Raw genomic sequence first — 63,449 nt, 5'->3', positions numbered from 1 at the left:
CTCTGGACTGCTCCCACCAGCTGCATGGCCTTACCCAGCCTCTATTGTTTCAGATAACAATGAAGTCTAAAACAAGCATTTTCCTATATCAATAGTTTAGGAACTTTTACTATATTGTAATCAAGCAATGTTTTACTACCTGTGTGTCTTTTGCTGACTGCTGTATGGAAAATCACATGACTTAGACCTTTGGAGAGTTTGTAAGTAAACTATTTTTATAATTTACTGAATGTGTTTTTTTCTATGCTGGGGTATGTGGGAAGCTTTGGAATGAGATTTTAAAGTGGGATAGTTTGGAACTCACTGGAAAGGGCACATTTAAGATTTTACAGCCTATATTGTCATGCTTTTATTTGCTGCATGTTTTGCTATTTTAAATCTCTGCTGGGGTTCTCTCACCAAAGAGTACTTGCCCCAAACCTGAAACTTGACAGCCAAGGATTTTCTAACAAAAGCTCCTGCAGAACTACACAGCCAGTCGGGGGCTTGTGCTAAATCAGCAAACATCATGTCACTATGTCTTGTTGCTATGCAACATGGCTAACCCACCCATCCCAGCTGTTCTTCGTTAGCTGACACCAGAATTAACACTTAAGTTACAAACTGAATGAGCCCTGCTGTTGTACTTCCAACACTCCTTTTTTTTATTTTGATCATGGAATGATTCCCCAGGAGTATCTAAATATCTGGGTAGCTCACTGATTCTACACACTGAGTAACTGGTGTTTGGTTTAGACATAAGACAAGCCTATGCAATAGCTCTGTACTTCACTTTTTGACTGTTAATATTATTGTGGTAGTTATTGAATGGTATAAAATGTGATGGGGGGAGCTTGCAATTTAATCTTGAATATTTTAACCTTTCCTTTGAATGTTGCCTCCTGCAGAGTGGTTTAACAATCCCACTTCAGAGGGGAACTCTAGGAATTGTAGCCCTGGGAGAGAAATAGGGGGTCTCCAAACAACTCTCAGTATCCTGAACAAACTACAGCTCCCAGAATCCTTTGGGGGGAAGCCTTGACTGTTTAATGTGGTACTGCTTTAAATGTATGGTGTGAATATAGCCCTGGTTTCCTTTTGCACATGAACTTCACACAGTCTTTCTGCATAGCTGCTCAGAACAAAAATGAAATTCAGCAGAATGCCACATAACAGGCATCTCCAAACTCGGCCCTCCAGATGTTTTGGGACTACAACTCCCATCATCCCTAGCTAACAGGACCAGTGGTCAGGGATGATGGGAACTGTAGTCCCAAAACAGCTGGAGGGCTGAGTTTGGGGATGCCTGCCACATAATCTTATGTGCTTGTACTTTGGTGTACTTCAGCATACTCCCATGATACAGATGCATGAGGTAAGCCGCAGTAATGATGATGATGATGATGATGATGATATTTGTATGTTGCCCATCTTACTGGGTTTCACCAGCCACCCTGGGCAACTCCCAGTGGAATATTAAAAACACTATAAAACATCAAACATTAAAAACTTCCCTAAACAGGGCTGCCTTCAGGTGTCTTCTAAAAGCCAGATACAGTGGTACCTCTGGTTACATACGCTTCAGGTTACAGACTCCGCTAACCCAGAAATAGTAGCTCGGGTTAAGAACTTTGCTTCAGCATGAGAACAGAAATTGCGCGGCGGCAGCAGGAGGAGGCCCCATGAGCTAAAGTGGTACCTCAGGTTAAGAACAGTTTCAGGTTAATAACGGACCTCCAGAACGAAGTAAGTTCTTAACCCGAGGTACCACTGTAGTTGTTTATTTCCCTGACATCTGACAGGAGGGCGTTCTACAATGCATAGCATTTAATTCAACATTTGTTCTAAATTCCAGTGGCTACAACGAGTGCTTTTTCTGGGGGGACGCAGGGGGATGCATACCCCTAAACATTTTGTGAATCTAATGGGAGATTCATCAGTTCCGTTGCTACCCACGATGGCAGCCTCATTTCCTGTCACGGTGTTTCCTGAGTCTCAGATGGAATGAGATTACCCCTAAACATTTTTTAAAAAAGAAAAAAAGCACTGGCTAAAACGATAGCTTGCATGAAATATTGTTAATGGGACATTGGCCTGGTAATAGATATTATCAAGACAGCCAGTGTGATTAAGTGGCTATCAATTGCTGCTAGTCATTAGGCCTGTGTATTGCCTCTGTTATGGGAGGCAGTGTACCACTGAATGCTGGGAACCACAGGTGGAGAGAGTGCTGTTGTGCTCAGATTCTGCTTGTGGGCTTCCCATTGGCACTGCAAGAACAGGATGGACTAGATGCTCTTCTTATATTCTTATCTCACAGGCCTCTTGTGAGGATCACGTGGAATAATGCTTTCTCCTGCTCTTCTGTTCCCCCATGACCGTCAACAGTACAAGGAAGAGCAGGAAGCTAGGGCAGTTATTTCCATCCTTGTAGCAGCAAAAGCGAGAGGTTGCTGTGAGGGTGAGTGAATGATGGTGTCAGTCAATCTCTTCTTGCCAAAAGTAAGGACCAGGACTGGGAGTCTCCTTTTGCCTGTAGGGGCCTTTGAGTCAGAGGGAGCCACTACAGGCATAGAGAGGCTTCAGTGCACACAGACCCAATACATAAACTCACTGTGATCAAGGGATTGGAAATGTTTGTTTGTGGGGAAGCCTAACAGACGGAAAGCAAAGGAGAGTTTAAGCCAATTTCTTTTAACAGTCAGCAAATTTGGAAGTCAAAATATAGGCGTTCTGATGAGTCCAATCCACTTGGGCTTTGATTTAAGGTGTAACTGGAAATGCTTCAGCAGTAATTTGCATCTTCCTAGCACTTAGGTTTATGCATATTTAATGATGACGTTGAATAATTTTGAATCATCCTGGATCGACAGCACACGCCTCTACTTTCTGCAGGCAAGCTCTAAATAACCCAGAAATGCTTGTGTTTATGGGGGAGGGGGGGAGTCACCGGGAGACCATGGCTGGTCCGGTCAAAACAAGGTGCCAAGAAGGTGCTGCATGTGAATAGTTTCTAATGTGGAGGCAGCAGCCACAAGAAGCAATTCAAAGTGGGGTGTGTGTGGTCCACTTGTGGTGTCGGTGGCAGGGCAGAGCTGCACTACCAACACCAGAATGGCTGTTACTGATTTTGATAAGGATGGTTTCCACCAATGGGAAGCCCCATCCAGGTAAACAGCAGCAACACCTATGTTGGGAAGCTGGCTCTGCGACTACGTCAAACCACTTGCCTCAATACTGGTGTGGTACAGGGAGCACGTGTGTAGAAAGGGGAAGAGGGGGTGCTCAGCATATCCGATTACATTTGAGCAAAAAAAGCGGCTCAGATTCAGGAAACCCAGATCACTGAAACAATTACTAATAACATTTGGCATCCCACATGGCACACAGAAAACATAGAGCCTCAAGAACATTGGCTATTGGATTTCCAACGGCATTTTGCAACATAGCACACCTGCCATTGCAGAGGAATTTGCCATTTGATTGTTCCAATCACGTTTCCTGTTGGCAGTATTCAGCTTTGGCCTGCAATGATTTTTGTGTTTGATTTGTGTTCTCCAGGTGACATACAGAGGATTTCTTATTTAGCAGGTATTGCTGAAGCTTTTGCAGTGTGGTGCTAGTAAATGTATGGGCTGCTTTGCTTTCTCATTATGAGATTTATTTTACAGATCAACCATCAGATTACTTTCTTTTTTTCCAAAATAGTCAATAATTTATAAGGAAGAGGCTTATAACGGGGCTGCTGTGTTCAGCTGATCAGTAGTTAGATTAAGGAATTTAAAACACTTAAGAGTGACAATTATTAGGCAGGAGATTGTGTGGGGCAGTGCTCCTGTTTAGGTTGCCAGCCAGCCGATCACACTGTGCTTCAGCATGTTCCTTCCCGCCACCCCAATCGTCTTTCCCACAACAACCAATCAGCATTCCATGCCCATTGAGCATGCTCAGTCAGCATGGGGTTTTATTTGTCCCCACCCCAATTAGGTAAAGGTAAAGGGACCCCTGACCATTAGGTCCAGTCGTGGCTGACTTTGGGGTTGTGGCGCTCATCTCACTTTATTGGCCAAGGGAGCCGGCGTACAGCTTCCGGGTCATGTGGCCAGCATGACTAAGCCGCTTCTGGCAAACCAGAGCAGCACATGGAAACGCCGTTTATCTTCCCGCCGGAGCAGTACCTATTTATCTACTTGCACTTTGACGTGCTTTTGAACTGCTAGGTTGGCAGGAGCAGGGACCGAGCAACAGGAACTCACCCCGTCATGGGGATTTGAACCGCTGCCCTTCTGATCGGCAAGTCCTAGGCTCTGTGGTTTAACCCACAGCGCCACCCGCATCCCCCACCCACATTAGCTTTTCTCTAAAAGTGTGTGTGTGTGTGTGCGTGCACACAGGCGTGCAAGACTTCAGGTTCCCCATAGCTTGCTGATACCTCCTTCTATGGGCTTCATAAGGACCCCTACTTGGAAAATTACTTTAATATTAGTATGTAGGATACATATATTTATAAAGATTGCAGGTAGCATGTACCATATTGAATGAGGCATCCCTCCTCTTCTCTCACATACCTAAATAAATCAACTATAGAACCTGCCAGCATTTCCCCAAGGGGAGAGGGGGGGTGGAAATACTGCTGGCAACCTAAAGTCCATTATTCACAGCCACACAGGACTTGGGAAATAATACATAACTGCCCACTCAAGCAACTGCTACCATTTCATGAAAAGGTTCAAATAAACATGTTCCCTTTTATGTGTTAGCTTTTATGTGGCCACAGGTATTCACATTTTGAACCCAAAGCATGAACATCAGTTTTTTATTTTGTCTCGACTCTACCTGAAAACAACATGCAGCGTGAGTCCCTTTTCTAAGGCACATGCGCATTTTGAAACAAAAATATTTCGCTCTTCTGACTGAGCATAGATAATAACATCTTCCAGTTTGAACTGCCAGCACTTCACTCCACCCTGCCCCCAAGAACACATTTGCAAAATCAATCATTCCTTCCTTTTGTATTTCGCTTGCAATAACTCGGATGGAAATGACCTAAAACATCCTTGGTGATGATTCCTTTCTCGATGATTAGGAGTGCTTCACCCTCCCCAAGAAAGCCACATTGTCGGCTTATAATTATTCCAGCAGTCCCTCTTGGCTCCGTTTGGTATGGATCTTAGATCAATGGCTTCTGGTCTGCAACAGCTCTGCAGAACTCCACTGCCAAGAAACCTCCACCTTCATCAGGAATCCAGACTGCAAATTGTCAGTAATCACAGTGGAAAGCTACATTTAGGCTCCCACTTTCCCATAAGCTCTCTGCAGCCCCTTCCATTCTAAAATTCGTATGTTAGCATCAGACAGGCCTCAAAAATATGTCTCGTCATAGGGAAAGGGCGCGGGGAATGAAGAAATTGGTTCCGCCCCCCCATCCTCAGATATATGGCTCACCCGTTTAATTTATAGTCTTGTCCGTTTTTTTCTCTCTCCAGCGGACAAAATATTTAGCCCCTGAAATCTCCCTCCCTCCTGCCCTTCTCTCTCTCCTCTTAGAAAAATGCCTATCATGACAGGTATATGTCTGTGTTGCAGAAGGTCACATCTGTGGTCCTCCAGATGTCATCGGACTCCAAACTCCTATCAGCCCCAGCCAGTGTAGTCAAGGGCCAGTGGGGGTTGTTCCAACAACATCAGGAGCACCACAGATTCCCTGTCCTCTGGCCTACTCTGACTACCACTAGCTCTCTAGGGTTTCATGCATCTATCTTTGCCATCACCACTTGAGACCCTTAAGCGCAGATCCCTGGGATCGAACCAGCGATCTTCTATATGCCAGGCATAGTGATGGATGATTTTCTACCAGCAGTTTGGTACCCTGCACTGCTCGGGAATTCAGGTGAGGAAACCCCAAATTCTGTGCCATTTTGAAAACCGTGGTGAAAACCAGTGCAGTTTTGAAAAGTTCAGTTCACCATCTTGATTCAAAATGGTGTCCAGTTGTATCCAAACAAAGAGGAAAACGTGCTTCTTGTTCTCCTTGATCACTTTCTTTAATTTTCTAGCATTTCTTGAAAGGCAAGTGTCACCTTATTTTACAATCAGCAATCAATTTCCCCCCTTTCTTTTATCATTTATGGGGAGCAGGGCAAAGATGCTAATAATAATGCAGAATTGCTCTGCCTACTTTTGCAAGAAGCTCACAATTCTCTTTATCCTCAAAACTGGAAGAAAGCACCTGATGGCATAACTGCAACATCTCAGCCACCAATACCATTTATTTTCACTACACTCTTGCTAACATCTACTTGATTTAAGACATTCATAGGTAAAGGTGTCTGAGTAAGACACAGCAATGTGAATTGGAACATAGAAGGGTGTTTACTTCTCACTGTTTACAGTGGTACATATATTTATCCAAATGTTGTGTGGGACATTCAGAAAACTAGGAGCTATAAAAAAGGGGTGTGTGGATTAAATTTGGATGACAAAATCAGTCTGATTTGGAAATAGGACTTGCCAAAAGCAAAGCAGGATCCTTCTAAATTGTTGCAAATGGAACTGAGGTCTCCAAGGCAATTCATAGTTATTTTGAGATTCAGACTTTAAAATAAATGTGCAGTCAATGTATCTGCAAAAATTGACAATATCATCTCTTCCATTCATTCCTCTCACCTCACCTTCCCCATGCCTCTCAGGTCAAATAACCGCTGCTGGAAAATTCTAAAACAGTGGGACAAAACTGACCATAGAGCCTAGTATTTTTATAATAGGTTCATAAGAGAAAAACTGTATCTATTTATAGAAAACAAAACTAAGAAATTCTCATTAATAACACTTTCTTTGGCTGCGTCCCAAGGAGAAAGAGTACAGACTCCTTGTATCTTTAAAATATATTTAATCAACACTCACATTGGTAATAAACAGATTTGTGATATTGAGCTGACGGTGTTTTAGCAGATGACTCAGTCTTTTTAATTATAGCCTCCAAATGTATATTAGAACCAGGGCTGAATGCAATCCCTGTGAGAAATGTCATTGGCATTATCAAAACTCCCCATAGTTTCCCCTCAAACATTCTCTGACATTCACCCTAAGTAGGAATCTCTAAATCAGCCTCACATTCTTTTTAGGCAAAATCAATGCTATTGACAACACTAATCAGAAGATGGTGAGAATATGCCTGTGTCTGTTTGTACTATGGATGGGGGAGAAATCTGGTTCAGTTGATGTTTAAAGGTGAATCTACCTCATTCTCACTTTCTAAAACAACACACAAATCAAAACATAGCCATCCTTTTAATTTGCACATGTACAAATTTTGGTAAAGTATTGTGTTTTTATGTTATGCTTTATGCTCTTAAATTTTTCGGATTCACTTGTAGTAGTCGTAATAGTAATGTCCCATTGATTTCACTGCATTTAAGCATGACTAAGATTGGATCAAACTCTATGTGGCCAATAGCTTTTTCAAACCAGCTTGCCTTAGTGGTGGCACACAAAAGAGAGATTATCTAGGTGGGTACTGTGTATGTTGGTGTGCTAATGTTGTAAAGGTAAGGTAAAGGACCTCTGGATGGTTTAGTTCAGTCGAATTTGATTATGGGGTGTGCTTTCTGGCTGAGGGAGCCAGCGTTTGTCTGTAGGCAGCTTCCGGGTCATGTTCGAATCCGCACGACGGGGTGAGCTCCCATTGCTTTTACCCAGTTTCTGCTAATGTTGTATGTATGAGGATGAAGGCAAAGCCAGCCAGGTGGAATGCTGTATACTCATTTTCCTTCATGCCTGGCAGTGTCATGTTTAAATCAGGTGTGAGCTCTTTGGATACTCAAAACAAACAAATGCCTGAACTTACCATTAAGGTCTTTCAAGATCTGAAATTATTTCCATATGTATATTCATTATAATTGATTTGATTGATTTTCGCTGTTTTATTGTAGCTTTTCATATTTTTATGCCGTCTCCTACTATTTATTGTTTTGCACATTGATTTTTATGTTTCAATAAGGTCTGTAATTTGCAAGCCGCTTTTGAATTTTTTTTTATCAAATTCAAAGCAGGAATATTTCAGTATTCTATTGTAATAATGAACAAATATGTTACGCAAGTTGGGGTGTTTCTTGTCATCTGGGCAGCCCAGGACCTCCATACGCGCTGCCCAGGCTTGCACCCCAGAGAGGTCACTTTGGGGCTGGCAACACAGAGGTTTGACTTCAGCCCTGGAGGGACAGTGGTCTCTCGAGATGGATGAATGCTAGTGACAACAATAATCAGCACATCCAGAACATAGGAAGATGCACTGTAAAGAGTGAGATGTAGCAGTCCATGTAGCTCAGTCTTGTCTGCACTGATTGTGGCTCTCTAGGATTTCAGAAGGAAGTCTCTCTCAACCCTACTTGGAGATGCTGAGGTCTGAACTGAGGACCCTCCTGCCTGTATGAACACCACAGCACATTTGAGACACATTTGTGTCTTTGTAGATCTCTATGTTTGCTTCATCCACAGTGCATTACTAGGCATATTGATGCATTTTATGGTTCTTCTTCTGAGCTGGCTTGAAGGGTAAAGGTAAAGGGGTAAAGGGACCCCTGACCATTAGGTCCAGTCGCGGATGACTCTGGGGTTGCAGCACTCATCTCACTTTATTGGCGTACAGGTCATGTGGCCAGCATGACTAAGCCGCTTCTGGTGAACCAGAGCAGTACATAGAAACGCCGTTTACCTTCCCACCAGAGCGGTACCTATTTATCTACTTGCACTTTGACATGCTTTTGAACTGCTAGGTTGGCAGGAGCAGGGACTGAGCAACGGGAGCTCACCCCATCGTGAGGATTTGAACCGCTGACCTTCTGATCGGCAAGCCCTAGGCTCTGTGGTTTAGCCCACAGCGCCACCCACTTGAACTTTTTCTAAAAAGAAAAAAGCAGGGCAGAATTGTTTTGAATAAGCATTTCCTTGGCAGTAAGTCCTTCTGCGCTCGGTGAGACATGCTCCCAGGTACGTGTGTATAGGGATACAGCCTCACTCTGGGGTTTGTGCCATGTCTGGAGAATGGCAGAAACGGCTGCAGACTACCCAGACCCTCTCTGCATTGTGAAATATTTATTGCTGTAGTGTATTTTAGATACTGACAAGTGTACAATGCGGAAAGGCTGCCATGGAATGTATGCACGCCATTTTAAAAAGAAGCAGCGGAAACATGGATGCACATCTTATTCCTCGAAGATGCAGCTTCTTAAAACCATCAGTGTCCATGTAAGCTCAGAACAGACCTAATATGCATGTTGCTTTTCAGCGGATAACAATTTCATACCTTTAATACAATGTGCCAACAATCACATACCTTTCAACACAATGTGCATATTAAAATGGGTCGGTGGGTTAAACAGCAGCTGCTGTCCAAGTGCAGCTTTCATTGTGTCTCTTGATTCAACTCTAGCAAACTTGCAGCATCAACTGACTGAACGGAAAGGGGGGAAAGAAACAGTCCAAAATGCAGAACTTGGCTGCCTTTTGGGTTTCTGATAAATTGTTGATGAGGTGCCTTTCCCTGTTTCCATCAAGAGCTGCTCTTGCAGCAGGGACCATGTGTGAGCCGGCATGCAATTTCCCCTCTCTCCCCAGAGATGAGAATGTGCCGCAGTTTACTTTGCTTGGGTTGCACTGCAGTGTGATCTATTTTCTTAAGACAGGCACTAGGTGGATCTGTGTTTCGTGCTACAAAGCAGCTGTCTCTCCACAATAGAGGTGTGTGAGAGAGAATCTTTTTTTGTTTTTAAGGGTACCTGCATCACTTCAATAAAGCTGTGTGCTAAAAGAAGGAAAGCAGCAATGTGCTCCCATCATTTCTCTCCTGAACGTGTTGTTAATAATGCAGAGGTTTGCCAGCCATTATTAATTCTTGTACTGCAGTCTTTGCTACAGTGAGATTTCTCCTAATGTACTTCAGAGGTAGATAATTTTTTTTCCTGGATGCATTCTGCAATGAGAGCAATTTAGTTGTTTCTAGGGTATGCAACAACCAATACACCTGGGCCCTTGGTGGTTGGCTTTTAGAGGTATTCTGTGTTATTTTTATCTGGTACAACCCTCGGCTTGCATATAATATCCCAACTTACTGCCACTTTAGCACATTGTGGTCTGCTTTTGCACTGACGCATGGAAAAATTGTGCATCTTCTCTCCAGCAATTATAGACAAAGCTTCATGTGCAAAATGCCTAACGTGCTCCAAAGAAGATCTCGACAAGAGGCAAAATAATATTAGGAATTCCCCCCATCCCAGACACTATTGTCTGCAGACTAGGTGTGGGACAATATGTCAGTGTGGAGGCTGGTCATTTAAGGTGAGTGGTGCACCACCCCACCAACCTTAGTCGGCCTTCAGTCAGCCCACACCCATCTGCCTGTCGACATGCAGAGGGCTGGGAGGCCAGCTTGCTAGCCCCAGCTGGGCTGTCGCCTTCCAGTCATCCCGCTGCAAAGACCATCGGCCTCTGCTCTGACGTAAATCAGGGACCCGGGCTTCAAAGCCAGGACACACTATCAGCAGATTGCGCTGAGCACACAGAATAGGCGTGAGGCTTGTGAAAGCATACTACAACTACAGATTTATTAATCATAAATCAGGACAAAGAAACATGTCGTCTCTCTCTTCGTCTTTCTCAGCAAGAACGGGAAAAGCAAAAGCTATACACACAATGGAAGTTCCCAGCAAGCTGTGCTGGAATGTAAAAAGACATGTGACATGCAACAGTTCCACACATCTGCTTCTTAAGGTGGAATGGAAATCTCAACACTGCCTTTTTACTTACAACCAGCACATTGAGGTGGCCCTGACCCTTCCTCCTCCATCTCAATTTTGCTCTCCCTCAGCAGGGAGGAGGATGGGAACAAAACCAGAATTAGTTGGCTCCACCTGTCGTTGGCTCTGTAACCACCTACTGATGGACTCCCTTCCTTCTGCCCTACCAGTCCCCATGGGCATGAGGCACCACTGTAGCAAGCCGCTGAAAATCAGCGTCTAGGATTGTGCTGAGCCAGAGGCAGACATCAACAATGGTATGGAGGATGCAACCTGGAATCAGCCATGGTTCTGCCACTAGACTGATGATCTTGAAAGATAACACTCACATGAAATGTTACAGGGACTCTGGGTGGCGAATGCAGCTTTCTCCCTCCATCATCTACATTGTATGTGATTTTTCACCCAAGGCAACAGGCAGGTAAGAGAAGCAGTGGTCAGCTATCAAAGCACAGTAAAAGGCAGTTGGAAGAGAAGGAGTGTGATGTGAGAAAAGGGGTGGAAACATACTGAGGAAGGTATAAAGGGCTGGTGGAGAAATCTCTCTGATCTAGAAATGTATTTGTGAGCAGAACTCTAAAGCAGCAAACCCAAACGACAATATGAGTTTGGCAATCCAGTTTGTGCATCAGTGGGCTCTTTGGCATCCAGGTCATAGGAGGAATTACATGGTGGAGCATATGTGGAAAAGTGGTGGGAACGATTAGGAAAGATGTAGCATAAAATTACCCTGTGCTGACAGAATTCTAGTAACTGTGCAGTGCTCCAACGCCATGCTTCAGCTTTGACAGGCATCGAGAAAGTCCACACAGTTTGTTTGAAATTCCTCACTGCGAGAAGGCAAGTTACAGGGAACCAGGCAGAGGGCCTTCTTGGTAGTGGCACCCGCCCTGTGGAACACCCTCTCACCAGATGTTAAAGAGAACAACTACCAGACTTTTAGAAGACATCTGAAGGCAGCCCTATTTGGAGAAGCTTTTAATGTTTGACGGACAACTGCATTTTAATATTTTGTTGGAAGCTGCCCAGAGTGGCTGGGGAAACCCAGCCAGATGGGCAGGGTATAAATAATATGTTGTTGTTGTTGTTGTTGTTGTTGTTGTTGTGATGGCCAGAGCGAGCTTGGGAGCCTCAAATGGCTTGCAAGGACATTTCTCAAGTGTGGCTCTCAGTCAGCTCAGCTCTTGGAAGTTGTTTAACAACTGCCATGGCCTTGACCTGTGCCTTTTCCCAGCCACTCCCTGAGATCAAGGCAGCTCCTCAGAAATATATGCCAGGGTTGCTGCCAACATCCTTTTTTGGACAATGCAAGTCAAGAGCTCAGGGGCAGAGTAATGGGAAAGAAGGAAGGAACTGTTAACTAGCAAGAGAATAGGAGTGATGGGGAAAAGGGAAAAGTAGCTGGGAGAAAACAGTGCTCAGGAGAACATTCACTGCCCTCGGAAAGTATTGGCTATCCAATGATTGAATACGGGGGAACTTTGTAATGGCATTTGTGTGGGTAATGAATCGAATCTTCTCCATGTAAAACAAGCTGACAATGGCTGTTCATTACATTTTAAGACAACAGAGACACAAAATGAATCTGCATTATGATAAAAATTATTAGCTTTATTCTTTTGGCTTGTTAGTAATGTAGTTTGATAGTTATTTATGCTAAAATAGTCTTCTACATGCAGTTCATCAATATAGATTACTAGTCAATAGCAAAAGTAAAAGAGTAAGTTTCGCTTTTTCCCTCTGTAAGAAACCAACAAAACAAAACAAAAAATGTCCTGATAACGATTTGATTCTAGTATTACTGTTTTGTTCTTGTGGAAGGAGGAGATGAAATTACAGACTGTGGGTCCCATGCAGGACAGTTCAAATACAGCACGGATAAAAAATGAGTTATCTATGAAGAAATACTGCAACAGATGGAGTAGTCGATAAATTATAAGATCAAAATGACTGATCAAAGCAATGTCACAAGGAAAAAACAATCATTTACTCTTTTTGTCAGTTACAAAGATCAGGCGATTCATGGTCCCCTTGTAATGTGAAATTATTTCATCTACCACATTGTTCAATTTTTCTCCTTACATGACCCACTGAAGAAGAGGTAACAAGGGGACAGGTAAGGAAGAAGTCAAACTTGTTTGCACCTGTTAAATGTTGTACTGTGGTGATATAAAACAAATTGTCTAATAAATACATAAATAAATAAGAAAGTGATTATTGCAGTCACAAATCCTATTATAACTGCAAACTGGCAACATAAAGCAAGGTGACTTTGAGAATATAAAAAGGTTATATAAATGTATATTTTTAAACCAATTAAGGCTGCCATCCACACTTAGCCGGGAGCATGTCCAGCTGAAAACTGCTTCTGAGTAGACACGTAAAGTATTGCACTTGTTTACAGCACATCTTTATAGAAACGATTTTGCATCACATGACTGTCATTAAAAAGGACACTTTTAAGCGGCATCAGGTTGTCGCTAACTTAAAACAAAACTCTTGTCTCTACAATGGATTGATTTCTGCCACTGATGCATGATTTCCTATGCTAGGACACAGGAAAGAGTACCAGAATACAATCTTCTTCTGAAAGCCCTGTGCAAGGCTGTATGTATTCTATACCAGCTCTAGATGCTGCACAAAATCAAACCTAAATTCTGTAGCCAATATATACTGCAGAACTTCATTGCCTTTGCACATGTCAACCACACTTCAAAGAACGGTATTTTAGAAGGATTTGGGATTTTTCTTTCTGCAAAAGACTGGAGAAGCAGTAGGCACAGAGAGAAAGAGGCAGGGGATGGCAAAGCATGATGACTTATATATCTGGGCCTCCAGGTGTTGTCGAACTACCATCAGCCTCAGCCAGGATAGCCAAGCGTCAGGGATGATGGGAGTTGCTGTCCATTGACATCTGGAGGGCCGCAGGTTCCCCAGCTCCTGGCTTATACTACCTGTAAGGAATACAGGTAAGGCTGCCACCTGATTAAAGAAATATTCAGTCAACTGTAAATTTTATTAGGGAAGTAATGAAGTGATCACATTTACGTGTGACTAAAGCAATAGGCCCAAAGCAAAACGCATACATTTGCTTTTAGAAGATGCCTGCAAGGTATGTGATTTGTAAGAGAGGCATTCCCTACTGTGTGACAGTGAATGGGGAAAGCTTCTTCTAAGGCGGTGCTTGCCATCTGCAGTTTGGGAGATTATTTGTAAATTACAGTAAAATAAAGTAAATTTGCCACCTGATTAACTGCAGGCACTTGTTGATGAAAATATTTTAAAGCAAAAAAGGAAAAGATGTGTTATGTTGGCCCATAAGAAAACAAACAAACAAACAAACTCCACAGTATGGCAATGCCTTTATTGGACCAACCAAAATATCACAGTAAGGAAGCTCTCCAGAACTCTTCATTGGGTAGGAGCGGGGGAAGAGAAAATCTGGCTTGCTGTTAAAGCTATAAAGTCTGCATTGTTGCGGACCCTGGGAGGAGGTAGCAAACTTCATAGATAAGGCTCTCCAAGGTGCCATGCAGGTTGCAAGTTACACCCAGGGATGCTGGGATGAAGAAACACAGTCGGACTCGCCATTTTTTTTTCTTTTGGAAAATATGCATTCCAGCTGTTCTCTATATCTGTCGATCAGTTAAGCTAACAGGTTCATATTATAGACCCGGGCTGCAGGGAATAAGCATCACCTAAGAGACAGCCAAATAAGGCACTGAAGCTCCACTCTCTGGCCATATTAAATTCACAACAACCGTTGCCCCCCACAATCCAGTGGACTATTTGGTTTTCAACAAGAGAGAAGGGTGGGGAGAGAAAAAGGCGAGGTCCTCAGCACACCTGGCTCTGACCCCAGTATCAGAGAGGATGCTTCCACTGCAAACCCACACTTGCACAGAATACACACAGCCCTTGCTTTATTATCCAACTGATAATGTCATAGAAAAGAATGTTAACAGCTGCTGGAAGATTGCACACTAAACAGAAGGCTCACATTTCTTGCAGTAAATGCTACCTGTGTTAAGGCAATCATTCCTCTCTCTTTTTTTTTCATAAACAAATGCTACTTTTCAAAAGCCCAAGGATTTATTTAAAAGGGCAAGCACTGATACACATAGTTTTGCACAGGAAAGAATACGGTTGTTTCAGGACAAAGCTAAGCAGCTACATATTTGAATATTCCCTCCAGTGCAGGACATTACAGAACAATGGAGGCCAGATTTTGTCTTGGCTTGTGGCTCCCCCTGGCTACAATTTCCTATCCTGGAGGAATTTCCTATCCTGGAGGAATTTAACATTTGGTTAGGATTCTTGGCTACGTTTGTCCGAAGCATAGCAATATAAGGCAAGTATAAAATTACCAACTTGTCCAGTTCAATGGATGAATTGTGGAATGTACTGGTTAAAATGCAATATTTCATGACAAAAGACAGGAGAGGAAGGGGAGGGGAAATCCACCCAACTACCCTAAAGTGTGTAGCAAAATTTCTAGCTGCACAAATGCAACTTCATCCTGGCATTTCAATCTGCAAATAGCTGAAACCTGATGTTAGGCTTCTCTTTTTGGTTATTTGCAAAAAAATTTCTCTATGCATGAGCTATAGAGTAGGGCATGGCTACATGCAAATCTCTTATCTGTATGTGAGAGATAATCAGGGTAAACTAACTTGCCAAATAAGCACCAGAGGGGTAGCCATGCTAGTCTACTGCAGGAAATACACGTAAGATTCTTGTGATGCCAAAAAAAATAAATAAAAATGAAATGAAACACTTTGTGAATCAGTTAATCTTTTAATGGTGGCATTATTAAACTTCATTTTTGTTTTTGCCAAATCAATTTTTAAGAAGAATATGTAAGTTAAAGAATATATATATTTTTAAAATCTAACCAAAATGACTACTGGACAAATATAAGCTACATGGACTGTGTAGATATTAAGTGCAGTTTTGAAAGCAAGCTTCCACCTATATTTTGTCATGATCAATCATATTATGCATGCATGTGCCTAGTTTCTGAGATAGAAACTAGGCACGTGCATACCTAGGAAGAGCATATTCCATGCCATATTTTAGAATATGCATAGCCCTATTCAGGCATTCAAACTGAGGTGTTCAGGGGTAATGTTTTGCACCAAATAAGCCTCCTGTCCTTCTGCAGGCTCAAACACAACTTGGAACCTTGAAAAATCAGGGTCCAAAAATGTACAAGAATCTCCACCAGCATAGGAGGCCCCCCCACCGCAGACAGTTGCCTTTAAACATGAGGAGGGCAATGGGGACACTCATTAAACCTTCCCCCTCCTCACATGTTAAATCCTTGGGATAAAGGCCTGAATAGGATGTATATGTATTCTGGGTTGATTCTGCCAATGGCACCCCTCTCTCCTTAGGGAGGAGGTGGATGGTAATTTCATATTCTGATCTACCATGTGGCTTTACCATATTTCACAGCAATTCCTGGAACCATTCTTCATCTGAAGAAGGAAAATATCACCTCAGCATTCCCTCTCTAGTATAAATGTGCATGCATGTGCGCGCACACAAACCAAAATTACATCAGAATAGTAGAGGTGGAGGAAGGGAAACTGGCCCAACTAGCCTACCCCAGCCAATGGTCAACGATGCCGAGAGCCACAGTTCAACAGCATCTGGAGTGCAACAAGTTGGTGAAGGCTGGGCCAAAACCATGAGAATCTCTCAGGAGCAGCCATTGAAGTTTTCGGAATTGACCAAACTAAACGATTTTGGAAAGGGGAAGCGACAGAGGGATCCTTAGAACTACCAGGTGAAAACAGTGCCTGGTGGCTTTCGATATTACTATCTCACCTGCAAGTTTCAGGCAGTTTAAATAAGCCAATGGCCTTATCTGTGAGATGCACTGGCTCCTTTCAAAGCGGAGGAGCCTGGAGTCAGCAGCAGCCAGTGAAGCAGTTCAATAGGCAAAATTACTGGTTAATTCTGCAGAGCAGAGCAAGGGTGAATTCCTATCCTCAGCTGTAAGTGCCAGGAAACAGCAAGCATCACAGCCAACACCATGGAAGTGGACAGTTGCAGTCTAGCAGCCCCACCAAAATCAGAGAGCACATGCCTTTATGGTGTTGGCTGCAATGCCTCAAGTTTTCCCCTAGGGATTATGGGTGAGGGTTGTACCCCTGTAGCAGCTGCTGGCTCTCTCTGGAGAACCACTTCATAGGCCACTTCTGCCTGGATCGGACCTTCCTTTGCAAAGATGCTTGTGCTTCCTCTCCAGCCTGCCAAGTGTTGGCCGATGCCATTCTCAGCTACTGCTTTCCACTTGGGCTTTTCTCCTGCCTTGCATCTCCTCCTCACTGCCCCTTCTGATTCCTTGTGTTGAGGAGCTGAGCACCTGTCGGTTGTTCAGAGGAGTCCCTCTGAGCTTTTCTTTTCATGCTGGAATTTTGAATTGTTCACCCTCCCGTTTCTTTTCTCACAATGGAGCTCTCTGGAGTAGACTAAGGTAGGCCAGATCAGGATTTGAATTTATTTCATAGAATCACAAAATTGTAGAGCTGGACTGGACCCACTAGGGTCATCTAGTTCAAGCTCCTGCACTGCAGGAATCTTTGGCCCAACGTGGGGCTCGATTTGATTAACAAATTTTTAGCAGTGGCCATTATTTGTTCTTGAGACAGAATTTGAGGACTGCATGGATTGTGGGAGGGTGTGTGTAACTTTTGACTAACCTTGTCCTTTTCTGCATATCTACAAAGGCAGGTTGATTTTTAAGCCCTATGCCATGTCTATGCAAGCACAGCCGATGCTTAACTTAATATCTAAACAGAACCTGGCACATACACAACGACATCCTTTAACCACGTTGACGCTTCTTCCTTTCTTCTGACTGTTCCGCCTACCTGACATGCCTCTTTAGAAAGTCATCTCTTTGCAGCAGACCCAGGGTTTTCTGCTAAATGCTTGTATTGGACCACACCCACAAGGAGTAGAAGTCCAAAATATCACATCCATATCCTAAGTTATAAAGGGTGGTGTGTTAGTGGGGGGGGGGAGGGAATGCATGTAAACAAATATATGAGAGGGAGCACCTCGCTCCTTTGCTCAACATATAATTAAACAGCGATTTGTAAACAGAAAAATGGCGGCACCAAGAGAAATTTGTCAAACAGGACACATGTGGCGACTGGGATGCACACAGTGGATACAATTACTTCAGCAGTGGTGGGTATTTTTTTTGTTATGATAGACACAATTATGGACGTGTCCTGACAGTTTGTAGCTATTTTGCACATCCATCTCCATCCGCGCCTCTTGGTTTGAAGCACAGCATTGTCCTCACAAGTCTGCTACCCTACTATTCAGCCAACAATAAGATGACGATTGCCTTATTTATGTTCAATGCTGGCCTTGGGTGCACAAGTGTACTATGTTGGATAACTGTAGAAACAGGCAGTTTGGCATACACTTCCAGCACAATCCCTATCAGTTATCAGTGGTAACTTCCTTATGCTGTAAACAAATTTGCTATAGACAGGATCACACACTTTCACTTTCGTTTTTACTTTTTGCTCTCCTTGTCATCTTTGTCTTTTTCTTCTTTTTCTGACTTTTCTTGTTCGTATTTGTCTGGCTTTGTCACACTGTCATATGAAGGTGGTGACGTGGTGGAGCAGCTCCTCTTCCTCGTTTCCAGGGGCAAGTTCAAACTCAACTTATCAGGGTCCATTTTGTTTTTGCCTTTGTCATATATGAATGAAGGTTTACGCACCGGGTTTGAGGCACGGTACCGCCTGTAGGCTCGCTGGATGACTTTAGCGGACTCCAGCTCCAGTTTCCGCCTCAGAGTAGTTGTAATGGGTTCGTAGGAGACTTTGGAAGGGTTGGCAGCCATAAACCGATCTTCCATTTGAACACGGAGAGCATCCATTTCATCACTTTCGCCCAAGACACGTTTCGTGAAAGCAAACAAGATGTCAAGGCAGTGAATTCTGTCGCCGCTGACGATGGGAAGATCCATTGCAATAAGCTGGAGGTGGTTTGGCTTTGGTATTAAAAGAGGCGGCTCCAGAGAAGCTGCAAAATCAAAGAGTTTGCAGTACTCTATAAATTGGGTTGCATCCGGATCAAACTTTTCCCAAACCTCATAGAACATCTCAAAATCGTCTTCGCCTAAAGGCTCAGCGCTTTCTTCTGTGGCAACGCTGAAGTTCTCCAGAATGACAGCAATGTACATGTTGACCACAACCAGAAATGAGATGATAATGTAGCTGACAAAGAAGAAAATCCCAACGGAAGGATTGCCACAGTCTCCTTTGGTTGTGCTTCCTGGGTGGACTTTTTCGGGGTCACAGTCTGGTGCATTGCTGTTGAGAATGGGAGCCAGCAAGCGATCCCAGCCCCCAGAGGTGGTGATTTGGAAGAGGCAGATCATGCTGTTGGCAAATGTTTCAAAGTTGAACATGTCATCAACCCCAACTTCCTTTTTCACATAGGCAAACTGGGACATTCCAAATATAGCGTAGATGAACATGACCAGGAAAAGGAGAAGACCGATGTTAAACAAGGCAGGGAGAGACATCATCAAGGCAAAAAGCAGAGTGCGGATCCCTTTAGCACCCTTGATGAGACGCAGGATGCGACCTATCCTGGCAAGTCGGATCACTCGGAACAAAGTGGGCGACACAAAGTATTTTTCAATGAGTTTGGACAGGAAAAGACCTGTTTTAAAAAATAGGGCAAACCATTTTATAATATTACATATTAATGTAATACACAATCACATCATTTTCAATCAGGGGCTGCAGTGTGAGGTGGAAATGGCAAATCACTATCCCCATGTTTTTTATTTTTACCTGGAATTGGCTTTAGTTCACGTATTGTGGTTATTTTCTGACTCAACTGTCTTGTGAAAGGTCAAGGAGAGAATGCTAGGCTAGGCTGACATTGGGATGTCTACAGCTCCTGCTGTCACTGGGATAATTAATTTTCTCTGTGTATACTATGGGATGGATTCAAAAATTCTATCCTGCTCACAGGATGTCCATGCTAGATGAAGGGGGTATGGGTAATTTTGCTGAAATTCTCCCCTGTGGCCACTGAACATCTGCTCTGGAAGGGTGAGGGAACCTTCAGACCTGTAAGGCAGGGTAACTGCAGGGGAACAGACAAACATGGTCCCCTATTTCTGCCAGTAGGAGCTCAAAGTCACCTCCACAAGCAGAGGAAGGCCTTGTAAGCCACCTTGGAAGGTTTTATATCCTGAAAGGTGGGATTTAAATAATAGTGATTTATGAAATAATACTCCTTTTTGAAACCTGCCTGACCTGGTGGTTATCACTGCACCTTGCAGGAACGAAGCTAATTGTTAACTGTATGAAGAAGTGTTTTTATTTTGCCCATTCTGACCCTGCTGCCAATCAATTTCATTGGGTGCCTCTGATGTGTCATGAGAGGAGTTGACACAGGTTTTTCTCCATCCACTCTTCATACCATTTCTGACCCCACTAAATTGAATCCCCTGCATCTACAAAGTCTCAAGTACTTATAAAAGACCTTTGTGTCATTTCTGATGCAATACAATGTTAAAACAATTCGCCATGCATGCTGCAATGTAGACTTTGTAGTCTCAAGTGGAGAAAAAGGGAATTAAGTGGGTACCAGCAACGTTTACAACAGTTTATGCCAAATCTCCAAAATACTTTCTTTAGCTGACCCTTTTCTTCACTTATGAGCCCCAAATATTTCTTACCTATAATAGAGATAATGACGACCACAAAATCAAATATATTCCAACCAATAGTGAAATAATAATAGCGGAGTGCAATCAATTTCAGGAGAAACTCCCCAGTGAAAAGGATGATGAAAATCACATTGATCCAGTACAAAGTGTCTTCCACAGAGGGGTCCTGGTTATCTGTTTCTACCATCATGGTGATCATATTGAGGCAGATGAGAACCATGATCCCGATGTCAAAGGCTTGCTTGGTTACGAAATCAAAAACAAAGCCTTGGAATTTATTCTGCAGAAACAAGACAGAGAGAAGTAAGACAGAAAAAGGGTGTGATGTCATTTCATGGGCAAGGGAAAGCTGTTTTTCTCGGTGAACTTGCTTTTTAAACTTCAATGAAAGCTTTTGTCTGATTAATGCAATTTTTGTTTTTTTTAAAAGATACAAGACATTCTTACTGCTGGCCTGGGTATGGGTTTCTGCGGTTTCTTGGACCCCAGCTTTTTCATTGCATTGTAATATTTCTTCTGTTCTTCTGTCAGAAAAATGTCCTGTCCTCCTAAGTAAAGGAATTAAAAAAACCCCACTGGTTATAACCATAACTTTAGACTCATAAGTACACACTTGGCCACTGTACTCCATGCGTTGATAACCTTGAGGCTGGATTACTGCAATGTGCTCTATGTGGGGCTGCCCTGGAAGCTCCAGCAGGTGAAAACTGCTGATGGGAGCAGATGCCAGACAGCCTGTGACACATCTGCTAAAACATCTGCACTGACTGCCCATGTGCTCATGGGCCAGCTTCAAGTTTCAAGGTTCTTGCATTAATACACAAAACCCTGAACAACTTGGATCCAGGATTCCTTAAGGACCTTGAGCCCTAATATCCCAGCTTGATCACAGGAGGGCTGCCTGTTGTACCTCATCTTGCAGAGGCCCAACTGGCTTCAAACAGAAACCAGGAATTTAGTGTAGCTATGGAACACTCTTTCATCAGAGATATGGCAGCCCCTTCACTTTTGACTTTTGTGCATTTCTTGAAGACTTTTTTATGTTGGTAGGCCTTTGCACCTGTTTAAATTGATTAGCTGGTCACTTTAATGATTATTTGACTTTTTAAAATAGTGCTTTATGTTTAATTGTTGTACACCACACTGATATTTTATGACGCAGCGACGCAAAAACGTTTTTAATACATATATAAATGGGTAAACCCCATTTATTTCAAGTAGATGGGTAAGCGCATTACTTCTTCATGGATATATTTTAACCACAAAACTTTGGGATTCACCTAACAAGCCCTGTGTGGAAACTCTGTGTAAGGACTTCTGCTTGCACTATGGGGTTTCCGCCCCTCTCCCTGTGCCCCTCAAATTGGCTCTGGAGTGCCTAAGAACTCCCAGAATGGACTATGGGAGGAAAGGGGGATGCATCATTCTGTCTCAAAAGCTGATATGCTCATGTAGATGGAACATCAGCATTTAATTCCATCCATAAAGATGGAACATTCACCTGCCCAGTCTACCAGTGTAGGCATTATTTTGCATTCATGTAGGGTTTGTTTTAAAGAGGAAAATGAAAATATTTGATGCGGATCATTATTTGATGAATACCCTTTGTTCCCTAAGTGATGGAATATCCTCGAAAGAAGCCGTTTACTGGCTTTGGTTAACTCCTTCTTGAATTGAATTACTTCTGGTACTTGCTTAGTGGTGGTTTTTGGTACATACGCTTTACATTTCAATTTAATTTATTTTCATCATCCATAGGTCACTGCAAATTGTATTAGAGGATACTGACAGCTTGCATACAGTGCAGAATGTTGATTTAATTGCACTGCTGTTGTATCAGTTGACCTCCAGCAGAAGGAATAGTAATTCTATCAACAGTTTGGATTGGATCAAAAGATTCCCTCTTCCTGAGATGGAAGCGGCTTCCTTAGAAGGAAAGAGTTTTTGTCAGAGAAAAACTCGTTCCAATGAAATTCCTTCTATTCAAGAAATGGAATCCCTGATGCTCCCAAAGAAAATATAGTGGTGGTTTATGGGAGGGAAGGACTGAATGGAGAACAACGAGATCCATTAAAAATCATACATATCCGTAACTAACTAATCAACTTCAGAGCCATGATGCTCTGATGTACACTTGGAGTTCCTATCCCTTCTCCCCATACATACCAGAATATGAAACTCTTTGCCCATTTGGGGGCAAAGGGCTTGAGTAAGTTGTGGCACCTCAGCTCCAGGTATTCCTGGATGAGGAAACTTATCTACAGCCAAGTCAATCAAGCTTCAGGTATGGTTATGAAATGGAGACTGCCTTGGTCACCTGGATGGATGATCTATGTAGGACAATGGGGAGTGTGTTCCTGTTGGTTCTGCTGGTCCTGTCTATGACTTTTGATACCACCAGTCATGCTATCCTTCTAGACCTTATGGTGGGAATAGAAGACAGTTTTACAGTGATTCTGGACCTTCTTGGAGGGGCAGTTTCAGAAGGAAGTGCTAGGGGACTCCTGTTTGATACCTTGGCCTTTGGTCTATGGTGTCTCTCAGGGTTCCATCTTCTTCCCCAAGCTATATCTACACAAAACCACAGGGGGAGGATGTCTGGGTTTTGAGATCACCAATATGCTGATGACACCCAACTCTATTTCTCTTTTTCCTTCCAAATTCAAGTAACCTGGTCAAGTTCTAAAGCAGTGTTTGTTGCTGCTAATGGACAACGTGAGGTGCACTCAGGCACTCCATTTGCCTTATGGCCTACACTCGATTATCCATTTGTAAGAGATGCTAGAAAAGGACAAATGTCTCATTGCAAACTTGCCAATCAGGTTTTACACTGTAACAAAAAGTTCAGCTGACCATTCAGAAAACTGAATATTGGTGTAAATTAAGTAACACACCAGTAGTACTGTATAAGCACCTCCAAATGCTATGGCAGTAAGAAAACATAGTGCCGATTCTTGAATGGTATGCAACTATGACATTTTGACTGCAGTGGTACCTCGGGTTAAGTACTTAATTCATTCTGGAGGTCCGTTCTTAACCTGAAACTGTTCTTAACCTGAAGCACCACTTTAGCTAATGGGGCCTCCGCTGCTGCTGCGTCGCTGGAGCACGATTTCTGTTCTCATCCTGAAGCAAAGTTCTTAACCCGAGGTACTATTTCTGGGTTAGCGGAGTCTGTAACCTGAAGTGTCTGTAACCTGAAGCGTATGTAACCCGAGGTACCACTGTATTTTCTGTGAGACACAGCTCACTGTGTGAAGTAGAAATGAATAATCTGGACACTTATCTTCTTTTTTTGCTGGTTGAAATTATCAATGATGACACCAATGAAAAGATTCAAGGTGAAGAATGAACCAAAAATGATGAAGATGACGAAGTAAAGATACATGTACAGGTTGGCCTCATATCTGGGCTGTTTATCCAACTATAATGCAAGGAAACATAAAAATAGATCAGTACCCAATGGGCTGCATAGATTATCTTCTAAAAACATGTAGGTGCTTGCTTAAACACCAATACCAAGGAAATAAGAATAAGCATATAGATGCCTGTAGAAAATACATAAGGCCAGTTCACAAAACTAGAGCATATTTAAACAAAACCCAATGTTCCCTTATAGATGCTGAAAAATGTTCTACAGAATGGCCTTGGTCTTGCAATTGCTTCCTGAGAACCACAGTTGGGATTAGTTTATTCACATGTTTTGTTGGCAATTTAAACTAGGGATACATTTGTTTCTAAGAGTTAATGGTACAGTAGGACTTGAATCCCTGACATCTCCAGGTAGGGCTGGAAAAGATCCCAGTCTAAAATATTGAAGGGTTGCTTCCAATACTGATCCAGATGAACTAATGGTCTTATGGTACTTTGCAGCCTCTTATGTTCCCAGGTCTGGGCCTCTAGTGCATGAGTGCTTGCTCCCACTCTCCCTTAGCTGTCACTAAGGAGAGGCAGGGGGGAAGAGAATAGAAACAAGGACGTAAGTGAGGGAGAAAATAAAAGGGAAAGTAAGGTCAAACAGGAGGCAGAGCTGCTCAAATCACTTTCCTAACCAACAGACTTAAGGTAAAGGGTTAATTTGTGGGTGGACTGGCAATTAATGAGAGCGGGGTGGGAACTAACACTGTAAACGTAGTAAGAAAGACATAAGACTAGCTTGGGATGAAAATGGCCACAATTTTATTGACAGCAGATGTAAACTGGATTTGGCATAGGCATTGAGTCTGTGTCCCGTAACAGCAAACCCAATTGCTGGCTGATATCACCACGAGGCTTAATCCTGGTGAAAGGATTTATGCAGATCTATGGAGAAATCCCACCAGGATGCCATTTAAGGATGTCCTATGGCATGTTGGCTCCCATCTGAGCTTTTGGACAGAACCCAAACCTTGGACCCCTTTAGTAGGGTACCTTGAATTGTTCCCAGATTTGGGACTAACCAAGTTAAAAAACAGACTTAAGAGTAAAAGGTTAACTTCATGCTCTTTGGTCCATAGGAAAGCAATTTCCACTTCCAGAATATTCCCCTACTTGCCAAGTACCAAATCTTAGACAAGATGCCCAATTTTGGGGGGGATGATGTTTTAAAAAACAAATTGGAAAGACAAGACTATTTTCGTTGTTAAGAGAATAAATATGATAGTAAGCGCTTTAAAACACCCACCCATACATAATCAGCATCTGAGAAAGAAAAAGAGAGAGATACCATCATGTACTTACACCTGTGGAATCCACAGCAGCATACATTATCTCCATCCATCCTTTAAAGGTGGCCTATAAAGAGGCGATATGTTAAAAGCTATCCACGATCTAAGTTCTAATAGCTGAGAATATTGTGCAAATTTTCCAAAGCAGAGCTTAAAACTCTTGCATATACAGGTGACCATTTTAGCACACATGCACAGCTGTAGGCGGAAACTGGGAAAGATTGCCTCCCCCTCCCTTCATAGCAGGCATCCTTCGATGAGCGGAAGGACACCAATGGGATTCCACCCGACAAAACTGACATCCAACCTACTGCCAATGGAAGTTATTACCGGTATCTAATGGGGGATTACTTACAACCTGAAGTAGAGAAAGGTATCCGGCTCCCACATTATCATAGTTTACTTTAACGTTTGTCCATCTGGATACATTTGGCATACTTTCACAAACTGATTTATTCGCAACTATTTCATGTGAAATCATCTTCTGATCTGTATTATTCATGCAAAAGTAGAACGTGCCAGCAAACATATTGACGCCCATGATGCTGAAAATTAGCCAGAATATAAGACAAACGAGAAGCACGTTCATGATGGAAGGTATGGCTCCTACCAGAGCATTCACAACCACCTAGACAAAACGACAAGAGAAGTGAACAGAAGTTATTGAAACGACTGCAAAAGATTTGATGTTGGGAAAAGTATTTAGGTAGCTTCTGATGCTGGTGTTAGATTTTATCAGATACTTAATGGTAAACTCCAATTAAATCCCAGTCAAGTGGCTGAAGCATTTTAATCAACTGATCCATTTGATTAACATAAATCTGCATTTAAATAAAAACCACAGTTCTGGGGGAAAGTTTCTAAACCATTAGCAAGCCATTACCATCATGGCTGTTAAGAGGCCATGTCTGTCGCTGTCCTGGGGGCTCTTAGCAACTCCAGCGAAAGCAGTGGGCTCCTGCCTTATGCCTTATTATGTTTCACCCTACCCAGTGATAAGGTCTTATGCCTTAGTCTAGTTAGTTAGGATGATGTGGTCTTATTGCACAAATCATGCTTTAATGTGCTTTATGCAGGCTAGTTCTGTGCATTATGCTCAGAAGCAGGCTACCTATGTGCATTTCATGCTTTATTCTTGCTTTACATGTATAAAACTTGCAGTCTTTATCCAAAGCATGTTTATTGCCACTGAATCCACCCAGAACAGCTGCCCTTGGCAAACCCCTCCCCACACCTCTTTTCCCCAAGGCATAATCCCTTTTCTAAGATGGAATGAGTCATCTTCTGGCTCTGTGACGATACACACTTACGTCACAGAAGACCACGTCTTTCTAAGACGATATTGTCACTTTGCATTTAAAAATATTTTTTAAAGGAAGATTGTTGTTGCTGCCCTAATAATTATTTAAGTCTAATATAAAAGGTAATGTGAATATTGCGTGTTCAAATAACTATCTAAATAAATATATTCCTCTAGAAAAAATGAGGAAGGGAAAGTGGGATCCTATTATGTGCTTAATAATGTATTCGAGAACAAATGAGAACAGAAGGCTGTGAATATAACAGGAGAGCTAATCTCTTACAGGCGGAGATATAAGCTTATTGCAGAGTGGGCGGGAAGGGATTATATTCACTTGGGTTATAACCAAAAGAAGGAGATTGGGTAAGAGGCTATTGTCTGGGACACCTGTATGGGGGGGGGCAGCTAGAATGCAACTGCAGAAAAACTCCTGGTGAATATGACTGAAGATATGTATGTGCTTGTTATCGAGCCTACTCAGTGGTGGTGAAGGCACCAAAGAAGAAGAAGAGGAGTTTGGATTTGATATCCCGCTTTATCACTACCCGAAGGAGTCTCAAAGCGGCTAACATTCTCCTTTCCCTTCCTCCCCGACAACAAACACTCTGTGAGGTGAGTGGGGCTGAGACACTTCAAAGAAGTATGACTAGCCCAAGGTCACCCAGTAGCTGCAAGTAGAGGAGCGGAGACGCGAACCCGCTTCCCCAGATTACGAGTCTACTGCTCTTAACACCACACTGCCTGAATTCGCTGCCTCCAGTGCATCCTCTATATACCATGTAGTTCAGATTTATTGCATGGAGCAAGTTCTCTTACATACTGGCCCAAAGGAGGTTGTGGCCTGCTGTGATTTGCTTGCAATCTGCTTGGACCTTGACTCCACTGTTGTAGCAGGTCAATCTCAAGGGGTGTCCAGAATGCTGTGTCGTTCAGTTTTGTTGAATGAGTTTCATTACCACAGCCTGCGTATGTTGGCAGGGTTCCTGGGTGGGTGCAGGTGACCATTTGCATTCTTTGACCCTTGACCCTCATGGCTGGTGATGGAAGGAGAAGGCAGCTTATCAATGCCTCACTCCAAGAGGGAATGGTATTGGGCTGCCTGGAAGAGGCAGCAGTAAGACCACTCCTTCAGAAATTCTCCCTGGAGCTCAAAGATCTGAACAACTATAGAATGATTGCAAATGCCCCCTTTCTGGGAAAGATTCTTAAGTGGGTGGTCTCTGACCAGCTCTAGTCAATTTTGAGTGGGACTGGTTTTCAGTTAGTGTTTTGGTACTGAGACCGCCCCACTCATTCACAAAGCCTACTGGGGGAATTTCTTCTCTCAGTCTAAGCTACTTGGCAGGGCTGCTGGGATGATAAACAGAAGGGAGAACCATGTACGCAGTCCTGAGGTCCTTGGAAAAGGATGGGATAAAAGTGAATCATAGTAACAACAATTTTCCGTGTGGATGCCACACACACAAAACGTTCTCCCCAAGTCAAGTTATGCTCGCCTTGGATGTAATGTTTACTATAATTAAATGTCTATACCACTCTTTATCAAAAGACCACAAAGTGGCTCACAACACATCCCACTGACTCCTTTTGGGGCATTATGGTTATCCTCAACCCTCCATCCCTGGTTGAAAGCAATGTTCCTGCTAGCAACTGCAAACTAAAACAGCACTGATACCCTTACATTAAGAAACAGAGATACCGCTTGCTGTTTCTGACCACGAGTCCCTCAATTGTTATTTAATGTTGTCTTGCTCACCCTCATTCCTTCAAATCGCGATAATGCTCTCAGAGGTCTCAAGGCTCTCAGTGTCCGAAGCGATTTAATGGGACCAAGTTCGGAAAAGTTCAAGGCATTGGCTATTAGACTCACTATAGAAACCTATTCAGAAACGACAACAGTTACAGAATTATTGAAAAAGTATAAATTATATTCTTTTTAACAACAACAAACAGAATACAAATATCAGCTCGATTACAAACTTAAACCAGAGGGGGAACCTGCATTACGCCAAGTAAACAGAGATGAATGTTCCTTCCTTCCTCCCCAGGAACAGCTCGCCTGGTGGGATGGAGTCACAACAATAGCCTGCCAACAGCGGCAATACCTCCACAGACTAAGAGGGGGACAGATGAGGTGGTTGCAAGGTTAGGGCTGTGTGGACACACTGGCAGAACCATCACATTGCCATCGCTAGCTTGCCCACACAAGTGCTCTCTGTGCTCTCTGTCTCCTTGTCCCTCCCTTTCCCATTAAGTGGCGGCAAAATTGCTGATGGGAGGCTGTTGTTGCAGCCACTGCTGGGCAAGCTATTTCTGTTTCCACCTACCTACCTACCCACATGTATATCCTGCCTTTTTTCCCAGGGTGAACTTAGGGCAGTGAAATGGGTTTCCCAGGTTGTCTTTGAGGAGACCTAGGTCTGCTTAGTAAGGTTCCTGCCCTTAGATACGGTGCCCTCAGATATGGTGCTTTTCAAAATTCACTCCATATGGGTCTTGCACCATCGCAGGACAGTGTTCCAGCAACTGATGCACCTAAAGTCTGAATTATCTTACTGTTATTCACCTCCCTGAATTACCCACCTATACTGTAAATGACAAACAATTCAGTAATGGGTACAGAATGAGCCCCGCTACTAACCACAAGACCACCAATCTGCATCCAGGCATGCTGGAGGCCAGGTTCCTGACTATCCCAGTAGCCAAACATAGCACAGAATCAAGCTTACGTGAGATATAGAAGGCGAAGATTATGAACACATCAAGTCACATGGCACAGCACTACAACGCTGCCACATCCCCACATCTAGGCAGTCATGAGTACACAAGAACACATGGGAAGAGAAATTGATAACTGTGGGTAACACTGTAGAAAGGGCACTGAGCACAAACAGAGGGCAAAGTGTTGCAGCCCAGTTCATGAGAGACCTGAACAAATCCCTATATCTACAGAACACACCTGAATAAAAAGCAAGGGACTTCTATTACCAGTTCCTTCCCATAGGTACTATGTGTTAGGTTGCTGAAGCAAACACCCACTAGGTAAGAGACCTAAACTGTTGAAGGTGACTGGGAGTACAAGAATGCATCATGCTCTGACTGCGATGCGTAACTGAGCCAAAATAGCCCACTTTAAATATTATGATGCATTATGATGAAAACATGGCTCACCAACAATTCAATGTACAAAGCTGCTAGGCAAAGGAAGTACTTACATCAACTATCAGGAAATCGAGCCAGCACCAGGCATTTGTGAAATAGGCTTGAAACCCATAAGCTACCCACTTCAGAAGCATTTCCAGAATGAAGATGTATGTGAAGATCTTATCTGCATATTCAAGTACGATCTTGATAGTCTTGCGCTGTTCTATATATATATCTTCAAAAGCCTATGAAGGAAAACGCTACTACAAATAAGGTCATATTGGCTGGGGGTGGGGCGCGGAGAGACAAAATGTCACTCATTCCGCTGTGCCTGATATTTTTAAAGGCTATGCTTTATATTTATGTACATCTCAATTACGTTTTGGACACTTGTGACTTGCTATTCCATTGGAAGATTTTCTAACATTTGCTTGAAATGCAGAATCTACACATTATCAAAACACGTACCTCAACCAAATTGGTTTGACAAGTTATAAGACATCTAGAGGCTACCAACACTCTTTAAAATACTATTTTAAAGAAGTTTCTGCTATTTTATTTAACTGATTTCAACATAGCCTCTCAAGAATAAAATTCTTCCCAATACATCAAAATGCACCAAACAATATAAAAAAATAAAATCAAAATGAAATGTAATTCTGTTTCATTAAAACTAGCAACCCAACACCCAAAATACGGCATAATGCAGTATAATTCATGGGAAGGAATTAGGAGTTTATCCAAAAAAGGCTTGAAAACTAAAGCAGGAATGTAGAACCTATAGCCCTCCAGATGTTGTTGGACTCCCAGCTCTTATCAGTCCCACACAGCATGACCAAAGGTCAGGAATGATGGAAGTTGTAGTCCATCTAGAGCAGTGGTTCTCAACCTGTGGGTCCCCAGATGTTGTTGGACTACAACTCCCATCATCCCTGAGCTCTGGCCTTGCTAGCTAGGGCTGATGGGAGTTGTAGTTCAACAACATCTGGGAACCCACAGGTTGAGAAAGGCTGATCTAGAGGGACACATTCCCACAACTTGTTTTAAGTGAGAAGGTCAGGATTAGGAAATGAAACTAAAATGGTAGCATGGTAAGAGACAAACCCAGCTGTGACTTTAAGAGAATCTTAACGAATAGCTACTTGGATTTCAAAGGGAGAAATATATGTAAAAAAAGTCATATAACTAGAAGGGAATAGAAGACCACCCCAAAATAAATTCATTTGGGTACAAATTGGGACAATTCCTCCCATCCCAATTAATTAATATACTCCGTTCTACAACATAATGATCTATATTCCACTTACCAAAGCACCACTGCTAAGAATGATCATGAAGACAATGAAGGTTTCAAACCAGTTGTGTTCCACTATCTTATAGCAGGTTTTGCGAAGGTTCCACCATAATTTGCCCTTTCCAGATTCTATGCTGACCTGACAGCATTTGAATCTCCGTACACAGCCTGGAATCAGAATATTTGGTGGATGAAATGATCAAAGTAAAATAAAATGAAGTAAAATATTTAGGCAAACTCCAGGATATGGATTGGGCCCTGAGCTGCCCTTCTGCAAATGGAAGGAAATCCTCATAGATCTTCATTTCTCCCTACAGCCTCACGTGCCACCTCCCACAGTTTCCCAAAAGGCCCCCCAACTCTCTAGAAGAGACTTCTGTTAGCCACAAGGGTGTGACCCCCCCACCCCACCGCCTTTCCATTCATAGTTCTGCTCATAGTTCTCTGGATCCAGCCTCATGAGTTTCTCATGTCCTGAAGCCATTGTTGTAAATGAACAGTACTGAAATATGCAATCAAAGGTATGTTTATGGAAACAAAATGTTTTGTGGTGCTGTAGAAACTAATGTATGAATTTGATGGAGGCTATAAAATCAACCACCAACACAGGTCTTTGAGGTGTTAAGACACAAACTATTAGTTTCTGCTCTTTTGTCTTTACTGTTGCCAGATTCATTTATCTAATTAAACATTATACAACAGTATTTCTAAATTCATTGTGCACAATGATGGTGATTATTAATGTAGCATCATCAACGTGTATGGCATTCTGTATTTTATGTGTATTATGGAATAACAAACATAATAAGTTCAGTTTCTTGCTCTGAGAACCTGATTTCATATATGTACAGAGATACATTATCAGGGAATTACATCTTCCTCCTCCTTTGTTGCATTTCCCCAGAACACCAATTGCAGTCTTTTGTTCCTGAAAAATGTGATTCTCCTATTTCACCCTTGCAAATATGACTGTTGCGGGGAATGTGTTTCCACAAGTATAATGAGTACAGAGCTAAAGTTAAGATGTAATCAGAAAAACATGATTTTCTGCTATATGAATGAACTAACGCTAGAACTACTGCTAGAACTCTTTCATAATGAAGATTTGCTTCCGCTTTTAAGCAAACCTTAGTTTCTAGTGCAACAAAAGCAGGGAGCTGTGGTTTGCTTTAACTCTAGGCAGCAGGGGAAAGTCAGCATCAAACTGTGGCTTCAGATTGACTTTTTTCTAACTAGTCTTAATACAAACCACAGTTTCTGAGTTCCAGCATAATGGGAGTCATGTTTTGTTTAAGAGCTTCTGGCCTCCTTGCAGACGGGAGAGATGTGGGAAGGAGGAGTCTGCAAGCCTGAGGCTCTCCATGGTTCATTCTCATAGTGGGAAACCATGGTTTCTGACCTTATTGGATCACTCATAATGTCCAGTGTCATGTGACAGCATGCATTATTCCCCTCACACTATTGTTACTACTACCTCTGAAAGTCAGTCTAAATTTGCATCTATACATATAAAATGGCATATGCAATTTTATTTATTTTTTGCTAATTTGTCACCAGAGGTCTGTACCTAGCAACGCTCCGGCTTAATACCTCTTTTTAAGGAAACCTTTGGTACTGTTTCTACTTTCTCTTTTCTCAGACAAAGAAACAGAGTCCCCCCAGGACTCTCTACCATTCTGCTTAATGACAGGATGAAAATGGATCAATGGAAAGGATCTTCCTATGGAGTCTGGAAGCAGGAAACAATTTGCTAACTGCATCCTGAAGAGTAGGAAATCCTCTGGGACAAAGTCAGCAAACTTATTCTAGACTCCAATTTCAAAGGGATGGATTTTTTTCCCCCCAACTGACAATCTGGAGCAGTGCACAGACTTGACGTCCTTCCTCAAGGAACAGGCCAACATATTGATTCCCAACTCCAAAGGGAGAAACGTCACTGTAACAGATTGATAGTCTGCCATTAATCTGATATGTTTCACCACAAATGCTCATTTAAAGAAATGACTTAAAAGAGAGAGAAAAACCCTCCTGGCAATATATGGATCGGATAGCTGTTAGCCAATTTTATGATTTATGGAAAGCCCAGAACAACTGTGCAGGGTTGGGGAAGAGGTGAAGTTTCAATCCTGCAGGAAAAATTGTTGCCCTGATGGAACCTTAGCCGTAGCGCTATGCTGAATACAACCAAGATACATATTGCTGGTGCCAGACATTCTGCCATCCCTACATTTGTTTGCTAAACTGACTCACACAACGTAAATTTAAAACAGCTTCATTACTCTAAGTAGCAACTGCGTTTAAAATAGCATTTCCTCAAGGAAAAATCCCAGTGGGAATAGCTATGTTAAGTCTGTTGTAGCAAAAGAAACAGAGAGATCTGTGGCACCAATAAGACCAGCACATTTATTGTGTCATAAGCTTCCATGAGCCACAACCCACTTTGTCATAAGCATAAAGTCATTTGGCTGAACATCTCCCCCCTGCTTCCTCACATACTCACAGGATACAGCAATTCCCAAATACATATTTTTGTCCTGCATGCAATCCCCACTGTTAGGTTTGCTGCCCTTGATACCTTCTGTAAAGCAAGCCTTTGGTTGTGATGGGTCTTCTGCTGCATCTTCCGCTTCCTCCTCTCCCAGGGGAGCGACATCAATTGTGCTGCCTTCAGTGGTGCTGGAAATACTTAATTTCTGTAAGTAAGATCACACAATGCATTTTTTTAAAAAGCAGTATGTATTGGATTCTGAGATGAGGTTAATGTGACTGGGCATGCACGGGAGTATGTTCACACATCTCAAATCAGATTTCCAGAAAAGCAAAGCTGTGTTCACAAAAGCCTACTTCAGATTACGGGACCTTTACATGCCGGTCCATCTGTATGTCCACTCCACCTCCCGGCTTCCTGTGTTGAGTGGGAATGTTAATGTTAATGTTCCGAGAAGCCTCCCTGTGACTGGGAACCCTGATAATACAGGAGTTCCAACAGCAGAGGCTTCCAAATGCACACAACCAAATGAACTTAGACATGCCCCCTGTTCCCTTCAGACTTTCCTGATCAGCATGGCAAGTCAAGGATGCAGCCACTGTTTGGGGGAAGTGCAGGTGGGGACAGAGCACACAGACACACTCTGCAACCACCGGGTGGAAATTGCAACACCTGAATATGGTTCAAGTGCCTTAGAACATCTAAACATACCCATATGCAGCTTTGCATTGTTACTTACCAAAGGAAATTTCAAATGCTTTTTGGGCAATGATGGTAAGAATATCCCCCCCCCCAAAAGATATATCTGGTGTCAATCTGTATAATTTATCAATAAATGTATAGAGGGTGCAAATTTTTTCCTGCTGCTCTTAAAATTGTTCTTTTCAAAAAAGAACAATTTTGTCATAGTAGTTCTGACTTAAACTGACATTAGTTGATCAGCAGAAAAAAAAAATACTGCTAAACAGCTTTATCTATCAATGTTATTTATAATGCTAAATTCAAGCTTGCACCACAGACAGGAACCCCCCCCCCAAAAAAAAAGTTGAAATCAGAGGCAAGACCCAAATTGCTCTCAATTTGGACGAGAGTGATTGATTCCCCGCCACCCCCACAAAGATTGAGTTTTATCTAGGGGTGGCTCTATGCTAGCAGAAAGCACTTGTGCAAGGCATGGCAACCAATTTTTGGCTGTCTTCCCTATCCATTCCCTCTTTCCCTGAAAAACAGCTCCTGATGGGCGGGGGACCCTCCAGAACAATATTGGATATGGTGCAGTAAACTGGGGTTCACCAGACAACGGATAATCACAGAATACCATTTCATCCCCAAACAAACTACCGTATTTTTTGCTCTATAAGACTCACTTTTTCCCTCCTAAAAAGGGGAAATGTGCGTGCATCTTATGGAGCGAATGCAGGCTGCGCAGCTATCCCAGAAGCCAGAACAGCAAGAGGGATTGCTGCTTTCACTGCGTAGCGATCCCTCTTGCTGTTCTGGCTTCTGAGATTCAGAATATTTTTTTCTTGTTTTCCTCCTCCAAAAACTAGGTGCGTCTTGTGGTCTGGTGCATCTTATAGAGCGAAAAATACGGTACTTTTTTTTTAAAAAAAGGAATGTCAACAATGAAAGAAACATATTTATTTCATTCCCACAGCTTTTATTTTGCATTCTCTCTTGCAAGTGCATAGATGTGTTGGTTTCTATGCATTTTTAAACTCTTTGTTACTCTGGTACTCAGACCAACTCTTAGAAGTATTCAGAGAATTATCGATTCAAGCGCTAGAGAACTCTCATCTTAGGTTGTGACTGCAATTGGTTTGGGATCCTTCGAACCTGACCATCGAGATCAAATACGCAATGGAATTTAAGGCAGGGCCAAAATAAACAGCATGACCCACGATAGGTCTGAGTACCAAAATTAACCAAAGTAGTTGTGATTATGGCATTCTCTGGCCTGATACAATGTTATTACCATACAGTATATAACATCAGAAATGGCACCAACAGCTGGATGAATGTGGGGAATGATGAAAGCACAGTTAAAACAATACAGGGTGATTCTAATCACAGTTATTGCATTCTGACTTACATGATTCAGGGATGATGTACACCTTTCCATGATTTTCAAACTTTTATTCCAATTATTTAAAAACTTATTTAAGATGTTTAAAGGTACTGTTCCTAATCATTTTTTAGAAAAGCAAATATTTTCCTGAAAGTGATAATCCTATTGACAATCTAGATATTTATCCTGAATATGGTGTTAAGTACGGTGCTGCCATGGACCCGATGGGTATGTATAACCAACCATGTAAATAATTACTCAGAGATGGACCAGTCACAAGCACCGCCCATATGAATATATTGCCAATTCTCCTTCCATCAAAGCTAATCATTGGGAAAGTAATTGTCACAAAAATAATTTGTGGTTTTTCATTCTCATGAAGGTATCCTGATCAATGTAGCCTAAGTGCATCAAACTCAAGTGGAGGAAAGTCATCGTTTTGAGAGCTGCTTGGAAAAATGGATGGAACAGAACCTCTGTCGGTCCAATTCACTTTAAAACTTATGTCAAATGAAAGGTGAAAAAATATTTATTGACTGTACCTACAAATGCTAGCTTGGATTTTTCTGTTTTAGTTTCAATCTGCTGCAGATAGCATAGGGTTGCCATAGTTCAAAAAGTGAAAATCCGGACACAAAAGCTATTCTTCAGGAAATTCAGCGATTTGCACCCAGACACTGCTTTCGATTGGCATATTCCAGCTATGTCCGGAAAATTCCAGGCATATGGCAACCCTAAGATAGCAGAAAGATTTACGAGCACAAATTATCCCTGTGATAGACTCTCATGTTATTTGCTACTCAGGTATTTTATGAGGACAGTTAGATTGCTGTTCATTCCAGATGAACAAGCAACTGGTAAACTGCAAAACACTTGTATCTAGTTCCCTGCCTGTAAAGTGAAATTATGAATGATCTACCTCACAAGGCTGTTGTGTAAATATTGTGAAGGTCTTTATACACAAGAAGCATTATAAAAAAGACAAAAGCAGCAATTAATACTCTTCTAATTATTCTGAACTGGAAAATACCAATTCAAATCTAATTAATTACATGAACATTTGCTTTCATCATTTTAATATGGAGAGCATTTTTATTGTAAGAAGCTGTAGCAGAGACAGGGTGAAATAATTCTGAACTGGATTATAAAAATCACAAGTGATCAATATATATTACATTTTCCTCTTCTGTTACTTAACAGCCTGCCAGCCTGCCTTGTATGCATCCATGGGGCCTGCCAACTCCTAGGCTGGTCCAATGCAGAATAGTGAAAGCAACATTAGTATAGGTGCTAATCAGCAGCTGCAGCTACCCAACATCCTCTGAGCCCATGGAAGAGTGCATCTTATTCTCCTCTTTCCATGACAGCAGCAAAATGGAGAGCAGTCAGAATGACCCTGGGAAGGGAGAAAACAGGACAGCCACAGCAGGCAGGAGCAGGACACACCCCAGATGAGTGGTTAGGAAGGAGCAGCCCTTTTGAATTTTACTAAGCTTCTAATTTTGCTACACCTAAAATTTTGCTGCCCTAGGCAGCGGCCTAATTTGCCTAGTGGTTAAATCAGCTCATGGTGAGAAGACACACAAACTAGCAAGTGAAAGGTACGGTATGTCCCACGGAGGACCTTATGGTCTTCAAACAAAAACATCTTGGAGGTCCCGGGCCACAGGGAGGTTAGGCTGGCCTCCACCAGAGCCAGGGCTTTTTCGGCTGTGGCTCCGATCTGGTGGAACGCTCTGTCACAAGAGACTAGGGCCCTGCGGGACTTGACATCTTTCCGCAGGGCCTGCAAGACAGGGCTGTTCCATCAGGCCTTTGGCCAAGGCAAAGCCTGCCCCCCTCCTTTGGTTATCCTCATAGAACTCTAGCCCAATGGTTGCCATTAATTTGATTTTGAATTGATTTTAGAATGAATTGATTTTCGAATGTTGTATTACTTTTACTGTTGTTAGCCGCTCTGAGCCTGGCTTCGGCTGCGGAGGGCGGGATATAAATAAAATATTATTATTATTATTATTATTATTATTATTATTATTATTATTCAGCATTTATGATGAAACACGCATGGGATTGGCTTGGGAAGCCAGCCGGTTCTGTTTTGACATGAATTTATTAAATCTTCAGAACTTAGAAATGCAACTCAGCAAGTCTGCAGATTCTGATGCGCTAGCTAAACTCAAGTAGGTACTCTACCAGCTTTACTTTCGGTGATTGCACCCTGTGCCTTAAAATAAGGTTTGCGAGAGAGCGGTTGTCACAACGATGAAATGTTTAGAATTTAAAAGTATAGGGTGACATCCAACGGTGTCACCTCACCTATGCAATGGATTTCTGCTTGCACAACAGCGCTTCCTCTCTTCCCCCCACTGCCCAGCATTCCAAAAATCTGCTCTGTAGGGTTCCAGGATTCCCCATAGCTGATTATGGAAGCACATGGGGGGGGGAGAATGGGAAAAGGGGGCAAGTCCTGTAGCATCTGTTGGCACAAAGAGTCATCCTTTAAAAATAAATTACTTTAAAATATATTTATACCACTTTTCATTTAAAAATCTCAAAGCACAATGTGAAACTTGTATGACAGTAATTGTAAAAAAACCAAACAAACAGTAAAACCAAACCAAAGGCTAAGAAAGGAAAGTATTCATTGCCAGCAAAATCTTGGGCGAATGAATGAGTTTTCATCAGGTGGTGAAACAGAATTAGAAGCAGAGATACTACCTCCTACTCATTAAACTCCGCATGGCATGGAAAACCCCCTCATGGGTCTTCTAGGGCCTTTGGCAAAGACTGTCAACAGCCACATCATTATGGGAAAGCCGCACTCACAATCACTTCCTTGGCCATCACCATATTCAGCTGCAGGCACTGAGGTAGCAGTTAGTTTGCCAAGCCCCAGGCCTCCTCCTCATGGCTAAGAGGAAAGGTAGTGAAGGATCCTTCATCCCTGAAGGTTCCCTACCTGACTGGAATGTAGCCAGAGGACCCAATTGCCCAAACACCTTACAGGAAACACGATAAAGTGCAAATTACTGTTAATGGTGATGTCAATGTAAGTCTACCATAGGGTATGGCCACTACATCCATTTTTCTGCTGTTAGTTACAGAATGGCCCATCCCCGTATTTCCTAGTCTTCCACAGAAGACAAGAGGACAAAAAAGTCCACCAGTACCCAGTTGCATCTATCAAAATTTAAATTAAACACTACCATGAGCACTTAGGGAACAAAAGCAACAACACCCTCATTTGATGCCTATTCATCCCTAAAAATGTAATCATGAAACAGAAAAGAGTTGTCATGCTTTTATACTCATGAAAAACGAAGGAAATCCTGTTTCAAACTTAGGCGTCATTAAGCCTCCTTGAGCATACTCAGACGTATGCAAATATGCAAAAATATGCACTGTAAATTAATGAATTATGCCTTAAGGAATGCATATATCAGTTTATTATATTAAAGAGCTTACTAATGAAAATGCAATGTTAATATTCATCACATTCCGACCGGTTATGTAATTTCTCAAAATTACAATTTCTCTTACTAAACTTGAGCATGCTTGGAACTTTAGAATTCAAGACCCAACTATACTGATGGACCAAACCTTCCTCCCGGCCCAAGACCACATGAAAATGGGTTGACTACTTAATTATTCTTCCTGTTGTGTTAGCAATGGTAGTGTGCTGTGCTAGGTGCTGTATGACTCATTTTTTAAAAAAAATTGCTTCTTTTATTTCTTATATTTTACTGTATTGCAAATTGAATTCAAAAGAATTCTACAAAAATTCAAACTGCAAGTGTTCTTCATGGACACACCATAGACCACCTGAATGAGGTTTGCAGAGCTCTGGTGGCCTGCAGATCACAGCTTGAGAACCAGTGCCATAGACCATGCAGTTCACATATCAAAATGCTATGTAGAAATCATCAGACACAGTGAATGTTGGAGTGTGCTGATCATGCTGGGATGAGCGTCACATGACTCCAATTGCAGATCAGCTTGTGCATATTTCTGTTGGTATCACAATGGATGAAGAGGGGAATATACAGATTAGCATGCATGCCAGTCAATCTTTGTTCAACAGTGATCATGTATATGTGAATTGCTGAGGTAACCTGTTCAAAATGGCTGACACTCGTTGCTGTGCCTGGTTAAAAACCACCAGAGCTGCACTCTTGGTTGATCCAGTTTGAGTTTAGTCCTGTGAGAAGTAAGAACGGTAGGAAACAACATTGAAGGCGCAAATACTTCTGAGTTTGTAGTCCTGGAAATACCACAAACATGGCTTCGAAAGTATTTTCTAATATGTTATTCACACAAACACATTTGAAAAAGCAGGGTAAACACAGCAATTGAGCAAAGACATATAGAGATATACACACCGAGCACACGATGGTCATTTGTTAAAGTAAGAAATAACAATTCTGATTTATACGTTTAAAAATTATTCTGCGTAAACACCATCATGTTTTCACAGAAAGACAAATATGAGCAATGGCTTTGTCTTTAAAAAAAAATGTAACAGAAGGAAAAGAGAGAGAAGCATCATCATCTGGCATTAATGAAAAAAAAAATATCCCATCGATACTGACTTGAACATGTGAATTGATATAGGCAGTCAGTATGTCCAAATGAGGTATCCAAACAAGAATGATTACTGTAAGCTACATATTCAAAACCAGAATACTTTAATGATTACCATGGGCCTGGATAAGTTGAATGGTTTCGTCTGCTGTGCATTTACCAGGGCAGTGTATAATTGCAGTATAAATAAGATCTGAGTATTCATTACTTCAGAACATTAAGGGTAACAGATTCAGAGCTACTTCATGGCAACTAGGATGCTGATACCACACACCCAGTTTTGGCATGTGTTGTGCCCTGCCCTGCACACATCCAGAGTCCTCTAAAATATCACTCTGGTGAAGAAATGCTTTTTCACAGAAGCTGGTCCATCTCCTGCACTCAACAATGCGAAGATGCATTGCCAGTGTCACTTCACAACACCAGACTATCCCTTGTTTACAGAATGGGGGAGGTAAGTACACTGCCGCTTTTCAATACTCACAGGCTTTTCAGGGGGGGGGAATGAAGATTATATTTTAAAATATGAGTGTGTATACATTTTATGGCACAGCTGATAACGTATAAACAGAAGTGCAAAGTGTAAATAAGGAAAATGATCCCTTGCCTTACCTCTTTACTTTCCTCGAGCTCGGATATGCTGCTAACTTCCTCCGTATTCAGGTGTTCAAAATCAGACTCTCCTGCAGCTATCGGTACTGTCACCGTGAGGTTTGGGTTGTTGATGAATGACATGTGATCACCGCTGTCCACGTAGATGGTAGTTGTGGTTCTGTCATTGTAATAGTCAGCTACAGTGTGGTTGGGGACACACCCACTTTTCTTGCCATTTTGCCCATCAGCTGAGCCGATTCCAGTGGAGGCCTTACATTTTTGCAAAAGGGTCATTTGCACAAACTCATATATTTTTCTTTTTACATAATCTATTCCTCTTTGGATCCTTGCTATGGCAATTTGTAAGTTGTTCGCATCTGTATCCTGATCTGGAGCAGCGAGGCTATCTGAACTGAAAGAGCTCAGTAATAAGGCCAGAAAAAGGTTCAGGACCTGTGGGGGGAAAAGAATTCAATTAGGCTCTTTCCCCCCTTTAAGTTAATTTCTAAAACCTAAAAGTCAGATTTGTTCACATGTATTCTCAAACTGAATTCATGAATTCGTATTTCAATTTCTGAATAACTTTTTTTAAAAAAAATTCTTTGATTAAGTGCTTACTTCCAGGTTTTGGGGATATGAAATCAGTGGTCATCTATCCTTTCTTAGTTGCTGTCTTATTTTTGACAATGCTTTTGTTTGTTAGCAGAACCAAACAATCCAGTGTGTGTTGTGTCTGCAAGTTTACCAAATGTTAGCAATTTGTGTATCAGAGAAACTAAAGAGAAGGACCTATTTATCTTGTCATCATAATTTTTTTTAACCACTTCCACCAGTGGAACATACTTATTTCTTAAACAGAGTGGGATATTTGCGAAAATACACCCCAATATATTGAAGTTCTCCATACAAAGATGACAGAAAAAGCACAAGTAAATTTGGAATGTTAGGACATAACTAGGATACAGCAGCAGTGCCCTTTGGGCCAGATGATTAGTGTATTATTATTTATTCAACTTATTCAAATATATTCTATTTCTGTACACTGCTGAAGTGCTCTCTGAATGAAGTACACATTCTGACATAAAAATAAAAATAAATAATGTAACAATATGCTTTGAATGAAGAATTGTATAACAATAAACCAATTGATTTGTTTCAGTATATTTCAGTGGTCTTTAGCACCAGGTTATGCTTTACTCCTTGACTCACTGGGTTGCTAATTTGCAAATTCAAACATAGATTAAATCAAACAAATTAACATTGCTGCATTGGCCAGGAAAGCACCCAAACTAACAACAGGCTATGTGCCTTCTGCTGCACTCAAGGAACTCTCTTATCTGCAATGTATCTTTAATGCTGAACATTTGTTTACTGTCTTGTCTGTAATGCAAGGAGGGCATTACGTGTGGATTCCTCTGCCCACACTGCTGGCCACCAGCCATGAGTGCAGGCAAAAGAGCCAAGCACAACAAAATTGCTTCCAGGCATTGAAAATTATATGCCATCCCGAGAACCTGGTGACTGGCTGACCAACAAACAAACAAATAATAACTTAATCCCTTCTGCTGGAATGGGCCATAAGACATCAAACTGCAGCCCAGGTGATGCCTACAATGAAAAGGAAATCTGGTATTTTGGTGGGCAAATAATTAGTGCCTGTCAAAACCTTTGGTGCCTGTCAATGCTCATCCTTGAAATCCCCTACAGCTATACGATTCTATGGAAATAGCACCGTGGGTGCTATTTACAGAAGAAAGGGGGGTCAACAGATTTTCTAAACAATTATTCACACTGGTTTGCCTAAATGGATCATAATAGCAGGTAATCAGACAATCAACAGAAAATACGGTAACTGAAAGGACAGTTGTTGATTACATACCACAAGGTTTCCAATCACCATGACCAGCATGAACACAATGAGGCACAAGGCTTGGCCTGCAACTTCCATACAGTCCCACATGGTTTCTATCCATTCTCCGCAAAGGACTCGGAACACAATCAAGAAGGAGTGGAAAAAGTCGTTCATGTGCCAGCGTGGAAGTGAGCAGTCCTCTGAAATCTTGCACTTACAATTATCATAGCTTTTGCCAAACAGCTGCATGCCAACCACAGCAAAAATGAAGACAATAATAGCCAGGACCAAGGTCAGATTTCCCAGAGCACCCACAGAGTTGCCAATAATCTTGATCAGCATGTTCAGAGTTGGCCAAGATTTTGCCAGCTTGAAGACTCGAAGCTGAAAACGACAATGAGGCATTTATTTATATGAGAATGAGATACAGATGGTGGTTGCGATTCAGAGACTCACATCACCAGCTATATACTGGACAAAGAGCCATGAACTCAAGTGTTTCCATAGTTCTATTTGGGAAAGCTCCAGCAACACCCATATGCCACACTTACTTAGCTTACGGCCTATAGCAGTGGTAAGGAACATGTGGCCCACAAGATGTTGCTGGACTACAGTTCCCATAATCCCTCAGCATTGGCCATGCTGCCTGGGGCTGATGGGAGCTGGAGGCCGGAGGGCCACATGGGTTCCCCATCCCTGGCCTGTAACTAGAGTTGTCACAGTGTAAGGCAGGCTTTCCCAAGCAGGAATTGCCTGCAGAGGTACAAGTTAATGTCTCACTCCTCCTAGCTAATGTGGCTTCTCTGTTGATGTAGCTGTGGATATAAAGTAAGGATAGCATGGACACTCTTTTCCCTTCTTTAGCAGCAGAACCACGTTATTGAGCGTAAGAATTCCCAGCGTCCGTGTAAGAAGACATCTTGGATGGATAAGCAAAGGTGTGCTGTTAATGGGCAGCATAAATCAAAAGAAAATATGAGATTATGGTGCTCCAAGAAAAGCTTGCACCCTTTCTCTGCTGGTTATGAGGCCTTGGAGAGACGAGTGAAGATGGCAGTTTTAGGTCTTCATACCCATTCAACACGCTTGCTAATAGCTTCAGCTTGGTTAAAATTAATGATGTGGTTGGGATAAAGGGTGGAAACCTTTCCAAAGTAGGCCCAGCACTCACTGCTTTCCTGTAGATTCTGTGCCCTTCCTCAGATCCAGTCAGAGGGAGGGTTTTTAACTATTTCCCCTCCTTAAGTCTATGACTTAAGGAGTCATAGAGTAATGAGACTTTGCTTCTTATTTACCAATCTGAATGACCGTAGAACAGATAATCCATCCACATCTGAAAAACCCAGCTCTATCAAACTCAGGCTGACAATGATGCTATCAAAAATGTTCCAGCCTTCTTGGAAATAGTAATAAGGATCCATGGCTATTATCTTGAGGACCATTTCTGCAGTGAAGATCCCAGTGAAGACCTAAGTGCAGAATGAAATAAGTTAACTTCTGCATTTTATTACCCCGTCTTCCCCTTCCCATTTAATTGCATGTTTTGTATTAAAAAGAAGCAATGCATGGATGTAATCTAACAGTGAAAGTGCTGGGACTGCATCATTGCCCTGTTCAAAGCGGCAGGGTGCTGATTCTGAACTTAGAAGAACCAACTTGCAGTATACAGAAGACAGGGCTGGAAGTGCTCCTTAGCGGAGCCGTTCTTGTTTAACTTCAGAACTTCTAACTGTGTGGAGGAGCCTATTCATACTGACTTCCCTTTAGGCTTTTGCCAAACACACAGAGGTTGATGGGAGTGGAGCCAGTCCATGTGGAAGATAGATACATTCGTATGAAAGCGGAAGACAGAGGAACACAGTAGGTCTTGGCTATCTGAGGAAGAGTTTACTGCAAGGAAGTTTCCTGGCTAAATGTTTGGTGAGGAAGCTGGGGATTTTCAAAGGGGCTTTAAATCTGGTAGGAATTTGGAGCAGCAGCAAGCAAACCCCAGGTAGATGCTTGGTTGCACAGAGCAAGGTATTCTTGCAGGACAGAAGCCGATGGAAGCAGGAATTTGGGAAGAAGGAGGAAGCAGGACCTTGGGGACACCAGTTCAATCCTAGTTTAAAGGACTTCAGATAGTAGGGCTGGGGAAAACCCCTTTACCTGCTATCACAGAGAGCTAGTGGTGGTTACATAGGACTGCGCTAGATGATGTCCTGATTCAGTAGAAGGCAGATTCATATATTCAACAGGTTTAGGAACACCCAGTGGAGATACAGCCATTTTTGAAAGCATTTTCAGTCGTCCAGAATTAGTTTTAATTAGAAAATGATAAGATGGGTTGAAAAGCAAAAAAACAACCCTGACTTACCAGGTTTCCAGTTGATAGAACATTCTTGAAGGCGTCGTCTATGGGATGATGTTCCATGGCCATAAACAATGTATTTAGGACAATGCAGATGGTGATGCCAAGATCAACAAACGGATCCATCACAATGAAATGAACAGTTTTCTTTATTTTCAACCAAGTATCGCAGCAATTCCAAATCAAGTAACTGTGGGCAAATTTATACCAACATGGTGGACATTTCTGCCTGGATTCTTCAAGTTCTGAACAGAGGCATATTGAAAACATGAGGAGCAAATATTCACTCAATGCTGTTTGCTAATTAAGAAAATGCAACTTGACTAAATTATTCAATATTTGCAAAATTAATTACGTAAGTTCTGTTGGCAACATTACCTCTATGGTGATGCATTGATCATTTGATCCTGCAATTGAACATGCATGTTCACTAAAGGTTTGCTTTATTTCTGAGTTGCCTCTACCTAATATTAGTGCTTTTCCAGATTTTACTTCTTTAATAACGTCTCTCAGAACTTCTCAACTTCTTAAAAGATTCCATTCATTCATGAACCAAACCCAAAGAGTGCATTTACACCCCCCACACTTACCTTCCATGGTATTTGTGATTATGCTTGCTATACTCATTGCTCTTTGCCTTATAGCAGGATCTTCCAGTAAATCCATTGGTATCTGAAAAGAACTTGACCTCCTCTTTCTGCTATCTACTTCAGAAGCAGTGCTCTGCAGTGGAGTAAAGCAGCTAGATTATCAACATAAACTATACAGGGAAGCATACATTGTAAAGGTAACCCCACAAAATATCAAAGCATTCATGCCACATGCAGTTTTGCCTTTATTATGCCAGACTTTTTACAATATCTAGCCCTTCCAAAAAAAGATGTTTCATATATCTGGTTTTAAAGAAATAATTTAAATAGCAGAATGTATTTTGTACATGCCACAAAGAGCCAGCTGAACATGTTACAGCTTTTCAGACGCTCAGTTCAGGCATCTGGCTTAGTGTAATGGATGTGTGTGAGCAGAATCAGACCCACATCTCAGGAACTCTCTCATTTGTTATCATGTAAAGGAGCATATGCATTAGCCTGGTATTTTTTAGATGTGAACTGTCTGATGTGCTTCTGCTCCTCCAAAGTGGTGTCAGGATTGTGAGTATTGCACACATTTCTGACTCACCTACAACCTCTTGAGTATGGTGTTCACTCTGCCTGTGAGCAGAACCGCTGGGCCAAACATCTGACCTGGCTGTTAGATTATTTATCAAAAAGCCCTTCAACAAATGGAGCCGTGCCTTTGCTCTTGAGACTACAACTTCCATCAGCTCCATCCCACATGGCCAATGTTAAAGGATGGGAGTTGTAGTGTCAACAACATCTTGGAGGCCACAGATTCTTCATCCCTGGAGAAGGTAGAAGAAACTGTACATTATTTAAAACATGAAGAACTTGAACCAGAGCTCAGAAATCTCCAGTTTTTATGCTTAGATATCCAAATAGCTTTCACATGGGGGTCAATAAAGAAAAAAGAAGGGAAAAAGGTCACATGACAACAACAATTATTTCACTCATCAGCATCCAATTTGTGAACAAGTGTTCCTTCAGGTCTTCAATCCGTTCAGGATTGCTTCTCCTTATTAAAACATCTAGCAAAGTTAAATGCCTGATTTCTCTCATTTATAGCTTGTCACATTTGTCTAAATAAATTAGCAATAAAAGTCTGACTTAATTGAGCTTTACCACGCCAATCAGAACCAGGGAAGAATTAGTGGGATAAAATGTTGTACGTATCTCCAGACACAATGCATAGGTAAGTGAGGAGTCCTTCATCAGTGCATACGGACTACAAAGAATGGTTCTGAAACAACTAAATGAAGCACTTTTTTTAAACGAAAAAGAGCAATTGCTCCCATTTTTACAGATGGGGATCTGGAGCTAAGACAAAAAGGCTTTCTGGTGAGCAGAAGCAGCTGGTGAGGCAGCAAAGGTGAGGCACTGCTAGTCTCCTGGCTTCCAAGTACAATGTGTAGCTGGCACTCACTGGAGAAAAAAGGGGAAGGGAGCTTGGTGCTGTGTAATGGCATAATGGCGAGAGCCACTGGCTCCAGAGCTTGGCACTCCCCACACCTAGCCCCTCATGCACATGCTGTGTCGGGATAGCAGCGGTGCCCCACCAACACCCCCACACCAGCTGCTACTACCATCAAGTCCATTGAGGGAGCAAAGTTTTTAAACTGGGGCCTTATCAGGTTTTAAGTCTAGATGGTATTTGTTGCTTCGAAATCCATGCAGACATACCTAATAGTTTTCTACTGCTTGGAAAATGGCATTTCCCCTCAACGTTAGGCTTCACAGTGTGAACACAGTGTGATTGCAGCAATGCCAGGGGCTGATGATCACCCACAAGGTCACTAATGGAGAGCTACATGTCCATCTTCAAATGCTGCCCAGTTTCCCTCTGTTCCTTTCCCCCATTTATGTATCATGTCTGGTCTTTCTCCAGCAGTGGAGAACATACACAGAGACACATCCATAAACGTGGAGCTTTATAAATGATAAATACAGTGGAACCTCAGTTTTCGAGCATCTTGGCAGCAGAATGTTTCAGAAGCCAAACGCAGAAAACCCAGAAGTAATTGCTTCCATTTTTGAATGCGCCTTGGAAGTCAAACAGCTTCCGCTGTGTGTTTTTCTTTTTTCTCAATGGATTTTGCCGACCACCCACTGCTCCTCGGTTTTCGAATGTTATGGAAGTCGAACGGTTTCTGGAACGGATTATGTTTGAAAACCGAGGTCCCACTGTAAATAGGAATCAGGGCACTGGCTGTTGCCTCCCTCCCTGTCCTTCCCTGCTAGGCTGACAGGGGAGCTGCTTTAGGGAAGGCCACATGGCCTGCAAGGTGATGGGAGACGCCCCTTTCTCTTTTACTGTTCTCAGGGTAATTGGGGAAGGTAATGGTACAGGTGTTGCTGAGGGAACGCGAAGGAGATCAGGTGAAACAGGAGGAGAATCAGGGAGAAGGATGGAGTGAGAGAAAGAGGATGTGCAGGAACAGGGAGAATGCAAAAGGAAAGTGGCCTCTGCCACTGAACAAGCATTTGCTGTGCACAAAGTAAATGTACATTTGGCCATATTAAACCGCCCGACTCAGGGCTGTGTTTGCAAAAGCACATGCAGGCAGAGGCAGGGCCATTCCTTTCTGTGTCGCATAGTTTTCAAAGCCCGGAGAGTTGCAGCATGAAAGCTTGCTTCCCCACCGCTGCCGCAACCCCAGGATGCAGATGCATTTAGGCAGCTTGGATTCCATTCTGTAGACCCACCATGCCTATGCTACTTAAAACATCCTTACACTGTCATCGGTAGTTGCTTTATCTATTATCACCTCTGGGAGAAGCTGTCCAGTGGGCGAGAGGAGCGCTGGGGGCCCTCCTACCAAGGAAACCACCCCATTGCAGTCCACGCTGCTGTTCCTCTTCCCGTTCACTGGAAACACGGGGAACATGGTCTGGCTAATGTTACTTCCGCACCGCTCGCTGTGCCTGCGTAGGATGAAGTAGGAGCCGCTACGGTTCCCGTTGTCGTCGAAGGTGCTCTGTTCGCTATCGGCATCCGAGCCCCCTTCACTGGTCGGGCCTCTGAAGCTGGAAAAGCTTGCTCTGCTGTTCCGTCTCGTGGAAAACAGCATTGACTAAGGAGATACAAACAGAACGGTTAGATGAAACTTAGGAAGCCATAGCTAAATCCTCCCTGCTATTGCTTTAAGAAGAAAACCCAGATTACTCTTCCCAAATCCAGAAGGTTTTTCAGATTTTGGTTTTTCAGGTTTTGGGGTGGCAGTGGGGGGAATAGTGAGCTTGATAGTATTTAGTTAAAAGACAGTCTCTAAAAAAGAATATGTATTCCCCAGCTTTGTTCTCACAATGACAACAGCAATATTCATTCCTCTTTGGTTAAGCAATTATGTTATGAAAGCGAACTTATTTTTCAAAATAGGTTCAATACAATAACCAGTGCTAGAAACTCAGATATACAAGCTAGGCGCCAAATGGCTCCTTAAACTAGGGTCACAGTCACCAAAATGGAATGCCAAGTTGCTATTTGGGGGGCAGACCGGTTCAAAAGTTGTATTTTTCAATACGACTGTTTGGTTCCTGAAATTCATTCTGACTGTGCAGATAAAATATAATGGATGGAATTCTACAGGATGTGTTGTTAGTGTGTGAAAAAAGTCAAGATCCAAGGGTCCCCAGGCATGCACCTCCAGATGGTGGGGACATTGGGCACCACCCCAATGCCTGGGCATCTTCACTTGGTCTCAAAGTGGTTGATAGCGAGGTGCAGAATGCGCCTGGCAAATTTTGAACGCTGATACAATTTACTCAGTTGGCACTAGCCTGCCTTTCTGAATATCTACACCACAAACAACTGAACAAGTAATGAAGATGAAAAAAGCAAAAGATAAAAAGTCGAAGGGGGGAAATCACTGAGGGAGAGGTATGTAGGGGAGAAGCAACAAACATGAGAAGGGCTAAGTCTGCTCTTCTGTGTCACACGTCCCTCTTGCTGCCCTCATGTACCAAGTTGCACACTCCCCCTGCTTCTTTTTCTTTGCTTAAACATCAAGCAATTAAAAGGTGTCAAGGCCTGGGCTTCACCAATTACTTCTCTACTAAACCCCAAAAAATTATCTAATAGATTCAGATGATACTAAATCGGGTCCTCCCTTAAAGAGGGCGCGTGTTGTGGTGAGACCTGGCAACCAAACCCTGTGCTGTGGGTGGGTTCAATTGAATAGCCACAACACCCAATTGGTAGGTCCCTTGATGCTGGGTTCAATCAGGCCAATGGGACGCAAGCTAAACGGATCAATGGGCCTATATATACCTATGCATGTGACCCAGAGCTCCCTCTTTCAGTGCGTGCATCGGAACACCCGCCCACCTCTCCCTATATTTAGGGCTGTGTGCTTGACCTTGCTATGCTGTTGTGTGTCGTCTGTCGTTGGGACAGGAGCACGGCAGGAATTTTCCCCATGGCTGATTGGCTGGTGCCATTTGGGTTTTGCCTGCTGCATAGCAAATTGTCACAACTTGTAAGGTTGCGGATAGGCTCTGGTTCAGGTGATAGGGATGGGAGAATGCTCTCGCCATCCCTATGTGAAGGGTATTCCGTTAAAGGAATCCAGGGACTCAATGGTCAACCCCTGAAGAAGAAGAAGAAGAGTTTGGACTTGATATCCCGCCTTTCACTCCCCTTCAGGAGTCTCAAAGCGGCTAACAATCTCCTTTCCCTTCCTCCCCCACAACAAACACTCTGTGAGGTGAGTGGGGCTGAGAGACTTCAAAGAAGTGTGACTGGCCCAAGGTCACCCAGCAGCTGCACGTGGAGGAGCGGAGACACGAACCCAGTTCCCCAGATTACGAGACTACCGCTCTTAACCACTACACCACACTGGCTGTGGGTTGTGCCCGTGCCTGAGTCCAGGGGGGCATTTGGGTGGCGGAGATAGCCTGTTCCCGGCTTTCTGCTTATCCAGGTGTTTACCCTAGGCTGACCTATGCTGGTGCCCTGGGTCAGCGCTACCTGCAACGGAGCAGGGAGCTAGTCGAACCAGAGCATATGCAACCACTCACTTGCTGTAATCAATAAAGTTGTGGCCTAAATTCTGCCAAAAACCAAACCAAAATTTGAGTCTTGTCTGAACTTATTTAAGGGGGAGGTTTAAAGGTCTGAACACGCAATCCCTGAAACCTGTGGAACAGAAGAGATTGGTAGAAGGTCATGGTGCTTTTGAACTCATTCCCATGGCTTTGCCTTCCTCCTCTTCCCCTGTACATGCTGTTGGACTCCCAACTTCCGCCAGCATGGGCAATGGTCAGGGATGATGGGAGTTGTGGTCCAACAACAGCTACAAGTTGCCCACTCCTGGCGTGAAACATCAAGCCTAAAACAGATCGGTCCCATCGCCCAGAGCCCGCCTGAAAGTTGAACATTTTGCAACAACACAGCTAGCACCACAGCGTACCTGGTATGGAGAGGTGACCCTGTTTTCATACGTGAGCCTGTTTCCTTCCAGGGAAAACTGAAACCCCTTCTTTTTGATGCTGCTATCAGACTCAGATTTTGGAAACTTTTTGCCGTTAGCTTTCTCATCTCCTACAGACAGCTCTCTCTGCCGTCTCTTCTTCCTCCGGTTCCTTCTTTCTTTAGCGCTTTTGGAGCTCAGCCTTGACATTTCCGAAGAAGTCTGGGAAAGTCTTCCAAGTGCGCCATCATCCTTAAAGTCTTTGTAAGCGGCTGCGGCTGCTATTGCCTGTTGTTTAAAGAGAGGTCAAGCTTGTCATAGCTCTGCCGATGAAGACTTGCAAGTATCACATAGTTATTGTAGAACTATTTCTGGATGAGTTATCTATGCTTCAAGAATACAAGAAGATGGATGGTTTCCTCTGCCAAAGTATTAACAAAATAGCTTCCAACTAAGGATCTGGAAGGAGGAGCCAGCATGCTTGGGGGTATATATTTATTGTTCATGGAGTATTTTTTGTATGCACCAATGTAATATATACTCTGAAGATAGTATGCTGGTGGGTTGTTTCCTTTTTATACCAGGGTAGACAGCATGTTGCCCTCCAGATGTTGTTGAACTAAAATCCCCATCTCCCTGACCACTGGCCATGCTGGGAGCTGATGGGAGTTAGAGTCCAGCAAAATCCAGCTGCTCCTGTTCTACACAAGGCTGCAATCCACTGGCCTTAGTGCACAGAAAGCATAATGTATAAGGGCTGTTCCACTTTTTGTGTCAGAAATAATATTAATATTAATGATGTTATTATTTGTACACTGCCCACCTAACTGGGTTGTCCCACTCGGGGAGGCCTCCAACAAATATAAAAGCATCATCAAACATCAAACATTGAAAACTTCCCAGTTCCATAAACCAAATCATTATTTGATCGGTGAGAGTTCTCGTTCAGTTTTCTAAAACCCATGCTTCTCTCTCACATATATACAGTACACAGACAAACATATACACACATACAGTGGTACCTCGGGTTACATACGCTTCAGGTTACATACGCTTCAGGTTACATACGCTTCAGGTTACAGACTCCGCTAACCCAGAAACAGTGTTTCAGGTTAAGAACTTTGCTTCAGGATGAGAATAGAAATCGTGCTCCGGCAGTGCGGCGGCAGCAGGAGGCCCCATTAGCTAAAGTGGTGCTTCAGGTTAAGAACAGTTTCAGGTTAAGAACGGACGTCCGGAACGAATTAAGTACTTAACCCGAAGTACCACTGTATGTGAATGACAAATGAAGCTGGTTCATTGTTAATTGTCCCAAAAGAGGTTCTAATTTGCCGCTGTCAGAATCACCCTAAAAAAATTAACACTCTGAGAAATTCACAGAGGTCCGCTGAAGAATATTTTTCCAAATTGTACACTCTATTAGTAGAGAGTTTACTTAGCGTTGCACTGGAATCCCACTGCAAAGTCCCACTGGAATCCCACTGCACTGGAATCCCACACAAGTCCCGCTGCAAATCAGCAGAGCTTTGTGCAACTGTTGTCTACCTGCTGTTAGGGTTATCCATTCATATTTTTGTAAAACATTTTCATCTTCTTCAGTTAAGTTGCATGAACTCATTTGCACATGTTGCTTTTTGCCCAAGTACACAATGGAACTTCTACAAGGAATCTCTGGGTAGTTTTGCCTTCTATTCTCAAATTTGTAGGGAAATGCTGTACTAGCGCAAAAGTTTCCAGTACCTGGGCTTCTTCTTGTTGCCTTTTCAGTTGTTCCAGCATCTGCTGATATTCGGCCTCCTTCCTCTCTGCTTCTTCCATGGTGGCTTGGTTCTGCTCTTCATAGGCCATGGCAACAACGGCCAGGATCAGGTTGATCAGGTAGAAAGAGCCGAGGAAAATCACCAGGACAAAAAAGATCATGTACGCTTTGCCAGCAGCACGCAGAGTCTGGGGAAATCATAGACAATGTAGGTTACTGGATCAGTAAGACAACTGAAACTTACAAGTATGAGTGACTATTTCACACTCAGATTAGACTCAATGGACTTAAGGTGTGAAGGCAGCAAGGCTAACCCTGCTTATCAGGGAGTAAGCCCCACTGAATTCAACAGGGCTGACTTCTGAGTAGGCATGGTTAGGATTCTGATGTTACTTAAGTAAGTTACCAAGCACCCAGTGGCGTAGCGTGGGGGGTGCAGGGGGGGGCGGACCGCACCGGGCGCAACATCTGGGGTTAGGGCAAATCAATGGGTTAGGGGGCGCAAATCCACGGGTTAGGGGGCGCAAATCCACGGGTTAGGGGGCACAAATTACTTGCCTTGCCCCGGGTGCTGACAACCCACGCTACGCCACTGCAAGCACCTCCCCTGAAATCTGCTCTTAAGAGTTGTACAACCCTATGGAATATTGTGGAAGTGGGGAGGACGAGAAATCAGGGGGAGAATGCCTCTCTTCCCCTTCCGCAGACTGGAACCTACACTAGATTGCAGCCCTTTCTGCAAACAAAAGTAGCTCTTCCATCTTTCTTGGACGGGCTACACCAGAACCAACCCAACTATTCAGAAACACTTATGTGGTGGGAGTATTTGTAATATATTTGCAATACAGCACAGCTGCTTTGAACAACATTTCAGAATTACATTTCATTTACAACTTCCATTGACAAGTCCAACATTTCCTGTGCAGTCTGTGAGGTTCAGCCCTTTCTCTAGGAAAATAAAACTGGCTTTCAAATGCAGCAATTTGTCGTTGCTGTTTTTAGTTGAGTAAGCATTTCATAGAGGCAGGAACATAGAGAGACATTGGCATAGCGTGGGGCAGGGCGGGGGGGGGACACACATGGATGCTTGCCCCAAGCACAAAACTGTTAGGGCCACAAAATTTCAGCACCCGATGCTGCCTCAATACAGCTGTGTGCCTCCGTTTCTGGGCTCCGTTGAAAATGACTTCTCCATGCGAACCAGGAAGTGACCTCTCCAGACAATGGAGCGACTCTTCTTTTCTTATCTCTGCAGCTGCAAACTCCTGGGTGATGCAGATGCCTTAGGGGCAGCTGAATGTGCATGCATACTCTATTTTCCTCCCTCCCACCCCCATCCACGTGGCCCCGGGTGCTGGCAACCCACACTACGCCACTGTAGAGAGCAGCCATCTTCTGAGTCAGACCATTGTCCTTTTAAGCTCATTGTCCACACTGACTGGCGGAGGCTCTCCAATGTTTCAGGCAGGGTGTGGGTGTGCATCTTTCTCAGCCCTACATGTAGATGTTGCGGATTGGACCAGGGACCTTCTGCATGCAAAACAGATGGTCTACCACTGTGCTATGGCCCTTCTCATAGGGATGGAAAGGTGTTTTTAATCATGGGTAGTATTAGGCTTTCCCCTTACATATGGTATCAACAGAATTTGGTTTTGAGACCCTCTCACCAGCTGGTACAGGTTTTCCCAGTAGTCCTGAGTCATCAGCCGAAAGAGCGACAAGAAGGCCCAGCTGAAGGTATCAAAGCTTGTGTAGCCATAGTTGGGGTTTCGACCAGCTTTTACACATATATATCCTTCTGGGCACTGGCTGTGAAAGAAAGCAATGGAGGGAGAGGGGGGGAAAGATGACTTGTTTCTGTACCTAAATTGACATTCCACCTACTAACTAGGGATGGAGGAGAATTTCATAAAATCCACTGCTTTCAATTTTCCACCCTCTATTGTGTGTGCAGGGTGGTCCTAACCCTACCTGGTCAACTCCCCTAGCAACACCTCCCCAGCTGGGATTGGCTACTGTCTGAGGTTAGATGGGAACCTCCAGGTATCCAGCTTGGGGAGGCGAAGCCAGGCTGAACTGCTGGGGATCATGTAGTATCAGGTGGCTGTGCCCCCCGCAAAAAGCACCCCCCCATTTGAGGTGGGGAGTGGTCACTGTAATAGAGTTCTCAGTAAAAAGAAAAATAAAGCACCAAGATGCATTAAAAATGTGTATTTTAGCATAGCGTAATTTAGAAACCTGTAAAATGCATATTTAACTGCATATTTTGTGACAAGGTACATCTTTAAATATGGATTTTAGTATGGGTTTTCTTTTTTAAAAAGATGTTAACAGATTAATGCAGTAGCAGGCTGGGAGAGACTTGTGAATGAACACATGTGAAACAGATGAACTATCCATATCTGCTGCTACTACTACGTCAAATATATGCATATAGAACGGGCCGTGTTAGTCCATTTTAAGTGTCTGAAAGAAAAGAGCAAAAGTATAGTAAAAAAACCCCAGCTCAAAACCACAACTGATGCCTGCTGAATAGAGATGCGCTACGGTGTGTGGTATTTCTAATCCTTTTGGATGGGTTGGGAACCTAAGAAGCTGGGAACATAGGAAGTTCTGATACATCTAGCTCAGAACTGTCTACACTGAGTGGCAGCCGCTCTTCAGGGTTTCAGACAGGTCCTGCCACAGCCCCCTGGAGATGCCAGGGACTGAAGCGGAGACCTTCTACCTGCAAGGCAGATGCTCTGCCACCAAGCTGCAGCCCTTTTCCCACTGTCTAAATAGCAATGTTCCATCGCTTAGAACACACCACAGCACATTTCCATTGTTTGAACATCAGTTTGAGACTTTGCCTCTCTTTTTTGTCGATTTCACCTTTAGGGGCTCCTCCTCCTCTCCTCTTTAAAAAAAGGGGGCGAGGGAGGGGGAACAAACCCTGGTTCAGTATGAACTAGGCTCCTGAGAGTATAAACAGTAAAAAAAATAGCTTATCACAGGACTCATATACATTTCTACAAAGAAATTGTGGGAAATAAACATTTGTGCTAAATCGAGTCCTTGTTAAACCCAAACATTACCAATGGCTTGAGTCACCCTCCCACAATGGGGGGAACCCATTCCTCCCTGCAGCTGCCATTCTCCATGCTATTTTAATGTATTCCCACCCTGAAAGTGGCTGTTTGGGGTGTGGGGAGAAGGGCTCTGGAGGGAAAGAGACAGCAGAGAAACCCAATTCCATCAACCTCATTCTGCTCACAGCTCTTAGGTTCTGAATTATGCCATTAGATTAGCCAGCTTCACTTGCATGATTAGTGGTGACTTCCCCTTATGCAATTTTATGCTTGCTTACCCAGCATCTGTGCCGTTACCACAAAGCAAGGGATCTGGTGATCCTTCCAAAGTATAAAAATGTTTTGTTTGTTCTAAGAAGGAAGGAAAGCGGGGGGGGGGGGGGGAGAGAGAAATGTGTTACCTTCAGCTTTCATTCAAATGATTGCTTTAAAATGATAATCCAGTGTAAAAGCTTGCGCAAGTCCACTCACACCTTTTTTGGGTGTGGCGGCATTGTGGGACGCCAGAGGCTCCTCCAAGGCCCCGGCAAGGGGGGTAGCATCCTCAGAGCCCCATCCAGATAGGGGGCGTGGGCGTATCAGAGGCCGGATCCTAGCCTGCATCTCAGATTGGCAAATGGGGATGCAGGCTAGGTCATGAGCTGGGCCATGGGGCAGAGCCGACGGAGGAGGAAGCCTTCCCTCGGGTCTGCCCCCATGGCCATTTAAGCAGCGCTCACCAGGGGGGTCCTACTGGCCCCAGGGGTCTGCCTGGTGTCAACAGGCAAGGAGTTCCAAAGTGTGGATGCTGCCACGCTAAGAAGATCGGTTTCTTACAAACGTGCAACAGTGTACTTACTATATGGCACCTATAATGGTGCCAGTTCTGCGGATCGAGGTGGCTGAATGGACATACATGGGGCAAAGCAATCTCACAAGTAAACTGGCCCCAACTCGTTAAGGGCTTTAAATACTAATTAGTTACAGCTCAAACTCTACCCAGTAGCGAATCGGCATCCTGTGCAGGTCTCTTCAGCAGAGGTGATATATACTCTGGCAGGGTCTCACTCCTGTCAACAAGCATGCTGCAGCACTCTTCACCAACAGCAGCTTCCAGATCAAGCACAAGGGACGCCCCATGTATATGTCCCCCACACTTGAGATGTCAGTATTCAGAGCTCTGCTACCCAGTAATCAAGAAAGGATTCCTAAGCTAGTAAAAGCAGTTTCTTAGCATTTGTTGCAAGGCAAGGCACTGAACCCAGGCAGTAAACATCTTATTTGGGGCCCAAGCACCAAATGAACAAGGCAGTAATGGCTCTAGGTCTTTTTTGCAGCTGGGGGTAAGGGTGAGTTTTGGCAGTGGTGTCACCCAGGGGGAAACCGCCAGGCCAGGGGAGGCTGCTGATCCTTCTCTTCACTGCTGACACTGTTTGCCCGCTTAAAGGTGCTGCAAATGTTTTGATGGTGTTTTACCAGTTTTAAGGTGGTACACCGCCTTGATATTTTATGAGACAGCGGTATAGAAATACTAGATATGACAGACAGATACAGAGAGCAGATTCACAGAAAAGAAAAGGAGTTTCAACAGCAGGGGTAGCAGGTTCCAGAAGGAAGCAATAGGCCACCTGTTAGGGCTTGAGTCCTCCTCCTGGCAGGTGCCCAACAATGCTACCCAGATGGCCAACCTAAAGGAGAATTCACAGGCTGCACCTAGTTATCCTGTGTCTAAGTGAGGTTGTTTATCTGAAATCTCAGCAGTTCCTCCTCCTGAGCTCTTAATTTCTGAATGATGCCTATTATGACTTGCCCAAGAATGCAAGTTGTCTGCATTCACGGCAGCGCCTCAGTTTGTATCCAGGTGTCCGCACTGGACCACAGAGGCCCTTTCAGTAAACCTCACCTGTGTCGCCAATGTATTTATCCCAGTCGATTATTCCTGCATTGTAGTATTGTGCAAAGTACGGTTCTTCAGCTGAATCGTTACTTAGGGGCCAAAGCAAACATTTTTGCCTCAGGTGGCCCATGAACAGTTGCAACCCTATTAGTGCAAATACACTCAGGCAGAACACGGTCAGGATCATGACATCTGAGAGTTTCTTCACTGACTGAATTAGGGCACCCACAATGGTCTTCAGACCTAAAAGGAGAGAAGAATGTGGAATCACAATAGCCAACTCATTGTTTTAGGTGTTGAGTAGTTGAATGTGGTTGTACGGCTGCTGAAATTTAAAAATGTCATGCAGGCAGCTCCTAGATGAAAGAAGCTATCATTTTTGTCATGAGGTAAAAAGAGAAAGACCCTTTACCTCATGAAAAATGGTTCAGAATGTAAAATTGCAAATGGAAATGAAAAGCACAGTCTATACTAGCCATTTAAAAGCTGGTGACATGGTTATTCATGCTTTGTATCAATCTCATGTAAAGAAAAAAGGTACTGATTGTACATTTTTTCGCTCATGAAGCACACATCCTTTCAACCCATAAGACAGTTTGCTGAGGAAAGGTATTTTTTAAATCAATACTTCATGCAATGCTCATGCTATTCTTTATCACCATATTGGCTTAATTTCTACTAGTGATTCAGCTTTCCAAATGCTGAAATTTTCCATCCCAAATTATTTCAATAAACGACAAGGTTTATCTTAATATGAAAGCTGCAACTACTTTTCATATTGGTGTGGGAGAGAAAATTTAGTATTTTAATATGCAAAATACAAACTCTGTATACTGTCTCATGCAAGAATATGTTAAACTCAAAGGCTGACTTGCTTTTTTTTTTAAAAAAAAATGTGAATTATTTTTTTCGGTAGCATCTAAAAATCTACATTCCTTAAAACAACAACCATACATGGTTAGCAGCAAAGCTTGTGCAAAGCCGCGTGACTTGCAGCTGTGGCAAATCTACAAGTCAGCCTCTGTGTTTAACCTAGCTCTCACCTGGAATGACTGATATTGTTTTCAATGCCCGAAGAACCCTGAATGTTCTCAACGCTGAGACATTGCCCAGGTCCACAAACTCTGTCACATATCTGCAATAGGGGAGTTCACACACAAACACAATGACAGGATAAAAAGAAACAGTTGGGAGGCACGAGGGACCTAGCACTTTACACCACTCACTTCTTACCTGGGATTACAGAAATAGTTTTCAAAGCTCTCAACACTCTGAAAGCTCGAAGAGCTGAAACTTTGCCTAGGTCTACAAATTCTGTTATATACCTGTAGAATCAAATCACAGTTATTCAGCATCGAGGCAGATTTTACGCCACTTACCTAAAGATTTATTTAATCTTTTTTTTTTTTTTTACAATTAAACAAGTTGTTCCCCCCCCCCCCCTGTGTTTGCCTTCAGTGCAATCCTGGGCACATTTACCTGAGATGGAGACCCACTGTATTCAATAGGGCTTAATCCCAGGTAAGGCTCAAAACCATTGCATTCCTTCTTTTTATATTTTCCTACCTTACCCACAAGACCCTAAAACTAGGGTGGGAAATTCAGCACCAAGTATCATGTTGGGAATACACCACAGTCTTGCTATTTGCCAAAATATGGATCACTTTTAAAAGCTTATCTCTGAAACCAGAAAGGCTTGCCACATACTTATTTTTAAAATAATAATAATAATGAAAGCATTTAAAGGATTATCCTAGGAGCAACATTAGAGTATGCCTACTACTGTCAACTGTTGAATTGTTTCAACAAGAGGAAATATGCCAATTTTAAACATAACTTACTCAAATCTGAAGACAAGATTTGTCATTTGTTTCCCCAAAATGTATAATTTTTTGCACTATTTCATAACAATTCAAATACTGATACAGTCAAACCTCGGTTGTCGAACGTAATCCATTCTGGAAGCCCATTCAGCTTCCGAAATGTTCAACAACCAAGGCGCGGCTTCTGATTGGCTGCAGGAACTTCCTGCACTCAAGTGGAAACCGCGTCAGATGTTTGGCTTCTGAAAAATGTTTGAAAACCGGAGCACTTACTTCTGGGTTTTCGGCGTTCGGGAACTGAAATGTTCCAAAATGGAGGCGTTTTGGAACCTAGTTTTGACTGTATCTGTTAAAGCTGTGACTCACACAAGTGGAACTCATTTCTGTAAAGTCTACTCAGATGGCACACTAGGAAAATGCTGGATACTTACGCAAATGAAATGACAAGGAAATCCAGCCAGTTCCAGGGGTCTCGGAGGAAAGTAAAACTACCTATACAGAAACCTCTTGCAAAAATTTTAACGAGGGATTCAAATGTATAAATTCCAGTGAACGTGTATCTACAGGGGAGAGAGAGAAAAATCCAAGCAAACTTTTCAATCTATAGGCTAGATCACGAATTATAAATACTTGTTCATTTATTTTTTAAGAATTAACTTTCTTTTTTTTGCACAATTATTAGAGAGAAGCTCATAGCAGCCCATTACATGAATCTGATGTTCTTCATTGGCCATATCTGCTTTTCTTTCTCACACACCCATCTTCTTTCTATATTTGTGTTGTCATTAAAATGAAGATATTACTCATAAAATATATCAGGTTTTTTTTAATAGGAACACTGAAACTTTCATTACTGCAGAAGTGCAGACAGTCCCAGTCTTGCGGGGGTGGTGGTGGGGGAGCAGGATATAATGAGGAGGAGGAAGAGGAGGATGCAGTTCTTAAGGAGTCATTAAGTCCTCATTAAGCATTGGTGGCCAGAGAGGCAGAGGTCAAAAATTAAGGTACAATGCTGGGGAAATTTATAAATGTGATCAGAGGTTCAGGAGTTCAGATTCAATGTGCCCAAGTACTCAATAAAGGGGAAATTATTACTTCCCTTTAGCTGAGTGCAGGGAAAAGAGCCTGATACATAACGAGAAAATCTGAAAGAAGGACAAATGGTGATACAAGAGACCCAAATCCTGCATGCTTCAATATATTGCTACCAAATTCTGCAAGTGCATTTTTGCTCCGCCACCATCCCCTCATCTCTACTGTTCTCCATGGGGTTCTATAGGACTTGGTTCTCAAAACACTAATAGAATCAAAGGACTGTGGAGCTGGAAAGGACCCTGAGGGCAATCTAGTCCAACCCCCTGCAATGCAGGAATATCAACTAAAGCATCCATCCATCTTGTTTCCTCTTCACTCTTTTCCCGTGACCTCATTAATTCTCACAGACTCTGTTTCAGCTGCTCTGCTGATGAGTCTTATGTATACTTTTCAATCTAACGGACTCCAGAATTAATTTCAGTAATGTACAGTGGTACCTCGGGTTAAGAACTTGATTCATTCCGGAGGTCTGTTCTTAACCTGAACCTGTTCTTAACTAGAGGCGTGCTATTGCTAATGGGGCCTCCAGCTGCCGCCGCGCCACTGGCACACAATTTCCGTTCTCATCCTGGGGCAAAGTTCTTAACCCGAGGTACTACTTCCGTGTTAGCGGAGTCTGTAACCCGAAGTGTTTGTAAACCGAGGTGTTTGTAACCCGAGGTACCACTGTATACCTTTTAAAACAATGCCATGGGTTGAACCTAATTTAGTCATGGCACAAGTGGAATGACTTCCCCTCGTGTAACAGAACATTTTTCCTCTCTCGTATGTTCCACAGAACCCTAAAAATCTGTGATTGGTGTGTTTTCCCCCCCCCCAGGTCTCTGAAGGGGATACTGGGTGGTGGTGGTGAGAGCACACATGTGATGAGAGGGAGGGAAAGTTCTGCTGCATGGGTGGAAGTCATTCAGCTCAAGAAGCTCCTTCACCAGATTCAACCCAATAGTGCTATGCAGAGCATATTCAACCAAACGTTACAGGGAAGAAAACAAAGAATGCACTTACTCTACAGCCTTTGACCACTCAGGAGGATCTTTCAAGGTCATAAACACGCAGTTTGTCAGAATAGTGAACATGATGAAGATGCCGAATAATGTTGGCTTAAGTCAAGGAACACATGACAAATGCTAGATAAGTTAGATCACACAAATGCATATAATTTCTTATGAAACAGGCTTCTAAGTGAATATGAATTCATAAATTCCATCCAAGCAATATCTATAAATCCAAGATGAAAACGTTTAACATCATAATATAGCATGAATTATGTGATGCTAATTTATTTAGGGTGTGGTATTATAATTGTGGCATCCCACTTGTGCAATGAACTTCCCATTCCTCTCCTATCACCTATAGACCCCCCCCTGTGCACCTCCAAAACCTGTTGCAGGGGGTTGGGGCACACTCCAGAGCAGATTGGGAGGCTGCAAAGGGAGAGCAGAGGAAGGGTAAGTCCCATTGTGTCTGCTGGCATGATGTTGGATCTTGACCACAGAATTCTACTTCTACTGAAGTTCAACCAAGTGATTTCATCAAAACAATTTGTGTTCACTTCAATGGTGAAATTAAGAAAAAATAAAACCACATCCAACTATTAAAATAGCCTCATGCTACTACTGAGTTTCTCAAAGAAGTGCTTTAAACAAGTATTATGTAGAAGAAAAAAAGGATATGAATGAACCAAAATCTTTATAGAAATTCTTCTAAGTATACTGAAAGGACTTAACATGTACAAGGCAGGTGTGGCGTTGAATCTGTAAATGGCCTTCCCTTTATTCAATACTATAAATGTCTGAAAAGAGGAAAAATACACACATGTAAAAGCAGGATTATAATAACGTTCGAGGAGATCTTAAAATGAAAAAAAAAAAGACAATTTCATTTGCTGTGGTTTACTCTCAGGCCCAGTTCCAACATTTATAGGTAACCATGGTTTCTAATTATGAGTCGGTACCAAAGTGAACAGTGGGCTTGTCCACTATCCCCTCCCCTCCTATTTTATGAATGAAGGGGTTTTGTGTGTGTGTGTCATGTCTCCTCATCTTGGGGGGTGGGCAGGCCAGTCTTGATCCACCAGAGCTTCCAGTTTGGCTCACAGGGCTATTTTGTGAAACCATGGCTATCTGTCAAACAGGTGATGTCACCCTGATCGGCAGGATATGTCAGTCGATGGGTGGGGCTTGATGGGCAACGTCAATCCCTGAAGGATTGAACTCCCCCAACCCTTCACCCCAGTACTTCCACTCATGTTTTCACACAGCCTCAACTTTCCTGTCATGTCGCTGCTACCAGGAGGCCATTGCTGCCCTATCACGCAAGCTGTTCCTGCCTCTGATATGTAAAGGAGGAGAGAAAGCGGCAGCAGAAATCAGATTATTATTTTTAGCAGGAAATCCATGTTTTCATATTACAACTAAGCAGGGCCTCACCGTGTGAAGATTTAAAATACTGGTTCCCGGAACGTTGTGCACTGGTTATCACAGAAATGCCAAAAGGACATGAATGCTGTCCCAACACTTATAGGCCTGCCAGATTACATGAAATACCAACGTATCCCATACAGCAAATGATGCATGAATATTCAGTTAGTTCTGGGGTGGGATTTAGTCACTGAAGCAACAGCAGAAGAGTTGTCTGGCATTTAATATCTTATCTGGACAGGGATAGCCTAACAACTGTCTATGCTCTAGTAACCTCAAGGTTAGATTACTGCAATCCATTATATCTAGGGCTGCCTCTGAAGACGGTTCAGAAACTTCAGCTAGTGCAGAACTCAGTGGCCAGGTTGCTCACCGGGGCAAGACAGTTTGAGTATATTACACAGATCCTAGTCTGACTGCACTGGCTACCAATTAGCCTCCGGGCTAATTCAGAGTGCTGGTTTTGACCTATAAAGCCTTAAACGGCTCAGGACCGCAATACCTCAAGGA

General features: G+C 42.9%; 1 protein-coding gene across 1 annotated transcript; it reads right to left on the bottom strand.

Moving 5' to 3' along the window:
* Positions 1–16,615: 16,615 nt before the first annotated feature.
* LOC310744889 (sodium channel protein type 1 subunit alpha-like) lies at positions 16,616–61,725 on the bottom strand. The gene is made up of 24 exons (XM_083576818.1): positions 61,525–61,725; positions 59,856–59,984; positions 58,835–58,926; positions 57,608–57,844; positions 56,004–56,076; positions 54,322–54,463; positions 52,636–52,842; positions 50,896–51,183; positions 48,220–48,558; positions 45,461–45,593; positions 44,877–45,115; positions 43,816–43,989; positions 42,548–42,904; positions 40,687–41,121; positions 33,513–33,630; positions 30,951–31,105; positions 29,715–29,888; positions 28,256–28,378; positions 25,555–25,827; positions 25,213–25,266; positions 23,776–23,917; positions 20,941–21,041; positions 20,503–20,773; positions 16,616–19,472 (listed from the first exon to the last, which is right to left on the bottom strand). The coding sequence occupies exons 1-24, from the start codon at positions 61,593–61,595 to the stop codon at positions 18,313–18,315; spliced, it is 5,487 nt and encodes a 1,828-aa protein (XP_083432944.1). The 5' UTR covers positions 61,596–61,725; the 3' UTR covers positions 16,616–18,312.
* Positions 61,726–63,449: the final 1,724 nt, after the last annotated feature.

This window comes from Podarcis filfolensis, assembly GCF_964270895.1.
Source record: "Podarcis filfolensis genome assembly, chromosome: 1".
In the NCBI taxonomy this organism is placed as follows: domain Eukaryota; kingdom Metazoa; phylum Chordata; class Lepidosauria; order Squamata; family Lacertidae; genus Podarcis; species Podarcis filfolensis.
Note: the sequence above shows the minus strand (reverse complement) of the source record. Positions and strands in the feature narration are given on the sequence as shown.

Excerpts from the sequence above, each read along its gene's own strand:
- LOC310744889 (XM_083576818.1), bottom strand. The coding sequence starts at position 61,595 with ATGTTCACTATTCTGACAAACTGCGTGTTTATGACCTTGAAAGATCCT. Across the intron at positions 33,631-40,686 it reads AGCTCGAGGAAAGTAAAGAG|AAATTAAGTATTTCCAGCAC; the intron begins GTAAGGCAAGGG and ends TCTTACTTACAG. Across the intron at positions 21,042-23,775 it reads CCAGCAAAAAAAGAAGATAA|GAGGACAGGACATTTTTCTG; the intron begins GTGTCCAGATTA and ends TCCTTTACTTAG.